At 35.2% G+C, this 72,089-nt stretch overlaps 1 pseudogene; it reads right to left on the bottom strand.

Annotated features, from left to right (window-relative positions):
- Positions 1–57,587: 57,587 nt before the first annotated feature.
- LOC149563978 (UDP-glucuronate:xylan alpha-glucuronosyltransferase 1 pseudogene) lies at positions 57,588–59,009 on the bottom strand (annotated as a pseudogene).
- Positions 59,010–72,089: the final 13,080 nt, after the last annotated feature.

Below are 72,089 nucleotides of genomic sequence, written 5' to 3'. Positions count from 1 at the left end.
GCAGTATGTAGTTCATACTAGGCCAGATATTTCCCTTTCAATTGGGATTGTAGCAAGATTTTCAGCAAAACCAAGAGAAAATCACATGATGGTTGTTGGCGCTCAAAATTGCAGCCCTGATTTTGAGCGTTGTTGAGAAATTAAGCCCTATGAAAGCTTTTTGATAGATTATACCCGACTGTCAATGTGAGGCCTAAAAGGAATTCAATGTTTCTAACACCTTCCATTTAACTTTCCTAAGCATTCCATGATGATAAATCATCATTTTGAGATGTTTGGCGAAGTCCCGTTTTGAGCATTTCCCAAATCTGCATTTTACCCCAAGTGTCAAACAGCGATAGGAGGCCTTGTTTGTAAATGAATATCTCATACCCAAAAAAAATTTAGGACTCACTACTTTGAGAGTATCTAATTTCCATACCTAATAACCTATTTTTCAGATTTTGAGTTGTTTTGAGTTCGTTTGAATAGGTTTTGAATCCCTTAAAGTTGGTCAGTAACTGTTTTCATGCATTTGCACTTTGCACCTAATTTTGGGAAGCCCTGTTTGACGTGTTATAACTTTTGACCAATTGATCAAAAGGCTAAATTTCCTTTTGTGTTGTATTCTAGAGGTCATAAAATATTTATTTTTCAAGTTTTAGCTTATGACAAATCTATTTGATCAGTTTTTAAATGCGATTCCAAACAAAAATTTGTATCTTTTTACTGGTGTCAGCATTTGCAGAGCTATCAGGACCCCTGTTCAGGACATTATATCTCCTAATCCATGATAGGTCAAGTCAAATGGATTATACCCCTATGTTGTATACTAAAAATACTATAAGTGTGCCAGTTTTCAAGCGTTAACGAATTCATTTGCAAACATTTTCAGGTCATTTCCATTCGCAAAAAATGTTTTGTCAGTGCTTTTAATCTGCAAAATCCAAGTAGCCTACTTTAAATTCTTTCCATTTGCATCTATTTTATTCCTCATGAGCCCACATCACATATCCATAATGTCCTCATGACAAAGAACCAACACCTCAGTTTTTGTCTCCCCAAGTGTCAGTTAACCCAATTTTCCAAGCCAAATCTGAACCCAGTTTATGTATTTCTGACATGTTTTCTTGCAACTAAATCTGAGAAGGAAAATTTGACAGTCAATATCTTTTGATTGGGAATTATTCATGAGATGAGATTCGACAAGGTAAAAATTTGCAGAGCAAAGAATTAATGTTCCAAGTTTCAGGACCTGATCAGAGGTTTGAGTCAGTTTTCAAAGGCAGTCAATGGACCTTCTGACATGAAAATTAACAGTTTGCAAATCAGTGGTAAAGCGAGTTTTAACGATCAATTTGTGGTCAAAATTGTTTCCAATCAATCTGAGAAGGTCAATGGATCAATTTGAGGATTCAGTTGTTCGAAAATAAAATTTCTTTTAGCTAGGCCCACTCTGGGGCCCGACTGATTCCATCAGAGTAATGCTAATTTGTGTGGGAGGAAGTTTATGGAAGTATGGAAGTGGGATTGAAATAGAGTTCAAATCTTGGATTTTGGGAGGTAAGGGTGAATAGCATGAATTGTCTTTTCAGGGATATTCACAGTTATTGTAACTTTTATATGTGGAGAAATGATGGGGAGGTGACGACTTGCAAATCCAGTTATGTTTGAAAGCTTTATAGTTGAACAAAATCTAGCATATCTGTCTAAAGCCAAAAAGATTTGGTGGGGCACAATCCTCATTGTTCAATTGAAAAGATGATTTCTTCAATAGCACCAATTTTGAAGAGGGATATTTCAAGGTCATTGAGTCAGTGGCTTTCCCACACTACCTGAGATTTAATAACTTAGATTGTAATGACTGCTAATGCAACTCGCAAAGGGAGAGACCCGAGGCATAAAAGAACCTGCAGTCAAACAAAAGGAAATCCACGCCAAATACTATGAAGAGCATCCACCAAAGAAAAACACCCCATTCAAACCAGCAAATCAAACCATGCATGTAAAAAAGAATTGCATCAGCATGATGAAATGGAGTTCACACAGGCAAGAGGGAAAGAGTAAGCCCTTTCCATTATACAAGAAGTTGAGGACATTGTGTTTGAAAGGAATAAAGACCCATGCTATAGTGGCCTTCACATGCAAGAGGCAACTCATGTAAAATAGAGCACCCTCGCATTGCTTGAAAAGAAGAAGCCACAGTTTTAAATAAGGGAAATGCCCAATGAGAAAATCTGCAGGTGTCTACACCAGAGGGAGATCAGGTATACAAAATTATGAAGCAGGATTAATCATTGCAACAGGTCGCCCATGCATTTGCAATGACCGCAGCAAGGAGCTCCCAGCAATAGGTAGCTTAGGTTTTTAAAAGAACTCAATCATGCAAGAGCCGCAAACAATCATAAGGAGATGCCTGGCAAGGGATATGAAGAGAAAACACAGGCTATAAAAAATGTACAAGAATAAAGCAGAGAGAGAGGCATCAAAGCTGCAGCCTTCCAAGAAGTCATCTATAGCCAGTAAAATGCCCACGTTTGAAGATAGGAACCCATGTGTTTAGAAGCAAGGGTTGATTAGAGGTGCCCCCGAAACGAATCTGCCATGTTTCTTATCCCACATTCTTTATTTGAAGATAGTCTTGTTTTTTAAATACATCAACACACTACTTACACCTGTCTAAAAGGTGTGGGCCTTCTAAGACAAAAAGTAAGCTCGTGTGGTGGGCTCATGGTCAGCCAAAGGGAAAAAGTTAAGGGTGATGTCAGCCAGTTAAAAGCAATATTTTAATCAAAGTTTCCCCCGTGCTGATATGGCCCAAAAAATTAGAATACTTTGAGATGTCGACACATGGCAGAGATGGATGGCGAGTGCAAAACCATAATATTAAGTTAAAAGGTTTATAAGTAATGTGGGAATGCACATTTCCACCATATGGAAGCACAGGCCTGAGTCAGTGATGTGGCACCAAAATGAGCAGATCAAGATCGAGGCACAGGATTTTGCCACATGGCAAGATCCGACAGTCTGTGCATCCCCACTAGACAAAAGTGCAAGGTCATTAAATAATGTGGGGAAGTGGATTTTTGACACATGGTGAGGGTCCTGGTGGCACTGACATGGCATCTAATGCAGAGGTGGGCCAATCAAACAGTGTCACGTGGCACGATCAAACTAAGGGTTGACCACAGGTTAGAGAGAAGGAGAGAATTGGAAGAGTTAAAAAATAATTTTTAATTATTAGAGTTTTCACATCAAGTTTTAAAAGGGGTCATTTTATATAGTTTTGACTTTATGACATTTTAAATTTTTCAAGAAATTTAAAATCCAAATGTGCAGACCTAATATTTCTACCAGAGGAGATTGTTTTCAAATGGACTTTTAGTGGGTTTCTCGAAGCCAAAATAGGCCATGTTATATATCGCCAGAATCGAGAAAAGACGAGCTATCCATTTTTGGGGTTAGTTTTTGCATAGGTAGCAATGTGTTCGAGCTATACTATCTTTTCTCCTAGGTTCCCAGATTGTAACCAATTTCAGGTATCAGAGTTCAAAATTGTTTTCTAGCATGGAAATGACCTGGATATGCACAAAAGATAGTAAAATGCAGCTGGGGTTGAATGGAACTAATTTCAAATCAGTTAAAGTTTGATTCCTTCAGCATTACATGAAGATATCATATATTTTGGTGATTCAAAGAATTTCATCATTAAACAGAGATATTTTCCAATTAGTTACATTGTAATGATGAAACAAAAAATTAGATCAGACGGGTAAAAGGATGAAAGAGGTTTTTAGTTTCACAAGATGGGATTCCAAATGGACACTTGTCGTCTTCAGTTTCAATCCAAGAATTCATCTCCTTGCTATATTATTCTTTCTTTCTTCCATTTGAAGGGTTCCAATTTTTGGTTCCAGGTTTTGGTTCTAGTTTTTTTTACTGAGAAACTAGTTGGTTCTAGTCTTTTGGAGAAAAATTTGCACATTACTGTGATACCAAGGTCTTGGATCCAGTTCTGGTTGCATTCCCATGATTGTGACACCATTTTCCTTCAGCAAATTTCTCTCATGTGAACAGCAAGTGTAAAGATAATACAGATAGTTTTGAGATGCTAGGTTGTTTCATGTTTTGATTTCATGCACCTGAATGTATATTTTCAAAGAAAATGAATACATATGAGCAATAGTTTCACTAGCTTCATTCTGTTTCTTGTCTCCTGTATCAGCAATCTATAAGTCTTATGTGGTTTTGGAACAAATATCTAACACCCATTTGCATCCCTTTTAGGTTGTATGTTTGATGTATTTTACTGTTGGACCAAAGGGCCAAGTAAATGCTTGATATGTTTAACAAGGTTACTAGTTACTTGAGAAGGATATTTTGTGAGAATGAGATCTTAATGAACACAAATGTCTGACTCACAAGGTGATTAGATAGATCTGATGTTTGGGCATACAGAATATGTCCTGATGTCACAGATGTATGTTTTCAATTCATGGAATTACCCAATGGATTAGGCATTGATCATGTGTAGGATCAATTTGTTCTCATTGCAGCATGTTTGAGGATTTGTTGAACATCACATCAATAATCAATGCTTTTCCCTTTCATGTTGAAGAGCTATAATAGAATGCCCTCACTCAGCTTATGAGTTTCCTAGATCTTCATTTAGCTACTGTAGATTGATGTTATTTCATGAGTTATCAGGAGAAATAAGGGTTTTGTCTACTTCATAATAGATTCAGTGTATGCTTTGATAATTGGTACCATATACAGAATCTATAGGTCCACCCACCTAAGTTTTACAAAGCCTGAAGAAGAAGAAGGGTCATGCCTTATAGTTGGTCTGTTGTCAGAAATGGCATGTTGAAAATGGGAGTTAGCTACCCCTAGATGTGTCTTGTTCTCATCAGGGTAATTGGAAACGGGTAACGTTTTCAAACACCAACAAAATGGTGACTCTACTGGGGAGATAAGATGGAAATCCATTTCGTTGAAAGGACAAGAGTCTCTGATGTTCATTGAAAATTTCAGTCCTATTTTTAGTTGGGTTTTGCCCGTCTGAGTCACCAACAAAATGGTGACTCTACTGGGGAGATAAGATGGCAATCCATTTTGTTGAAAGAACAAGAGTCTCTAGTGTTCATTGAAAATTTTAGTCCTATTTTCAGTTGGGTTTTGCCCATTCAAGTCACCAAAAAAATGGTGACTCTGTTGGGGAGATAAGATGGTAATTCATTTTGTTAAAAAGAACAAGAGTCTCTGATGTGAAATAGATTGGATATAGCATATCAATAGCAAGATGTGTTCCTTGTTTTCTTGCTGAAGTTTCATTTCCCCCAGTTAAGCTTTATTCATTATCAGTAGTATGTTTTAAAACTAGATGAAAATTGTGTGCTATGACTGTTATAGGTCTATCTTTAATCAGTTCAGTTTGCAAATACTGTTGAGAAATTCCAGAGTCAAGAATTGATTTATAAAGTGCAAATTCTTTTCAAGATGTCAATGATCCTCTAGTTTCCTACATTCAAGGTCTAGTTCAGATTTGTCAAGTGACAAATTATGTTTTATTTTCTCACATGAATGAGTGGTGACTCTCAAATCTCTGTACTAATTTGTTCCTAGTTGATTTCATTGCAAAATCTTGAAGGACTTTCAGTTGTATGGGCAGATCTGAAATTGTTGATAGTTTCTTGGAAAGGAATTCTAAATTCTTGACAAGTTTTAAAGTGCTTTTTGAAATCTTTTGTTATAAAGAAATTGAAATGTAAAAAGTAGATCATAGTAGTGATCTCTTTATCCTCTTGAAAGGAGGTGGTGACTCTATAAAGTTTGATCAGTGGTGTAAAGGATTTTCAGTCTTGCACCTGTGCCAAATCAGCAAATCGAAGTTCGGCATCAACACTTGAGGTATTTTTATTTTCATATTTCTTTTCATGGAAATCAAGTGTTTATAGAAGTTTCCTCTATTCATTGATTTTCAGCACTAGAAAGAAGAGGTAGAAATTTTGTTTCATAATGGAGTCAGATCTAGTGTTAGATCTCAGATTTGAGATTAGTTTGCCAAATCCTGAGAGTTTGAAAATTGTGAATAATAACATTGCTATGTTGAATAGACTGGTCTACAAAAGTATTGTCAATCTTATAAGAATTCAAGTAGGAACTACTCAAGGTTTGAGTGCCAAACAATGTTATTTAAGGCTTAAATCAGTAATTAGTAAGATGCCTTTTCATTGTAGACCTGAGAAATCTTCCCTACCAAATGTTTACCTTGATGTTCTAGTACCCGATTCAGTCAATTGGCCAACACCTATAAGGTTACAAATAATTTTGCAAATCAAAAAATTCATTGAGGAGATGGAAAGTGGTGATTATAGATTTCATGACATGTCTTCTAATGATAATGAGTGTGTTGAAAGCCAAGGTAGCAATGAATATAACGAATCCATAGAGCAAGATAATCTATCTTCCGAATGTGAAGAGGTGGATTCAAATGTTAATGAATCAGGTAATAGCAATCAGCATGAAAAATATGGATATAAAAAAGATGATAAATTTTGTTATAGTACATATGAAGTTGAAGAAAGTTGTAACAATAGTAGATCTAGTGATTGCCATGATAAGAAAGAATATTGTAATAATTCTAATTTTCCAGATTGTTACACTAATGATCTTCCTGTTGTAAGTTCTTCATGTTATCAAGATGAAAATCATAGCATGGAGAAGATTTGTGAGTAAGTCTTCCTGAGCTCTGATGAAATCTCTATTTTGTTGGCTCGTGATTTTGAAAATCATGTAAGTAATTCTAAGGATGTTCATATTTTCCCTCATAGTTTTTCTTCATTTGGTCAAGTCAATTCCCCAATCTTTGATGTGGAAAAGGATACACAATTTGAAAGATCATTATCAGATTTTGGAGGTGCATATAGTAATACCTCAAATGTATGTGCACATGATGACTTGATAGATGTAGGGGATGTGTTTGAGGGGATTTTTTCTTCTATCACAAGGTTTTCTCATGCTGGTGATTGCAGTGAAATATGTTTCAATACTTTTGATGAAGAGGGAAACATTGAATATGATGTTGTTGATTCTGAGTTTTCCTTTTACACTGACAAGTCTTATATTGATCAGCCTGATGGTAATTTTGCAAAGTTAAAGGTTCATTCTAATGCTATGTTAAATGAAGATAAATATTGTGATCAACATATTTTGGATCAACATTTTCAAAGCAGTTTTTTAGAATTGGTGACTAACTAGTTATTTCAATATGAAGAGTTTTCAGTGAGTTTGTAAATTTTATTTGATGAGTAATATCACTACAAAGAGGTAGAGATCAGATTTTATGTACCCTTCACAGCCGGAGACACAAGGTGAGTTGCATTTTCTTGACATATGCAACTTGGTGAATAAAGTGGAGTGTGAATGTTTCATGTTTCCACCTGATAGCATGCACCTGTCATATGTTTATGATGATTCTCAATTTAATTTTCATAATCAAGAGCATCCTGATATTCTCTTTCATAGTGAGCAAGAGGTTAAAGTTATGCCAAGTTTTTACATGCATTATGAAAGTGAAGATGTTGATTTCATTTGGCCAAGTGATTCAGTTCATGATGCTAATCTAATTGGTGAAATGGGTAGAAGTAATTCCATTTTACCTCAAAAAGATGTAGATGAAAATAAGGTATATGAAAGAGGTAAAAAGTTCTAAAACTTTTTGGTGGCCTAGGGCCATCACTTGTACATAGTTAGAGTAGTTTCCCTGTTTTCAATAGAGATGTTCGAGAGGAAGTTTTTCTGTTCAGGTGTGCAGTCTACTTCTCCTAGAGATCTAAAATCTTGCCATGCCCACAAGGGACATGCATCCCCAAACAGAGCCACTGTTGGCCCTCAAAATTGCAGCCCTGATTTTGAGAGTTGTTGAGAAATTAAGCCCTATGAAAGCCTTTTGATGAGATTGTACCCGGCTGTCAATGTGAGGCCTAAAAGGTGTTCAATGTTTCTAACACCTTCCATTTAGCCTGCCTAAGCATTCCATGATGATAAATCATCATTTTGAGATGTTTGGCAAAGTCCCGTTTTGACCATTTCCCAAATCTGCATTTTACCCTAAGTGTCAGATAGTGATAGGAGGCCTTGTTTGTAAATGAATATCTCATACCCAAAAATGTTTTAGGACTCACTACTTTGCGAGTATCTAATTTCCATACCTAAGAACCTATGTTTCAGATTTCAAGTTGTTTTGAGTTTGTTTGATTAGGTTTTGAATCCCTTAAAGTTGGTCAGTTACTATTTTCATGCATTTGCACTTTGCACCTAATTCTGGGAAGCCCTATTTGACGTGTTATAACTTTTGACCAATTGATCAAAAGGCTAAATTTGCTTTTGTGTTGTATTTTAGAGGTCAGAAACTTGTTATGTTTCAATTCTTAGCTTATGATGAATCCATTTGATCAATTTTCAAATGCGATTCCAAATGCAAATTTGTATCTTTTTACTGGTGTCAGAATTTGCAGAGTTGTCAGGACCCCTGTTCGAGACATTATATCTCCTAATCTATGATAGGTCAAGTAAAATGGATTTTACCCTTGTGTTTTATATTGAAAGTACTATAAGTGTGCCGGTTTTCAAGCTTTAACGAATTCATTTGCACACTTTTTTGGGTCATTTCCATTCGCAAAAAATGTTTTCTGTCAGTGCTTTTAATCTACAAAATCCAAGTAGCCTACTTTGAATGCTTGCCATTTGTGTCCAGTTATTCATCATGAGCCCACATCGCATATCCATAATGTCCTCATGACAAAGAACCAACACCTCAGTTTTTGTCTCCCCAAGTGTCAGTTAACCCAATTTTCCAAGCCAAATATGAACCCAGTTTATGGATTTCTGATGTGTTTTCTTGCAGGTAAATCTGAGAAGGAAACTTTGACAGTCAATATCTTTTGATTGGGAATTTTTCATGAGACAAGATTTGATAGGGTAAGAATGTGCAAAGCAAAGAATCAGTGTGCCAAGTTTCAAGACCTAATCAGAGGTTTGAGTCAGTTTTCAAAGGTAGTCAACGAACCTTTTGACATGAAAATTAACAGTTTGCAAATCAGTGGTAAAGTGAGTTTTAACGATCAATTTGTGGTCAAAATTGTTTCCAATTAGTCTGAGAAGGTCAACGGATCAATTTGAGGATTCAGTTGTTCAGAAATGAATTTTTTTTTAGCTTGGCCCACTCTAGGGCCTGACTAATTCCATCAGAGTAATGCTAATTTGTGTGGGAGGAAGTTTATGGAAGTATGGAAGTGGGATTGAAATAGAGTTCCAATCTTGGATTTTGGGAGGTAAGGGTGAATAGCATGAATTGTCTTTTCAGGGATATTCACAGTTATTGTAACTTTTATATGTGGAGAAATGATGGGGAGGTGACGACTTGCAAATCCAGTTATGTTTGAAAGCTTTACAGTTGAACAAAATCTAGCATATCTGTCTGAAGCCAAAAAGCTTTGGTGGGGCACAGTCCTCATTGTTCAATTGAAATGACAATTTCTTCAATAGAAACAATTTTGAAGAGGGATATTTCAAGGTCATTGAGTCAGTGGCTTTCCCACACTACCTGAGATTTAATAACTTAGATTGTAATGACTGCTAATGCAGCTCGCAAAGGGAGAGACCCAAGGCATAAAAGAACCCACAGTCAAACAAAAGGAAATCCACACCAAAGACTATGAAGAGCATCCACCAAATACAAACACCCCATTCAAACCAGCAAATCAAACCATGCATGTAAAAAAGAATTTCATCAACATGATGAAATGGAGTCCATGCAGGCAAGAGGGAAAGAGGAAGCCCTTTCCATTATACAAGAAGCTGAGGACATTGTGTTTGAAAGGAATAAAGACCCACGCTATAGTATCCTTCACATGCAAGAGACAACTCATGTAAAATAGAGCACCCTTGCATTGCTTGAAAAGAAGAAGCCACAGTTTTAAATAAGGGAAATGCCCAATGAGCAGATCCATAGGTGTCTACACCAGAGGGAGATCAGGTATACAAAATTATGAAGTAGGATTAATCATTGCAGCAGGCCGCCCATGCATTTGCAATGACCACAGCAAGGAGCTCCCAGCAATAGGAAGCTTAGGTTTTTAAAAGAACTCAATCATCCAAGAGCTGCAAACAATCATAAGGAGATGCCTGGCAGGGGATATGAAGAGAAAAAGCAGGCTATAAAAAATGTACAAGAATAAAGCAGAGAGAGAGGAATCAAAGCCGCAGCCTTCCAAGAAGTCATCTATAGCCAGTAAAATGCCCACATTTGAAGATAGAACCCCACATGTTTAGAAGCAAGGACTGATCAGAGGTGCCCCCCAAATAAATCTTCCATGTCTCTTATCCCACATTATTTATGTGGAGATAGTCTTGTTTTTTAAAATACATCAACACACTACTTACAACTGTCTAAAAGGCATGGGCCTTTTGAGACGCAAAGTAAGCTTGTGTGATGGGCCCATGATTGGCTAGAGGGATAGAGTTAAGGGTGACATCAACCAGTTAAAAGTAATATTTTAATCGAAGTTGCCCCCGTGTTGACATGGCACCAAAAATCAAAATGCTCCTAGATGTGGACACATGGCAGAGATGGACGGCAAGCACAAAACCACAATATTAAGTTGACAGGTTGATAAGTAATGCGAGAATGTGCATTTCTACCATGTGGCAGCACAGGCCTGAGTTAGTGATGTGGCACTAAAATGAGCAGATCAAGACAGAGGCACAGGATTTTGCCACATGGCGAGATCTGATGGTCTGCGCATCCCCATTAGACAGAAGTGCAAGGTCCTTAAATAATGTAGGGAAGAAAATTTTTGACACATGGCGAGGGTCCTGGTGGCGCTGACATGGCATCTAATGCAGAGGTGGGCCAATCAAACAGTGTCACGTGGCACGGTCAAACTGAGGGTTAACCATGGGTTGCAGAGAAGGAGAGAATTGGAAGAGTTAAAAAATAATTTTTAATTATTAGAGTTTGCATATCAAGTTTTAAAAGGGGTCATTTTATATAGTTTTGACTTTATGACATTTTAAATTTTTCAAGAAATTTAAAATCCAAATGTGCAAACCTGATATTTCTACCAAAGGAGATTGTTTTCAAACGGACTTTCAGTGGGTTTCTAGAAGCCGAAATAGATGATTTTATATATCGCTGAAATTGGGAAAAGATGAGCTATCCATTTTTTGAGTTATTTTTTGCATAGGTAGCAATGTGTTCGAGCTATACTATCTTTTCTCCCAGGTTCCCAGATTGTAACCAATTTTAGGTATCAGAGTTCAAAATTGTTTTCTAGCATGGAAATGACCTAGATATGCATAAAAGATAGTAAAATGTAGTTGGGGTCGAATGGAACTAATTTCAAATCAGTTAAAGTTTGATTCCTTCAGCATTTCATGAAGATATCAGATATTTTGGTGATTCAAAGAATTTCATCATTAAACAGAGATATTTTCCAATTAGTTACATTGTATGATGAAATAGAAAATCAGATCAGATGGGTAAAAGGATGAAAGAGGTTTTCAGTTGTGCAAGATGGGATTCCAAATGGACTCTTGTCATCTTCAGTTTCAATCTGGGAATTCATCTCCTTGCTATATTATTCTTTCTTTTTACCATTTGAAGGGTTCCAATTTTTTGTTCTAGTTTTTGTTACTGAGAAACCAGTTGGTTCCAGTCTTTTGGAGAAAAATCTACACATTACTATGATACCAAGGTCTTGGATCTAGTTCTAGTTGCATTCCCATGACTATGACACTATTTTCCTTTAGCAAATTTCTCTCATGTGAACAGCAAGTTTAAAGATAATACAGATAGTTCTGAGATGTTAGGTTGTTTCATGTTTTTATTTCATGCACCTGAATGTATATTTTCAAAGAAAATGAATACATATGAGCAATAGTTTCACTAGCTTCATTCTATTTCCTGTCTCCTGTATCAACAATCTGTAAGTCTTATGTGGTTTTGGAACAAATATCTGAGACCCATTTGCATCCCTTTCAGGTTGTATGTTTGATGTATTTTTCTGTTGGACTAAAGGGCCAAGTAAATGCTTGATATGTTTAACAAGGTTATTGGTTACTTGAGAAGGATATTTTGTGAGAATGAGATCTGAATTAACACTGAGGTCACAACCACAAGGTGATTAGATAGATCTGATGTCTAGGTATACAGAATATGTCCTAATTTCATAGATGTATGTTTTCAATTCATGGAATTACCCAATGGATTAGGCACTAATCATGTGTAGGATCAATTTGTTCTCATTGTAGCATGTTTGAGGATTTTTTGAACATCAACATCAATAATCAATGTTTTTCCCTTTCATGTTGAAGAGCTATAGTAGAATGCCCTCACTCAGCTTATGAGGTTCCTAGATCTGCATTTAGCCACTGTAGATTGATTTTATTTCATGAGTTATCAAGAGAAATAAGGGTTTTATCTGCTCCATAATAGATTCAGTGTATGCTTTGATAACTGGTACCATATAAAGAATCTATAGGTCCCCCTGCCTAGGTTTCTCAAAGCCTGAAGAAGAAGAAGGGTCATGCCTTATAGTTGGCCTATTGTTAGAAATGGCAGGTTGAAAATGGGAGTTAGCTGCCCCTAGATGTGTCTTTCTTTAGTAAGGTATTGGCATAGCCTAGTTCCTTGTGTAGTGTTTCCATGTGGGGAGTAAGGTAGCCTAAATGCTTGTCAGTTTGGCTCTAATATTAGCCTCATCTAGTTAAGATAGCTAACTAACTTTGTGTCTATATTAATGTCCTAAAATTCTTCTCACTCTAAGATAGATTGGATGGTAGTCTTGCACTTGATGTAGATATTTGAGTTTCTAGATTCAGAATGTGAATTCGGGTCTCTTAGGTGAAGAGTGTAGGATTGCATAGTTTTATGTATAGTGAAATATATTCTCAAGTACCTTATTCACATCCTCAACCTTTATTGCTAATACAACTTGTTGTAGTGCTATTTCACTAGAAATTTTCTCATTTACCTTGCCTTGATATTTCTTTTCAGACCATTCTAAGAGTTTTGCATTGGTATCCAGGTCTTCATTGCTAACCTTTTCCACTATATCTATCAATTATTATATGATTTTCTTGGTCTCATCATGAGTTGGTAGGCTAAATGCATCTAAAAATATGTCCTTAATTTCTTTAAGTGCTTGCTTCTGCCTATGTTCTCTCTTAAGCATTTCTTGATGCTTTTTCCTTTCTAAGGCTTGTTGTAGAATGACTATTTGTTCCAATGCCATGGTGTCATTGTCATATTTTGGAATAAAAATTTCTTCATCATCAAGGCTTATGTCTCCATAATGTATTACCTTATCTACCTTTGATGAGTTGGGGCTTGGCACTAAGATCTGCAATGGAATGGCTTCTGTGCTCAGCTTCTAAAGGGTTTGAGTAGAAGGAGTGTCATATGTTGATAAGGCTACCAAAGCTTCAATGGCCACTTGTTCCTTTAACTTAGATTTTGTCTCTGTAGGCTTGCCCTAATCTATCGCTATGACATGGCTAGCACCTTTCTCTTGTGTTGTAGGTATAGATGAGTCTATCTAACCTATTTGTCCTATAGTTGTACCTATTTCTTCTAATTTCCTCTTGTAAGAATTTACCTTAGGAAAAAATCACCAAAGATCAAGGAACTCAAGCACAAGCATAGAATAGACCAAAAGAGTATGGTCAATACGAGAATGAATATCTTTGTCATGTTACGTAATGTACACTAGGAGTGCCTGTATATAAAGGCCTCTAGGATGCTTCTAGAATGCTTCTAGAATGAGCTAGGAGATAAGTATTAAACTAAGCACACATCCATAAGAAGTGGATTATCCTCCATTTTAGATGAGAGGATAAGTATGACAAGGTGTATCTCATGTAGAGATGTAGACACCATGTGCTTAAATAAGGTGCTAACTCTAGTTTTGTAGAAACCATGTGCATAAAAGAGTTGGTAACTCTTGTATTGTCAATAAGAAACTCATGTGAGTATGCATAATCCTAGGTGTCAAACTAATAAATAATAAAATAATGCATTTATCCTAACTAAACTTATGAAAAATTTAAATAGTAGATACTTATTTACACCAACAACCCCCCTTAAGTGAAACTTAGAGGAATGCACTCAAGCTCACAAAAGATAGGATGAAAATGCATGATGGTCCTGGCTACTAAGCCATGTTAGGTACCCATGTAAAAATGCAATGAAATGCAATGAAATCTCTCTATAAAATTTGGAAAGAGGTAAAACCTCATGGGAAAATCCCTCCCCCAAAAGGAGAGATATGTACAAAAAAGAAAGATGCATGAATGGACGGAGTAATCAAGACCACCCCATTATGACATACATCATGCATATACAATAGGGATTCCCTCAATGAAATCCTCCCCTTACTGAAGGATCTCATGATAGTGAGTGCTTGAAGACAAAAGAGAATCCAATGCCTACAAAAAACATTTCTCCCTTTAAGAAGAAGATACACCAAGTATAAGTGCAAATATGATTCCCACTATGGATAGGAAGATGGAAGAGGGATCCATATGTAGTATCTTGTGGATGTTTCCTTTGAAGTTTTCTCATATGGTGACAAGTCCTTGATGAATGTAGATGCCATGAACCAATCTAATGAATGCTCACAGGAAGGTGGCAACCAAGGAAGCATGTTCATATATGAAACTGAATCAAGCTTCAAGGATGATAAAGCATCCTTATAGGAACATGGAGGAAGAGAAGCAACATTGCCTCCCCTCAATGATGAATGCACACCCATGAGAGAAGCTCCTTGATGACTAAAGAAGTTACACCATGAAAACTGAATGATGTTCCTCCTTGTAGGAAGAAATTGTGCCATAGGTGTTGTAGAGAATGCTCCCCAGCTGATAGGAAGAATTTTCAGAAAATATGATGTTTGAGGAAACTAGAAGAAAATCTCCAAAGACTGATATGACTCCTCATAAGTGAAATATTCCATCTCCATCTACTATAAATAAACCACAACCATGTCAAAAAAATTAAGTGGTTGAGGGTCACCGTGTGCCCTCGCAACAAGTGAAGAAGTCTCCTCAACAAAGAGAAGATTGATGTCATCGATGATGTCTTCCACATATTCAATGCGAGTCTCCATGAATAGCTCTACAATGGTTCGAGGAAATTGTGCCATGAAGCTAAAGTAGGAAGACATGATGTTTCCTACTATACTAAATCAAAAGCATCTATGGTTGGAACTAGATTAGTAGTAGCAATAGAAGCATCAGGAGGTGTGATCTCATTTGGAGGTGTAGGTACCATAACTGGAGTGACTAGTGGTAGAATATCCTCTAAAAATGGAGGAACGCTAGGATCTCAATATGCTTCCCAAAGAGCCATCTAAAAATCATGAGGAAAACTTGCTATACTAAGAGGAGTAAAAGATTCCTTACTCATACTATTATATAGAAAGTGAAGAAGATGAGAAAAATGTTTCCAATTAGGATTAGGTGGAAATATTTTTGAGTAGAGATAAGGAAATACTTCCTAATGTTCTCTTAGATGAGCAAGCATCAAAGCACTCCATTTTTTATAGTTCCTTGTTGTCAACTTTGGTCTTAAACCAAACTGACATGTGTGACAAGACTCCATATATGCACCTCCTAAAATGCAAGAGAGAATCAAGGAAACCCCCCCTAATCTATGATTTGACACTTTATAGCCACTTTCCAATTTAGGCCCTACTGCTAAAATTAATATTTCTATCTACAAAAGCCTATAAACTAATTGTGGATCTACAAAGTAGATGAAAAATTATGCACTTTCAAAAAAAATAGAACCTGATTATGTGTCCAAATGATCCCGTACTAAGCATTTAAAGTGGAAAATTTTGAGATTTATGATTTGTAGAAAAATTCAAGAACATAGATCTCAAACAACCAATACCAATGTGTAGATCATAAAATTCTACCCCGAAACAAAAAAAATTCTCAAAAAAAGGAGTCCATATGAGGGAGATATCGATGTTTGAAAATCACTGCTATAATTATTTTTCTTGAATAACCACCATTGCACCTCCAAAAAGACTCTAAATTTTATCTTATATATCTAATTTTGATGAAACAAAAGTCAATCTAAAGGTTTTTTTGACCTTTTGAATGTGATGCAATACCTGATTTGCACCACTAAGCACCAATCTTCACCTACAAAAAATCTCTCCTACTGGCTTGATGTCCAAAAAAATTTAGAAAATAATGTAGATTTGAAAAAAATTGCAGAGATGTAGATGAAAAAAGGTAGATCTAAAAATTAATTGTACATATCTAAAATGATCATACCAATTTCACAAATCGAGCCTTCAGGTTCTGGTTTGTAAAAAAGAAAATTTCCTCAAATTTGACTATAGCCTAGGGTAGGCAAATTTATAGTCAAATTTCACCAAATTGATGTTCTATATGTAATGGAAAGGTCTACTTTGGCTCTAGACACTCTCAATGACTATGATAGTTTTGATCTAAGTTGAGGTCCTCTGAGAAGTGAAGCAAGAAAATGGTCGCCAATGGCTATGTGAAGAGAAATTCCCTTAGCTTTGATACCATGTAATAATTTGGTATAGCTCTGATACCATGTGCATAAGAGTTGCTAACTCATGTGTTCCAATAAGACAACTCATATGAGTACACATAATCCTAGGTTTCAAACTAATAAATAATAAAATAATGCATTTATCCTAAGTAAACTAGTGTCAAACTAATAAATAATAAAATAATGCATTTATCCTAAGTAAACTTAAGTAAAGTATAAATAGTAAATAATAATCTACACCAACACTTCTCAACAATAACAATTTTAACACTTGTATCAATCTTAGTAGATGTGATATCTAGCATTTGAACCAAAGATTGTACATTGGTAACTAAAGGGATGATGGAAGGTGGTTCTTATGGATTCACCTTTTCCCTTGTGATATCAGTTACTACTTTCTGCATTTCCTTTACACTAAACAAAATTGGATCTCCACATATTTGAGCTTGAATTGTAGACTTTTCTAGAATCTTCTTCAAATCTTCTTTAGTCAATGGATTGATGTTCTATGTTTTCACATCATAAATATCCTTTATAGTTATGGTTTCAATAATTTTAGTTGTGTCACAAGGAGGACTGACACTTGATACTTATGTGTTTTGCACACTATGTTCATCTTGTTGCTAAAGCTCAATTATTATCATGTCATCATCTTGATTTTCTATCTCTTCCTCAACTATATTGTCTTTATCATCTTCCTTGTCATCATCTTTTTCATCATCATCTTTATCATCATCTTTACCCTTAAAAGGGTCATCTTCTCCTTGTTTGATAGTAGTCAACCCATAAATGAGTTTCCATATTTGTGTTGACTTTTTCACAACATCCTCAATTTTATTTTAAAGAATATTGAAGGCTATGTATTTTGGTGTGAACCTAACTCCATATTTCTTATTAGTATTAGAAATCTTCCCTTTGGTTAGTTCTAGCATTACTTGGGCTAAAGTGGTTTCCCTTATTTCCTTTCCAAATTTACACAATAATACTATTTTTGCTCAACTAAGTCATATAGACTCTTGGGTACTGAGTTGGCAAATGAATGGTGTTGTTTTAAATTTTAACAACATTGCATATAGGGCTTCTTCCACTTTTTCTCCTCTTTTCCCAAATTATCTAAATTTACATGTCTAAAACTAGAGAAATCTACATGATTCTTGAAATTTTCACACAAATTCTCAAGATCAGAGAGAAGATTGCGACTTACTACTTTGAATTGGCTTATATCATCTGATTTAGTCCTTTCTTCATTAGAATCTAGTTGTGCCACATACTTTCTTTTCTTTCTTTTCTATTTTTGTCCTCCTTGCTCTGTCTATTTTGATTTTTCTTTATCCTTTTAAGTGGTTGCACATGTAGTGGCTATGGTGGTTGGTGCAATCGGCTTGGCCTGGCTAGGTTTGAAAATCTTCTCTGCCTTAGCCATTAGCTATGCCTTAGCCTTCCTTTTCTTTGACTCAATAGGTGTTGGTGCTTCCTTAGCTTCTTTTTCTTTAGCACCTTCAGTTTCTTCCTCTTCCTTATCTTCTCCCATGCCTTGAGTTAAAGCTAGGGCTCTTGTGTTTTAGGTTCATCTTCCTCCTCAACACCCTCTTTGGATTTGGCTTTGAGTTTCTTTACTAGCCTATCCTTTTTCTTGATTGTAGATGCAGTCTTCAAATCCATATAAATCTATTTCATCTCCTCATAATTCTCAAAAACTTTAGCAATTTTGTCTACTTCCTCTGCAAGTAGAGTTGTGATGGCTCCTGATGCTTCATCCACATTTATCTTATATCCTAAGGGACTCAACCATCTTACCTTGTTGTGGAAACTTGCACATTTTTATAATCAACATCAACAAGAAAACATATATGATCATAATGTTTCTCAACTAAGGAAATAGGTATCCTCATCCTTTCTTTCATTAATTTCTTAAAATCTTACAAATAAATTGTCATGATGGTTTCAAAGTTGTCTCCCATCTATTCAATAAATTCACCAATTTGCACTACAACTGATCTATTGGTTTTCCATCCAATTTTACCAAATGAGGGGAAATTGGTTCTATACATAAAAGAATATGCAAATTAGTATAGAACCAAACTTGCATTGTGCACTCTTGGTTTTCCCTATAGCTCCAAGGTTTTCCATAAGTTGTTAGAGTTGAAGTTTTTCTAGATCATATGTATGATCTTTCTTGTTGGAAATATGACCAATCAGTCAAACAAGGTGAGACATGTGGTTTTCATTTATGGAAAGATATGTTTTGCAATTTAGTTATGATTATTTGTGAAGGAGAATTGTCTAAGTATTGGACAATGTTATAGCAGCATGAAAAGATTTATTGATAGTAGAATATTCCCTTGGAATATTTTCTTGCACAATTAACCCTAGATGTGTGATATTATCCTGATGATGCATACTAGTTCACATGTCCATATGAGCAACCTAGTTCAAATTATGGAGGAAATATTGATGTAGTTATTTCATAGTTTAGAACAGAGCATGTCAATAAACTATGTTGAATGACTTGAATAATTATTTTTATTATCAAATCTTGATGAGCTGACTCTAAGGATGATATATGAGCTGACTAAGGAAGAATTTATTAATATGTTTGATATAAGTAAAGAACTTCAATTGCAAAGTTAGAGGGAAATGCAATAAGATACTATGTGATGCTATGAAATGTGATGTTATGATATGTGATGTGAAGTAATGTTATTTGATGTGATATATGATGCAAATTGATATTGCATAGTTACCCCTTGTATGAAGAATTGACAATTAGAGGAATTGAAAAGTACAGAAAGTGATCCAGTTTTGTATGTATATCTATTCTCTTGAAGAACTCAATTGTATAGTTTCATGTTAGGGTAGTGGACTCTTCTTGAACACATTTGTATATGATCCACCAACTCCTAATAGAGTTGAAGTGACTCCTAATAGATTTGAGGCTTCTAACAAGGCCTAGTCTCCTAACAGGGACTTGAGACACTATACATTCTTCATAGACTCCAAATAGGATCAATGTCTTTAACCAAATTCTTTATATAGTGAATCATCTGTGGGTTTCATCCCCACTTGAGTTTTCCCTTGGCCAAGGTTTCCCTATTTAACAAAATATGGTCTTATGAGTTATCTTTATGTATGGTTATTTATACTATTTAGCATTACTGGTTTTCTTTCTTATGCATGTGGAAAAGTAATTAAAAATATTCAGCTGTGGGCAAAAAGATTATCTATTTCTAACAATTGGTATCAAAGCCTAGTTATTCAGAAGAGGCTTAACAGCTTGAATAAGATCCCTATAGATATGGAATAGTTGAAGAAGAATCTTGAAGAATATTTTGAACAAATTGATCTCCTTACTTATGAAAGAGATGGCGTAAATGATAGATATGAAGATGCAAAAGCTCATATTGGTGAACTAAAGGAAAAGATAGATAATCTGAAGCAAAAAGGACCTAGTGAGAAAACTAGTGATGATGATATTGAAGATCTAAAGAAATAAAATGAGATCCTAAAATATGAGTTAAAAATAGTTGAACTCAAGCTAAGTCTTAAGAAAAATAGAGGAAAGAATGATTCTAAAATAAAAGCTAAAAATATAGATCTAATTTCCCAATTAAGCAAAGTAACATCTAGATTAGAATCTATAAAGTTGGAGTATGTAGAAGTAGAGAAATACAACACTATTGTGAAAGATGAATTGGTACAAACCAAATAGAAACTTCAGAAATTATATACTAGCAGTGAAAATATTGAAGAACGGATATCTGTACAAACACCTGGTTATGATAAGACTAGACTTGGATTCTTCCTTGGACAATCTACCAAGAATTCTATTGAGAGAAAAGAACCTGATGCTCTTGAAGTCAAAAAGGATCTAAAAATAAGCAAAATAGATGATACATCTAAAGCCAAAGAGAATGTTACTCACTCTAAGAAATCTAAAGAATCTGATCAAGATGAGAAAATAGAAGAAAAGAATCTCATGCCAGGCATAATGAACCTAAACATACTGGAGATGATTTCAAAGGTAAGTCTTTTAAACCTATTTCAAATTTTTCTTTCACAATTGTCATGGATAAGGATATTATGTAGTAGATTGTAAGAAACCTAAATTTGATAATGATAATGAAAATAGTAGAATGTTTAGGAACACTAACCATGCAAGCAACAGAAGAAGATCTCATTGCAATAAAAGTGAAGAAAGAAGACAAATTGTTTGTTACAGATGAAACGATCTTGCACACATTGCAAGGAATTGCAAAGCACCTAGTGACAGTAGAATAAAAAAAGAAGGAATGTACCTATTGTATATGAGCAATGTTAGTATGCTAATAGAAACCAAATTTAAATAAAGCTTCTACAAACTAAACAAAATTCATAAAATTCAAGATAGACTAAGATGAGCTCTCAATTGAGAATATGAGCCATTAATGGACTCTCTCAATAAGAAGCTCTCTTGTTGAGTAGCTTTATCTAAATGGATAGGATGTATGCTCAATATGCTTCCAAAGGCTTCAATGGATGATTGTGAATTTTTAGTGTGGATAGATGGCTTTAGTATGGATTTGGCTCTCAAAATAGCATTATAACTTTACTTCATGGATTGTGTTATTTTGCAAAGGGGAAGGATCCAATTTATAGGCAAGAGGCTTGAGGGTTTGAGGGCTAAGATGCAAGGATGGGAAAAAGCTTATGGAGGGCTCAGATTGCATGAGAGGAGAGCACATGGATTGTGCTTCCTTATAGCCAATCAAGGAGTGACACATGTCACATGGTGAGAGGATGGAGGAAAGGGGAAGGATGAGTCAACAAAGGAGGCTCAAGGGATAAAATCTTCATAAAGACCCTCATAATGACTTGTAAGAGCAATAAAAGGACTTGTAAGAGTCATTTATGACCTAGTGGACTTCATAAAGTTTTATGGTTGAGATATTTTGAGGGTGATGAGAGAAATTTTGACTTGGACTTGATTAGGAAGGTTTTAAGCTTGTTTAGGCTTGTGCAAATGATTAGAGGATGGATTAGGATGGTTTAGGATTAGCTTAGGGATAGGCAAGTGGATGGCATTTAATGAGGGTGGGTGAAGGAGGAGATATTTGTTAACTTTGGCTTGGGTTAGTAAGTTTTAACCCATGTTTAGGGAATGTGACAAGGTTAGGAGGGGATTAGGATTAGGTTTAAAGACATCTTCTAGAAGAGTCTAGATTTTGGATGAGGATAAAGACTTTCTAGAATAGTCTAGAATTTCCTAGGATGAGGATAAATTAGATTTTTAGGAAATAAATAAAGTTTTATTTATTTCAAGGGTTTGGGTTGAGGAGATATTTATTAAAACTTTTTTAATAAACATGAGGATTAATATTTAATTTTAATTAAATATTTTGAGTTGGGGTTAGGCATAGGAAATGATGAAATTAGCCTTTAATCGAAATTAAAGAAGGATTAGAAGATTTTGGAAGAGGTTATTGGTCATAAGGAAATTGGCCAAGTTTTGGGCAAAAAATAAATTTTTTATTTATTTTAGGATTTTTGGTCAATTTATTAATTAAATAATTAATAAATAAGGAAATAATGTTTAAATAAAATTTAAACATTTTTGGGAGGGATTCCTTAATTAAATATTTTTAATTAAGATAAAGGGATTTAATGGCATAAAAATTAATTAATTAATTAATTAATAAATGATGATGTCATCAGGACTTTTTCAGAAAAATAAAAATACTTTATTTTCTAAAGGTTTTTAGGTGTCTACACCTATATGTCAGTTATGTAATAACTATAGACACACAAAAAAGTTTTGCATAATGGATAGAAGAAACCTAAATAGGAATTAGAATTATAGAGTGAATAATAAAAGAAATGATGATAGTCTGAAAGAAGAAATGAAGAAGTAGATAGTAGAATTCAAGGAAACATTTGTAAAGGTAAAAGAACATGGAAGATCTCATACAATTATAGAAGAACTACACCCTAATGTACCTAATAAGATAGTAAAGTCACTTATTGTCTGTGACTCATCCTACCTAAATTAAGCATTCTCAGTAAAACAGCATGCCAGTTAATAATAACTGATGTTAGAGAGAATATCACAAGTTGTGTAGTTAATAGTATATACTAGACATTGAGAGGAGTCTACAATAAAGTGTGAATTTTTTAATATGAATAGTACAAAGTTATGTAATAAGAATAACCTTTTTGTTATATAGAGACAATATATTAAACTGGTGGCAAATATGCATTTAATGCAAAGTACAGATTGTAAAAGATTTAAGGGACACAAATTGATTTACGAACATTGTATGCTTGTGTGAAATCTTAAGTGCAAGATTTAAGAGAGATTTGAAGTGTTGAATAAATTTAGAGATAAACAACATCGTTGAAAACCCTAAAATGAAAAATTATTCAAATTTGTTGAGCATATTTATAGAAATAACAAGACAAGAAGTATTTAATATCAGTAATAGACCTAGATATAACTTCAACAAACACCCATTTGTTTCTCTACTTGATGACCTCATTGGACCATTTTCACAAGTATTGGAAAATGTTCTTCATGTCAAGTACATAAGAGGTTATATTCAATATAAAATAGAAAGCATAGGAGATACTAAGATTCATAAGGAATTGGAGAAAATGTGCAACAATTATTTGTCATTGAAACTAGAATATGCATACCTAGAACAACTTAACCTAGTTAAGAACATGTTCTACATGGACTTCAATAACCATGAATGGACAAGAATCATTCTAAGTAGAGTTTATCATGACCTTCTATGGTTGGGAGATTCGATTATATACATCGATAATGACCTAATTCACAAGGTCACAAGTTTGAGCAATGAAGGATGCAATCCCATCAACATAAAGAATGTGTGTAGATTAGTTGAAACAAATCTCAACACAAGTTTTGATGGTGGAAACATGAAGATCAACACCATTCAAGATGATGGAGTGAGACTTATCAATAAAATTTTGGGATATAAGTTCAACCATGTATCTAGGATAGATTATGTCCCTATTGGATTTCTTCACGCAGCTTATGTGATGGAAGTAAAGATTGAAAAGGTTAATCTATGTGATATTATATGAACTTAGTTGTTGGATAACATATCAAAAATCAAGAAATCTAGGAGTGTGGTCTTTAGGTTTGAATCCCTACTAACTCATATATTCTTCTATGTAGCAAAGAAGTTTCTTGGTATTTCAAATTGGGATGGAAGTGAGTGCACAATGCAAACTATCACTCGTGCATACAGAGCTAAACCAAAAACAATGAGAGATAATGATATTGATAGAATGATGAAATCATTCCAAGCTAAAATGAAGCAAAGGTATAGGACACCTCCTACACTGGTAGAAAAATATATGGATGAACTATGTTTTATGGTAGAAATAGATTTCACATGCATGGAGGTAGTAGTTTCTTGAGTAAAGTTCATTCAACCTATGGGTTATGAAATGAGTGATGAACTAATTGAATGATATGCACAGATAATTCTATAGTCTAAAGTTGATTTTGAATGCCCTAGATGGGGGACAGATATTGAGAAGATGAGAGAAGTTAAAACAAATCAAATAGTCAAGGACTCCAAGAACAAGGTTGAAAAAGTAATTGATTATTTCTTAAAGGAATTAGGGATATCAAGAAATGAATTTGAAGAGGTGAAAGGGATAGCCTTGGAAATGAAGGTTAGTAGTCAATCCAAACTATTGACCTCGACACCTATTGCAATGGTTGGACCCACTAAAGAGGTCATAGTTGTATAGACAAGTATGCAAGCACCTACAATGCCATATATGGTAGTTGTGCAGTAGCAACCTCTAAGGAATCCAAATAAAATAGAGGAAGCATTAGCACCAAGGAAGTCCACAAGGCATGAGAAAATCAAACCTTTGTCTAAGAAGAGAGTTAAGAAAACTACAAGTGGACCAAGTAAGAGGAGAATAACCTTGCCAATTAGTTCCTCTAAATCTAAAGAAGAGACTAGAGACATGCCAATAGAACTAGCAAATTAGGAAGTGAAGACTTCAACAAGAAGAAAAGCATGGAAACCAAAGGTAGATAATCTTAACATGAAAATTATAAATGAAAATAATTTTGTGCAATTGAATAAGTATTATGACTTGTATAATAATATGGATAGAAGATAGCTAGAGAATGTTGTAGTTAGAAATATGATCCTAAAAGATAAAAGGTTTGATAATATAAGAGGTCAAATACCTAAAGATTTGTACAATAGACTAAGAAATAGAAAAAGTAGAGTAATTGAGGAAGATAAGAAAATAAGGATAAATATGGTGAAAAAGTTATGTATAGTAAATAACGAGGAAGAGATAATGAAATTTTTGAAAGGAATAGCACCATTTTTTAGGAATAAGAAGAGATCCATTCTTCTTATGGAAGGAAATTACAAAGAAGTGAATATAGAAACTCGAGATACTATAGTTACATACATTTCTACTATGCCTAAGGAGACTAAGAAAAGTGCGCAAACAAAGGACAAGCCCTACTATGGTAACTGTCAATCCATCTCATAGTTTTGAGCAACCAACTAAAACTTCAATTCCAAGTGATTCACCACACATTACATTGGTAGCGAACATATGCAAGTACATTACACCAATGTAATAGTAGAAAAATTTGAGGATCCATTTAAATATTTTTGCTCCAGCATTGTTGGCAATATTGTTGATTACAATAGCTCATCTAATGAGGAGAAAGAATAGGAGCAAAAGGAAGAAGATGCACCTTTTGAAAATAAATTTGAATCTAGCACTAAAGAAGCTACTACAAGTGTTCCTATAGCTACAAAAGTAGTAAAACCATCTACACCACCTACACAAGAAGCAGTGATCACTATAGCAGCAGTACATTTAGATGAAGAAGATGAGGCCCAAAACCTTATGTCTTCTTTAAGTAAAGTCCTTGAAAAAAGAGATCAGTAAAATATATTGAGAAGACTTTAACTTTAGTTTTGGATAGATTGGAGAAGATAGTAAGTTCTATTGATACACCTTCAAACATTTAGTAGAGAGCAACAATTTTGGGAAAAACCTTTGATAATGAGTTTACAACAATTACCAATGTGGCTACAACTCAAGCACAGACTAAGCATGATGGTGAAATTCTTAACAATATATGTACAAATATAAGAAATGATATAGAAACATTAAATGTATGCATTAATGCATTAAGGTAGAGTATGGAGGAAGGGAAGTAGATAAATGCTAAGTGCAACATGGCATACCTTCACCTTTATAGTTTTGATGAGAAGATCAAAGAAAAGGTAACTAAACTTCAAATGCTTATTGATAACTTTCTAAAATAGAATTAGGAGTTAGAAACCTTTGAGCATAAAATGCAAGCAATTCATGATAGCATCCGGGATATACAAGTAGAAAAGGAGAAATCTCTAAAAAGATTTACTCTTTTGAGGAACCATTTATCCCCATAGATTACACTATTACAAAATTAGTTAGGAATGCTTGGTAGCCAAGACCTCATATGAAAATTTTGTGGCTACAAATTTCAATGCATCAAAGTTAGTCACATATTCTCTATGTGCACTAATCGATGTGTCTAATGCACTCAAAGATAGTTGGAAGAAACACCTTGCACAGTTGAAGAGTGACTTCAGTGATTGTTTCTCCAAGTTTTGATCTAGCTTTCAAATTTTGATAGGATTTTCTTTTTGCTGCCACCTTTGTCATTGATGTCAAAGGGTGAGAAATAAAGAAATATTTAATTGTAATTGTAATTTATATAGTTGTATTTTGAAGTATAGTAATAAGATATACTTTAAGCAAACCTTGTAATCAAAGCTATAAAGGATGTAACCTTTTTCAAAACATGAATACAATATTTTTTACTATGTTATGGTTATTTATCTTAATTGGTATAACAACATGTTTCAGACTTAGCCAATTTTTCAAAAATGTTTCCATCAATGTCAAAGGGGGGATTATTAGCAATATGACCAATTAGTAAAACAAAGTGAGATATGTGGTTGTCATTTATTGCAACATTTGTTTTTTAGTTTAGTTATGATTATTTGTGAAGGAAAATTGTCTAAATATTGGGCAATGTTACAATAGCATGACAAGATTTGTTGATAGTAGAATATTCCCTTGGAACATTCTCTTGCACAATTAACCCTAGATGCACAACATCATCCTAATGATGCATACCAGTGTGCATGTCTATAGGAGCAACCTAGTTCAAGTTATAGAGGAAATACTGATGTAGTTATTTCATAGTAAAAAATAGAGCATGTCAGTAAACTATGTTGAATGACTCAAAGAATTGTTTTAATTATCAAATCTTGATAAGTGGACTCTAAGGATGATATGTGAGTTGACTAAGGAAGAATTTATTAATATTTTTGATATAAGTAAAGAACTTCAATTACGAAGTTAAAGGGAAATGTGATAAGATACTATGTGATGCTATGAAATGTGATTTTATGATATGTGATGCAAAGTAATGTTATGTGATGTGAGATATGATGCAAATTGATATATGCATAGTTACCCCTTGTATGAAGAACTGACAATCAAAGGAATTGCAAAGTACAACAAATGATCTAGTTTTGTATGTATATCTATTCTCTTGAAGAACTCAATTATAAAATTTCATGTTAGGGTAGTGAGCTCTTCTTTCACACATTTGTATATGATACACCAACTCCTAATAGGGTTGAAGCAACTCCTAATAGCATTGGGGCTTCTAACAAGGCCTAGTCTCCTAATAGGGACTTGAGACACTATACATTTTTCATAGAATCCTAATAGGGTCAATATCCTTAACCTGATTCTTTATATTGTGTATCACCTTGTGGGTTTCATCCCCACCGATGTTTTCCCTTGGCTAGGGTTTCCCTAGTTAACAAAATATGGTGTTATGAGTTCTATTTATGTGTGGTTGTTTCTATTGTTTAGCATTATTAGTTCTCTTTCTTATGCATGTGGGCAAAAAGGTTGAAAATACTGATTCACACCCCCCCCCCCCCCAATATTTTCTATTTCTAACATTTCTTTACAATTTTGTAACCAACATCCATGGCTATGTAGAGTACACTATTCAATCTACTAGATTGATAAAATTTATGTGAGATTACCCTTATAGAAAAGTTTGGAAATGGATTAGTGATGGTATCTATAGTCATACCTCTTTTATTCCAGACTACTCCAGTGTTCTTCTTAATTACCTCCTTTGAATCACTTCTAAGTGTCTTTGGCTGATCTAGGGTTGGATAACCAATTACCCTATGAATTATTCTCTTGGTGATCTTGATTGGTCCTCCTTCTAGCCACAAGGAACTCTCATGAATTCTACTTAGAACAATGCATATCCACTCAGTTTTGAAAACATTAAGAAAATCTAGCGCTCACGTTAAACCCTTTCTCTTGATAATTTTGTATTCATCTTTTAAAACACCATTTTCAAATAATCTATTGTATGCACCTCTTATCTCCATGTTAACTATGCTTCCTATCTTGTAGTTATAACATTTCCTCACATCCTACACCATTATCACATTTGGTGGGATCATAGATTATGCACTTAATGGGTCTTGTTTGTAAGCAATGTCAGGAATATCCTTAAATATAGGTTGTTTCATTTCATTACTAACTAGATAAACATTCAAAACTTCCTTCCCTTCAACATTTCTTGAACTTGATGCCATTTTGACAAGCTATGGTTTAGGAAAATTTAAACTATGTAGCTTGGCACTTGATAAATACCTTTGAAAATATGTCAAATTAGCAATGAATTGCTACTTCAATCTTTTATATTCACTTCTAACAAATTTCTAGGTCACTTCTAGCTCTTTTCACTATGTCTTAATTTCAAAATGGTGAAAAATGAGCTCAAATCAATCATATACCCTTTGAAAATATTGCATTTAATGCTAAGTGCTTACACAGCTATAAGCTCAGCAAAAAACTAATTTTAGGTTCATTTAGCATCCATTGATATTTCCACCACTTGGTAGCTACTACATGTTTGGCATCCACTAAATTATTATGACATCTTGGCATCAACTAACATTCCACTTGGCACATACAGGAAACTTTTCATACTCGGCAACAACATAAAAAACTCGAAGATTTATCTTGAATTTCTAACATCTTTTTGCATCTTTTATTCATGCTAATGTAATCTTTTTAGTACTATTTACTTTTTGAATTGATGCATGATATAACCTTTAAATATCAATCCCAGATACCTTTTGTTTGCTTAGTTTGATGAGGTATGATCACTTGACCTATTAGGTGAAGTGATGCCTTCTCCATTTGATGTGTTGCAAACATCTTTCTTTTTTCCATGTCTTATTCATCTCATCTCTAATGTATTCAGCATTTGCCTTGCCTTTGCTTTTGTCTAATTCATAGCTTGGTGCCTTTGACTTTGTTGAACAATGCCTACTGATATGACCAATTTTCAAGTGGTTTGACTTAATTGTCTTTGATATTTACCTCTAAAGTGTGTCCTAATACAATTATCTAGAACATGTCCATATTCTTAAAAATAATGATAGTTATATCTTGCATTATAATCCCAATTATAAGAGTTTCCATTGTTTCTTACCTTGGTTGGCTTGTTTGATGACCACATAGACTTGAATCTGCATTCAAAAGCTCTATGTCCATACTTTTGACAATTATAACAATATCCTTCACATGTTTCTATATGCATGGTCTTGGTTTTGCATTCATGTGTCTGATGACCTTGCTTGTTGCACTTATGACAATGAGTCATGTTCTTAGGCTTGACATTATAATTTGTAATCTTGCTCCTGCATACATTAGAAATATGTCCTTTCTTACCACAATTATGACAAGTAGGTTTGGAGTTCTTACCTTTAATGTTCCTTTCTTCTAAAATTTTGGATGATTCTCCTTCTTCAGTGCTTGTGTACCCCAATCCTAATGTGTCATTGTTGGATCTAGGGTATCTCAATAATTGTTCAAAATATTTGATGGCTTCATTTGGCTTCTTGAAACTTTCAACAAATTCTCTCTTTCTCTTTCTAGGTCATTATGCAATTTTTCATTCTACAACTTCAATGTAGTTATCTTGATGTCTTTGACATTTAACTCATGGTGAGCATTCATCATTTGGCTTAGAGTATCCAATTGCATGTTGAATATTTTGATTGGCTCTATTGACTTCTCTTCCAGTCTATTTGCCAAAATTCTTTTGTCTTCTTCAATCATGGCCTTGTCTTCCATAGCTTTCTTCTTTTGTTTAGTTACCTCACATAGTATCATGGCTTGATATTCTTTCTCTAGCTTGAGATTTTTGATTTTCTCATCTTGTACTCTATTCTAAAATTGATGCATCAAATTCATTGGAGTCACCATTAGCAAATAGCTTAGTAATGTTGATTTCTTTGTATTGTGTGTCATTCTCTATGATAGAAATTTCTTTTCTTCTCTTCAAGGACTTCTTTAATTCTTCTCTGGCTTTGTCTAGTTGATGTAGAATGATTTGTATCTCAATTCCTTGATTCTCAATAATCTTTCCCAATTTGCAGACTTCTATTTCAAGATCTTTTCCTCAAAGCTACAAATATTTTCCTTCTAAGAACTCAGCTCTAATACCAATTTTTGGAATTACAATAGAAAAGGTGAACTTCTAGGGGGGGTGAATCAATAGTTCAAACTTTGACTTTTAAAACTTTCACCATTTGTTCATCAGATGCATTAACAAGTAAGCTAAAATAATATATAAAGCATATGAATCATCAAACATATAACCATGTAATCATTCACACACATAACACCAGATATGATTACCCAAAAACCTCCAAGTGAGAAGATAAAACTAGGATGGGGATGACACCCACAAATCTTCACTACTACAGAAATAAAGTGTATCCAATGAAGGTTACAATGTTTTGACCATGAAACATGATCTACCCTATGAAAGGTCTCCCCTGTTAAAGGCTTACAAAGTCTATTAGGTCTCACCTTGTTAGAGGATTTTAGCACCTTGTTAGAAGTCTGCCTTGTTAGAGGACTTTGACTTATAATTAAGTAAGCACCCTATTAAAGTATTTCATACAACCTATTAGGACTACTCTATAAAGATATTTAACTAAAATCACCTATTAAAATGTCCCAACATAGATCTTGTAGTTGGCACTTGCTTACTTGATAACAGATCACCTCTAAACAATATCTTTCTTGATCCTTCTCAACCAAATGTGTTAATGTTGTATCCCTTTATTTTCTCCTCTTTTCTTCTCTAACTGAATCTGCAATTCACTCTTTAATCTAAGTCACTTTGAATACTCTGCAAACTATCTTGTTTTCTTCTTCAACTCACTCTCCTCTTCACATCTAAGTTGTCTAATTTAGTGCTTCATCCTCCTTAAGAAGATTTAGGTGACTTAGGGTTGGTATGAATCTACAGCTGAGATTCATCCATTTTTCCACTTAATCCTTCATATTTTCTAATTGGTCACATGTATTTGCATAGGGAATCTAAATAAAGATCCGTCCTTATCTCCAAATATAAGATCTAATCTTTAAGTCAGCTCAAAAATGGTTTACATAGATGTTTGTGCCATTACAAACAAAAATTTCAAAACTTTGTTACTTGCCATATGAAGTATTTGATGCTCTTCATGCACTATTTTGTATACTATGACTCAACATCTATATTGCTTGGCATCCACAATTTACTCAGTTTCTAAATCATTTAGCATGGTCTGTCTACTTGGCACTTGAGTGACTTGGCACTCATTACAACTTGGTATAGTCAAATATTTACATGTTGTGTTGGGCATGTATTACTAGTTTGGCATGAATTAAATAAATGGCTTAAGTGTGTTGACACTCATTTGTCAAAAATAATTTGAGATCAACATATATGTGTGTGTGTGTATATATGTATATGTATATGTATGTATATATGTATATGTATGTATATATATGTATATGTATGTATATATATATATGTATATGTATGTATATATATATTTACATGTATATATATTTATATATGTATATATGTATGTATATACATAATATACATATATATAAGTATATATATATATATGTAGATATATATACAAACATATATACATATTTACGTACATATATATATGTATACACACATATACATATATAAATATATATACATATATACATATATAAAAATATGTATATATTTAGATGTATAGATATTAAAAAAAATTATATGTATATGTGAATATATATACATACTTATATGTGTATATATATTTATACATGTGTATAAATATATATGTATATATACATATATATAAATATGTATAGATATTTATATATATGTATATATATTTATATGTATGTGTGTGTATATGTATGTATATGTATATAGATGTGTTTATTTATATATGTATATATGCATACATATATATGTATATACATACATACATATACATACACACATATATAAATATATTTATACACATGTATAAATATGTATATACACACATATATACATATATATAAATATGTATATATATGTATATATGTGTGTATATATCTACATATATATGTATATATGTAATATACATATGTATATGCACATAAATATATATGTACATATACACATACATATATACTTATATAAATATATATAAATCACATATATACATATACATATATACACACATATACATACACATATATACACACATATACATATATATACACACATACATATACATATATACACACATATACAGATATTTACATATCTATATATTTGTGTATATATGTATGTATATATACATATGTGTATATATAGACATATGTGTACATGTAAATATGTATATATATGCATATTCATATATATATATGTACATATACATACATACATACATATATATATATATATATATATATATATATATATATATATATATATATATATATATATACTAGTACAAAAACAACAATATATTATTAAATAAACTACTTAAAATTGTAGATACGTGACTAATTTTGATTACATGACCAATGGTAGTTTATTACTAGACATTTATCTCCCAGCCAAATTTATGACTAACATATTTTAATCATTGATTAGGTCATTGATTTAGTCATTTATAGTTGTTACTTGGTAGTTTATATGGTAGTTTATTTGATAATTTTGATACTATATATGGTAGTATAGATGGTAGTATATTTTGTAGTATTTTTGGTATTTTATTTGGTAGTATATTTGGTAATATATTTGGTAGTTTATTTAATCAATAATTTAGTCATATTAGGGCATCAGTCAAATTGAACCACCATCCTCCTACTTATAAAGTAGGTGCTCTTCCATTGAGCTAGTACCCTTTAAAGAATAATGCAAAAAATTGACAAAGATGTCTTCCTAACATTAGATCTACCATAATCATGGTCACTATAACATAATATACTCTTTTCAAAGAACACAAATTTTAGTTATTATGAAAAACAATAATCTAAATCTTTATCAATAGCAGTTCAAAAAATTTAAATTCTTTTGTTCAAGCATTTTAAAATTATATTTCATGTCAATTGCATTTCTCTAAATTATTGTAGTGATAGACTCTTATAAAATATAATTTGGAGCACTTTGGCCACACACAAGTATTGTGTCTTGAGCTAACTTCTCAAAAAAAGATACAAATGATTATGCAATTTATGTCAAGAAAATAGACTTTTTCATTATATAAAAATATCAAACCACATTAAAAAATTACATCTATTAAAAATTGCAAAACACAATCAATTGAAATACTCACTTTTTAACATATGGAGGTGCCAAAGGATCAAATATTCTTCTTCCTTATGCTCAGGTGGGTGCTAAAAGTATTCATTACACCTGATGTCGACATTTATTGAACCTTAGTCTACAAAAAACATATAAATGGGAATTGATAAAAATAAGGAACATGAAAAGAAAGTTTTTATCAATGATTTATAATTAAGTTATTCCTAGAAATAGAGAAAGTGTTGCCAATTCATAAATATAACAATAAACATATGTCCCCTTTTCAAAGCTAGATTCAAATGATAATAGAGCCTAAATACAAAGTTAAACACAAAATTAAATTAAATATAATCATAATCATAATAATAATCATGTTAATAAAATAAATAATAATACACTATGAAATATTATTATTCAAATTATTATATTAAAGAAAGAAAATATTGTACAATAATATTGAAAAATATAATATATTATTAAAATATGATTAAGAAGTAACATATAACATAATATTATGAATTTTTATTTTGAGATGATGAATAGAATTAAAATTAAAAATTAAAAAATGATTATAATCTTATCCCAAGTCAATATTTTAATATTACAAATATAATAATAAATAAATTGATGTAAAAAATATAACATATCATTATAAATAAAATAATAACAAACATCAAATATGATAAAGCTACATGTACTTAGTCCCGACACTTCAAAGGGATATATATAGAAGATTCTACCAAGATCAGAAGGATATACAAAAAATGGTTGCCTGTAGCTCTTGTCTCTGCTTTAGGTATGGGCTAGGCAAAGAAAGTGTCTAATAGGTGTCTTCAACAACTGATAATGGCAGGAACCTTAGCTATGGGATAGGCAAAGAAAGTGTCTACAAGTGTCTTCAACAAATGATAATGGTAGGAGAAAGTATCAAATGGTGTCTACAAGTGTCTTCAACAGTTCTTGAAATTATGCAAGAGAGAGATGAGGGGGAGAAGAACTCTTATTTATTTATTTCTAATAACTGTTGACAGTGGAGGTTTAAAAAAAATGTGGCCAAACTAAAAATTCATGTTGGTTGCTATGTGTCTCTAGATTGGAGATAACTTATTATTTGAATAAACCAGATGGCCCTTTCATATTTGAATCAAATATAATGGCCTACGTAAGGCTCTAACAAAAAAATTGTGATATTCTTCGATAAACATTTGTAGGGTAGATGGAAAGCTTGAAATATCAGGCTATATATTTTGGTAGTGTAACGTGACAATAATTCTAAAGAATTAAATTTATTTCAAATATAAATACACATAAATGTTAAATGTATTTCAAATATAGATACACATAAATGAAAAATAACAATGATTGAGAAAAAGTTAAATGTTGAAGTAAAGATACATGTATCAACAATTATGTATCATTAGTTTGTATAAAGTTTACATTCTCTAGTCCTCAAATGCAAAAGTAAGTCTAATAATAGAAGTAGACATACAAAAAGATCTATTGTCACTAATTTAAGCACTAAGAGTGATAAAGCCAAGGGGATGTAACATCAATACATTTGTGTATTGTAAGGGTTGGGAAGAATGATACTAATAGAAGAGGGATTGGATTTTATCATCATGCAATACATTTTTTTCAACTTGAAAGGATTACAAATCATAGGCTTCTTTCACCCCATTTTATTTGTAATCCTCTACACTCTGATAGAAGTAGCAATTCAAGGTCTTGGAGGGATTACAAATCATGGGCTTCTTCACTCCTTTTAGATATGAATGTGTTACAATTTTATTATATCTACAAGAAGAGAAATAAAACCAACCTAAAATCATGTACTACATATATTTCATACACAATACTTGCAATTGCACTCTGAAGAATGTATAAATCTTCACAAATTGTGCATCATTGAAGTCCCCAAAATTGAGTGTTCCAACTTGAATAGAGACCGCCAATTGGGCATGCAAGAAGAGTAAATAAAGAAGAATCTTATTTCTACGATAAAGTTACTCACAATACAATCAACATATAAATAAAGAGAATATAGTATAGAAATAGGATACATACCTTACTTTAAGTATTATAAAGCCAAGTTTATGTAAATGAGAATAGGAAAATGATTTAGCAAAGTATCAAGTTGTAAGCATAAGAGACAAGTGAATGGCTACAAACTAGGAGGAATCTTGACACACATATTCAATATAGTCATCATAATTGTTAGCAAATTAAAGCATTTAATTTTCTTACTTAAAGCAATATGCAATAATAAAATAGTTAAGGGTCAAAATTGCATTTAGATATATATGTTGGATGAGAAACAAACTAGGGGAGATTCAAAGATATAACCAAGAGGAATCCATCATAAAAATGCATGAAGGGTGGCCAAAGTTGTCCTTATAAATTCAAGTTATTGTGATGTTGATAACATATAGAGACATAGTTCATGTATATGCTAGAATTTATTGCAATTTTCAAAGAGTTGACTTAGATTACATTGGAAAAAAATCAATATACCCATTTAAATTTAATAAACAAAATTAGCCATCAATTTTTAACTTTTCTAAATACAACCATTTGAAACTAAAAAGACACTTTCTATGCAATGGTTAAACTAACATATTGCTCTACATGTTCAATGACTACTTAAGTTCCTTAATATTCTACTATGTTATCTCACCACAAGAGAAGTTGAAAAATTGTTCACTAAGAAAATAAGAGTAAAAAATATATTATTATTAGTAACATCTTTACTAGATTAGTACAAAGATATATGAAATCTAAAATGCCTAATAAATTGCCTTATCTTTAGAATAGCCATATAATTTTCACAGATTTTTTCATTACGCTTTGAAGTGGAAATAATGTTGGCTATAATATTAGCCATCTACTTCACCATTCATGCTTCAACACTATTGCATCTTTACTATTAGCTTTAAAATTGAGAGACAGTTACACATCAACATAGCCTTTAAAAATTCTCAAAATAAGTTACATCCCATAAAATTAGGACATAAGAAGCATTCCAATGAACTAGAAATTTCTACAGACCCTATCTTGGATATGGAGTTGGTGCAACTAAAATATGAAACACTTGTAAGTGAAAGAAAATTGGATTGTGTTGGAAATTCTCTTATGAAGAAGAATGATAATCAGACAATTAAATCCAGTCATGAAATGAGGAAAGGCTCTGATTCTTTGCAATTAAATGCTAATAGAAATATGATAAAAAAACAACTCATTTTCTAAAAGAAAAGAGAATAATAATCCAATAACTTCAATGGTTGGGGTAGAAAAAAATATGGACTCAATTCTTTTACACTTAGACAGGGTGAAATATGTCAGAAAGTGTGAAGGAATGGTGTTAATTTTTTGAATATTCAAATATGAAAAGAATACTTATGGGGGAGGGCGAGGGGGGGGGGGGGGGGGGGGGGGGGGGGGGGGGGGGGGGTTGAATCAAAAGTATCACACTTTAACCAATAAAACTTTTAACTGAAAGTAAATTGCATGCATGTAAATACATCAAGTAAACATGAAACTAAGGCATGCATCAACAACTCATAATACTGGATTTTGGTAACCCAAAAACCCTCTAGGAATAAGAAGGTAAAACTGGGGTGGGATGATACCCACAAAATTACTGCAGCAATATTGTTCAACCACTTCTGATGATTTGCCCTGTTAAAGGCTTTACACTATATTAATAGTGACCTAGTTAGAGGCTTTTCAAACACTTTACATGAAGTGTCACCCTGTTAAAGGATTTAATCACCTAATTAAAGGATCTACGAAGTAGCTGTTAAGCTAACCTACCACCATAGGATTTTTATTCTAATACAATTGCTAGAAAGTATTAGGTATAATGAACCTGATAGATTACAATCCTTGATTGTTGAATGCAGGCACCTGTTCTGCTTTCTCTTATCTTGATCCTTTTGTGATCTAATAACCCTCACTTCTAAAAATAGATTTCCTTGTGCACCCTTGTATGTCCACTCACTCTTTTTTTTACAATGAAATTTCATCTTCCTTATAAAGACATTTGAGAATTTAGGGTTAGGTATGGATCTACGATCCATATTCAATCTTCATTTTCCACTTATTATTTGCACTTCTTCTATTGGTTGCATGCCTTCATCATTTTTCTTATTGGCTGCATGTAGATTGCATAGGAAAAATAAAAGATTCGATCTTATCATTAAATCTTTCGAGATTTACCTTATGTCGGCTGCAAAAACTATTTGCATCATAGTTTGTGCAATTACAAACTCTTATGCTGATATTCTGAGTTACTCAGCTCCTAAAGTATTGCTGATACTCGGCACATGATGTTTCTTGGATAGCTTGGCACCTAAACAAAACTGTATCACTCGGCATCTTATGTTACTCAGCACTTGTTAACACTCGACATCTTATGTTACTCGGCACTTGTTAACACTCGGCATCTTATGTTACTCGACACTTGTTAACACTTGACATATTATGTTACTTGGCACTTGTTAACACTTGGCATCTTATGTTACTCAGCACTTGTTAACACTCGGTATCTGATCTTCACCTGGCATCTGAAATCTTTCCTAACTCGGCATTTGTTGTTGCTCGGCATGCATGGTGTACTCAGCTCCAATATAGAAAGTAGGTAAGTGTATTGGCACTCAAGTGTCAAAAACCATTATGATGTTAACAATCTCCCCCTTTGACATGAGTGACAAAAACACTTAACTAACCTTATGAGTACATTTACTAATCTAATTGGTATATACAAAGTTTAAAGAAAACTTGATCAAAATTTGTAACTAACAATCTTACAATATATACCTCAAAAATTTTGTAACTCCCCCTGAGTTGATTATGCCTTATCTGTATATCAAGTTCCTCCTTTGTATCTTTTCTCCCCCATTAATTCATCTCCTAATATCTGTATCTCCCCCTATTATGTCTCTTTTCTCCCCCTTTTTTGACACTTATGTCAAAGAATGTTTAAGGGTTAAGACCATATTTAGCCAAAAATGTGTTGTTTACTTCCATACTCATCCTAAGAGCTGCATCCCAATTATTCAAAGCAATTTCTAGTGACTTGTGTTGGATGGCAGTCTCAGCAGCAAGATGAATAAGTCCTTCTGAAGTAGAAAGATTTGGGCCTTTCTTGAGAACAGTTTCAGCATATACTTGCTCTTTATGGAGTAATTCTAAATGTGGGGTAATGGAGGACTGGAGCTGTATTAGTTTGGCCTTGATATTAGCCTCATCTGTTGTTAATATGGCTATTTCTTTATGAGTGTGAAGCGATTGAGCAAAATGCTTCTCACTTTGAGCTGGATCATTTGGTAGTTGCATGCTTGAAATGTTTAAATTTCTTTCCAGGCTCAGTATCTTTTGGCTTGTCTCTTGTGTGAAGTACAAAAAATAACATAGCTTTCTGTACAATGAGAATATATTCTCAAGTACCTTTTTCACTTTGTCAATGAGCTTTGCTAATTCAACCTGTGAAAGTGCAATTTGACTTGATATTTGTTCATTTACTTTTCCTTGGAATTTTCTCTCTGACCATTCCATAAGTTTTGCATTTGTTTCTAGGTCTTCATTTGTCACTTGGTCAATAATATTTGATAATTGCTCAGTGATATGCTTTGACTCATCTGGTGATTGCAAACTGAAGGCATCCATAAAGATGTCCTTAATTTCATATAGTGTTTTCTTTTGTTTATACTCCTTTTGAAGTATCTCCTATCTTTTCCTCCTATTCATTGCTTTCTGCACCTCATTGATTTGATCAATGGTTATTGTTTTTGAGTCATAGCCTGGTATGACTATCTCCTCATCTAATTTAGGGTCTCCATAGTGAAGTACCCTTGCAACTCTGGTAGTACTAGATGTCAGTACAGATATTTGCAATGGCTGGTGTGAAGGAGTTCCCGAGGTAGGCAAATCTATTAATGTTTGTATTGCCTCCTATTCTTTAGGGGTTTTCACTATTTCCTCCTCCTTCTGTCTACCATGACCAATTATTGTAATCTTGGGAAGTGCACCTTGTGTTTGTGCTATAGGATTAGATGTAATAGTTTGTCATGTTTGTTCTGTTCCTTTTTCTATAGCTGCACTTGGCTTCTGTGTTGCAGCATCAACTATGCTTGTTGGCATTTGAAATTGACTACTAGTAGTTGTAGAGATGATAGAAGGTGGTTCTTGTGGATTCACCTTATCTTTGACTATACTTTCTACTAGTTTCTGCAATTCATCCATACTGACCAATACTAGATCTGCACATAATATTGCCTTTCGGGTAGATTGGTCAAGAATTCTTTTAAGATCTTCTGCAATTAATGGATTGATATTCTGACCAGAATTATTAGGAACATCAGTAATACTTACAGTATCTGTAGGTGAGATGGATGCTTGAGGAGGGCTAGGAGGTGGCAATTGTGTGTCTTACACACTCTGATCTGGTTGCTGCTCTTGCTCAGCTATTCCCATTATATCCTATTTTTGTATCTCTTCCTCCTCTCCATCTTTCTTTTCTTTTTCCTTCTTCTCTTCTTCTCTTTTCTTTTGTTCTTCTTCTTTCGTTTCTTCTTCTCTTTTCTTTTCTTCATCTTCTTTCCTTTTTCTCCTCTCCTCTATTGATATAGCAGCTTCTTCCTTGTATTCTTCTTCAAGAAAATCTTCAATCTTTTTGTACAAGTTTTTCCATGATTTTATTGTTCTTTGAACAATTTCTTCCATCCTATTTTGGAGTATGAAGAATGCCCTATATTTAGGTGTAAACGTATTATTGTGCCTTTTGACTACATTCTTTACTTGTTCCTTAGTCAAATCTGGCAATACACTTGCTAGGGTTGATTCCCTCATCTCCTTCTCCATTTTCAAATAGAAATGCCATCTGTCTTCTACAATTTTTGATAGTTCTTTTGGTAATTGTCCATCTAATTCAAGTGGAGTGTACTTGAACTGTGACATCATTCCATAAACTATTTATTCTATCTTATTCTGTTCTTCTTTAGTAAATTTATTGAAATCAACTTTTATTTAAATTACTTAAGTCACCATTTCCTATCTTTTTACATAAGGTATCAACTGAAGAGTGGCTTACCTTTTCAGATTAGTCTTCTTCATTAGTGTCAGGTTGAGCCACATATCTTCTTCTTTTCCTCGGCTCTTCCTATGTTTCCTTGATTTGTTTCTTCTTTGTAACTTCCTCTTTGGCCTTTTGATTGGAGGCCCTTGTTGTTGCTCGTGTTGTTGTCTTTTGAGGTGATGGTGTGGCAACTTTCTTTGATTTGGGCTTAGCTTCAATTGGTGCTTCCTTGGCTTCCTCTTCCTCTGCACCTTCCTCCTTGTCTTCTCCAAGACCTTGAGTTAATTCCATTAGCCCTTGTTCTTTCTCATCTTCGTCATCACTATCATCTTCTTCTTCTTCTACTTCAGCCTCAATTTCTTTACCAAATTTCTTCTTAATCTTCTTTAATAGTTTGTCTTTCTTCTTCAATGTGGAAGCAGTTTTTAGTTCCATTTTTATCTTTGATCTTACCACATCATAAGTGCCAAAATCTGGAGCACTTTTATCTGTTTCTTCTACCAATAATATAGTTATTGCTGCAGATGCCTCATCAATATTAATTTCATATCCAAATGGCCTTAGCCATCTTACCCTTGGTATTACTGCTTGAATATAGGTAAAATCAATGTCAACTAAGAAACATATATCATTAGCATGTTTTTCCACTAATGAAACTAGTATCCTTGATCTTTGCTTCATGGATTTCTTGAAATCCTCAAAATAGCTTCTCATCAAGGTATCAAAATTTTCTCCCATTTGCTCTATATATTCATTAATTTGGGCAATGATGGTTATGTCATTCCTCCATGCCACTTTTCCAAAAGAAGGAAACTCATTCTGAACATAAAAGAATATGCAAACTAGGATTGTTCCAAATTTGCATTGAGTGCCCTTTTTTCTTCTTATGGTAGCTAGGTTTTCATTGATCTACTGTAGTTGCAATTCTACAAGATCATTGGTAGAATTTATGGGTGATGACTCTAACAGCAAACTCAACTAGAGGATCCTGTATGGTGTGAATTGTCATTCCTATTTTGTTCCACTGGGCACCAGTGTTCTTTTCAATAACCTCCTTTGATTCACTTCTCAAAGTTTTGAACCAATCTAGGGTTAGGTACCCTGTTACTCTATGTATGATTTCTTTTGTTATTTTGATGGGAGTATCTTCTAACCACAAATTTCCACCATGAATTCTACTCAGCACAAGTCTAACCCATTCTATTTTGAATATGGCAGGAAGGATCAAAACTCAGGTTAAACCCTTTCTTTCAACGATTTTGAATTCGTCTTTTAAGACTCCATCTACACATAATTTATCATAAGCTTGTCGTATTTCCATGTCTCCTAGGGCACCTATCTTACAGTTGTAACACTTTCTCATGTCTTGGACCATTACAACTTTTGGGGGAATTTGGGAGAGAGCACTGGCTGGGTTGTTTTTGTAGGCAACTTCGGGAATGGGTCAAAAATCAGGTTGCTTGATCTCATTTGAAACTAACTGAACTTCAAACATTTCTTTATCCCCAGTTTTCTTTGAACTTGATGCCATTTATGCAAACTAGGGGTTTTACAATAAAAAGATACGAAACTGCGTAGCTCGGCACAAATAAAAATACCTTGAGATCAATAAAAAATGTGTTCAATGAGGTTGAAATCTGCTTGAAACGTTGGATTCTTGCTATGAAGTTGCTCAACTCTCTTTCTTCTTCTTTTCTCTTTGATCGCGATGAGTAAAACTGATTGAAATCACGATAATATACCCTATTTCCATCGCATTAAATGCTCAACTGCCAACTCAGCTTCTGAAGAAATTTTAACCTAACTCGGCTTGCACTATATTTCCACTTTTACTTGGCTTCCATTGGATTTAACCAACTCGGCATCAATTATCAGCTCGGTCACTATTAGGAGCTCGGCATGTGTTGGAATTTAACTCGGCATCCAAAGATATTCTGGCAACAACATTTAGATTTTTTCTTGACATCTTATTTCATGCAGATTTATACTTAGCATGGCTTCTTTGTCTTGAGACTGATGTGAGATATAGCTTTGTATATCAATCCAGTATACTTCTTATGCTCAGTTTGATGAGGTTTGATCAGTTGACCCATTGGGTGAAGTGATCCCTCCACTTGATGTGTTGCACTCATCTTTCTTTTTCTAAGTCTTATTCATTTGCCTTCTTATCTTTTCGACATCAATTTTTCCTTTTCCCTTGTTTTCTTTAGTCTTGGTTGCCTTTGATCTTGAAGGATAGTTTCTATTGATATGACCAATTTTTAAACAACTAAAACATGTAGTTTGATTCAACCATCTTTTTTTGTTTCCTCTAAAATGTGTTCTTATGCAGTTCTATGGTATATGTCCATATTCTTGACAATAATAACAACTATACCTCGTATTGTAATCCCAATGATAATGAATTTCATTCCCTTCTATTTTTGCTGGTTTATTTGATGTCCACATAGGTTGTGATCTGCACTCAAATTCCCTATGTCCATACTTTTTGCAATTATAAAAATGTCCATCAAATCTCTGAATCCTTATGACATTGGATCTGCAATTTTGTGTCATATGTCTTTGCATATTGCACTTGCGATAGAAACTCTTATTTTTGGGTGTGTTTGATTGATTGAATCTTCTACTCCTACACACATTTGTTGTATGCCCCTTCTTATTATAGTGATGACAAGTGGGTTTTGAATTCTTACCTTTGTCACTTCTTTGTTCAGCACTCTTTGATGATTCCCCAACTTCAGTGCTATTGTATCCTAGTCCTAATGTATCATGGGCAAATTTTGGGGATTTTAGCAACTGTTCAAAATACTTGATAGCTTCACTTGACTTGTTGAGATTCTTTGCTACCTCTTTTTCTCTATTTAATTCATTCTGCATTTGTTCATTCTGCATCTTTAAAGTAGAGATCTCAATATCTTTCACATTGAGTTCATGATGAAGTTTCATCATTTGGGCAAGTGTATCCATCTGCATGTTTGAGATCCTTGTCAATTCAGTACATTTTTCTTCAAGTCTGTTTGCAAGGTTTCTTTTTTCATTTTCCATCATAACTTTATCTTCAACTACTCTTTTCTTGTGTTTAGTGATTTCACATATCATTATGGCCTATGACTCATGTTCCATCTTGAGAGATCTTATCTCATCTACTTGAACTTTATTTTTCTCCATCAGTTCTGCTATTGTTGCATCAAACTCTTTAGTATCTCCATTGGAAAATATGTTGGTGGTATCAATCTCCTTGTAGTGTATATCATTTTCAGCTATGGCTAGATCCTTCCTTTTTTTTAATGAGTTTCTCAACTTGTTTCTAAATTCCTCCAAGCTAAGAAGAGCAAGTTGCACATCTATCACCTGATTTTCAATCATCTTTCCAAGTTTGAAAGCTTCCATCTTTAGATCTTTTCCTCCGAGCTGTTAGGCTTTTCCTTGTGAGAATATGGATGCTCTAATACCAATTTTTGAAATATTCAAATATGGAAAGAATACTTATGAGGGGGGGGGGGGGGGGGGTGAATCAGAAGTATCACACTTTAACCAATAAAAATTTTAACTGAAAGTAAATTGCATGCATGTAAATACATCAAGTAAACATGAAACTAAGACATGCATCAACAACTCATAACACTGAAATTTGGTAACCTAGAAACCCTCCATGAATAAGAAGGTAAAACTAGGGTGGGGATGATACCCACAAAAATTACTACAGCAATATTGTTCAACCACTTCTGATGATTTTCCCTGTTAAAGGCTTTACACTGTATTAATAGTGACCTGGTTAGAGGCTTTTCAAACACTTTACATGAAGTGTCACCCTGTTAAAGGATTTAATCACCTAATTAAAGGATCTATGAAGTAGCTATTAAGCTAACCTATCACCATAGGATTTTCATTCTAATACAATTGCTAGAAAGTATTAGATATAATGAACGTGATAGATTACAATCCTTGATTGCTGAATGCAGGCACCTATTCCGCTTTCTCTGATCTTGATCCTTTTGTGATCTGATAACCCTCGCTTCTGAAAATAGATTTCCTTGTGCACCCTTGTATGTCCACTCACTCTTTTTTTTTTTACAATGAAATTTTGTCTTCCTTATAAAGACATTTGAGAATTTAGGGTTAGGTGTGGATCTACAATCCATATTCAATCTTCATTTTCTGCTTATTATTTGAACTTCTTCTATTGGTTGCATGCCTTCATCATTTTTCTTATTGGCTGCATGTATATTGCATAGGAAAAATAAAAGATTCAATCTTATCATTAAATCCTTTGAGATTTACCTTATGTTGGCTACAAAAACTGTTTGCATCATAGTTTGTGCAATTACAAACTCTAATGCTGATATTCTGAGTTACTTGGCTCCTGAAGTATTGCTGATACTTGGCACATGTTGTTTCCTGGATAGCTCGGCACCTAAATAAAATTGTATCACTTGACATCTTATGTTACTCGGCACTTGTTAACACTCGGCATCTTATGTTACTTGGCACTTGTTAACACTCGGCATCTTATGTTACTTGGCACTTGTTAACACTCGGTATCTTATGTTACTCGGCACTTGTTAACACTCGGCATCTTATGTTACTCGACACTTGTTAACACTCAGCATCTTATGTTACTCAGCACTTATTAACACAGTATCTGATCTTCACTCGGCATCTAAATTCTTTCCTAACTCAGCATTTGTTGTTGCTCGGCATGCATGGTGTACTCGGCTCCAATATAGAAAGTAGGTAAGTGTATTGGCACTCAAGTGTCAAAAACCATTATGAGGTTAATAGTTAATTGCATAATTATTATGTGAATGTTTTCGAAGTGGGACACTTACATAGTCAAGGAGAAGATATATACTATTATTGTTTCACTCTTCATACTACATTGATGGTGAAGATCAATTATAACATGTTATTCCTTATGTCATTGCAATGCCTTCTTATCTAGTTGTTATTGTGTGATGTGTTGCTTTGCAAATTGTCTATGATATACTTTCATTAGTCAATGAATTTCCCTCAAGTGATGCAAAAATATTTCCATAATATATTATTCCTATGCTTTCAACATTACCAGATAATCTTGAGGAGAATATTTATATTTTTTATGCTAATAACATATACAAGATTAATGCAACCAACTCACACTTTCTTATACACTCACAAGTTTTGAATGAAACAAACATTTTATATAGATCAAATGTTTCACATAAGGCATTCAAAGGTCATTTGGCTTCAGCTCAAACTTTAGGTTGACAAGTTGTAGGTCATCAAAAGAATAGTAAATGCAATGTCAAACTTACAAAGTTACTATAGAAAATAGCTCATGTTATACAAGAATTGGTAATGGGACCAAAGAAAAGTCCAATCATTAGGAGGGCACCGCTAGAGCACATAAAGGAATTGTGTGATTTCTTTGGAAATAAGAAAAGTAATGATTTTTTGTTGCCTTTTCTCCCAACTTTTCTAAAGTATGACCATGATGAATAGTTAAGAGATATATTCTTTGAATAGATTATCTATGTATGTTTTTTTTTTGGTCAAATTAGTGTGGAGTAGTATCTTTTTCCTTACATTGAACATGCTTTAAATGAATTTGTGGAAGAAGTTAGTGTGAATGTCTTGAAATGTTTGGAAGCATTGTCAAAAATTAAATTTCTAGGAAAATGATTAGTAATTGAATCTATTACACATTCTACTCCATTATTGTGTCATCCTAGCTAATGGATTAGAAGGGCAGCTATTAATTTCATTGTTCTAGGTAGTGAGAGTTTACAGCTAGTTAACTCTTATATTTACCTTTCACCAATTCTTCTTCCTTTTCTTCATAGAGAACCAATATCATTGACTTCAGAGATTGAGTTATTATCACATCCAAAATCTCCAATATCAAGATAGATTTTTCCTGAAGTCCTAGAGAAAGCCAATAATTCATTGTGCTTAGAGGTTTTAGAGAAAGACAACCATTAGAGAATAGTTGAGCAACTTTCAACTTCTCAGAAGCTTGTTAAACCTAGTTTAAACTCAAATAATGCATCTTTTTCTAATTAAAAAATACCTAAAATAATTCATCTGTAGCATTTGATCTAGCTATGGCCAAAATTTGGTTAATTAATAAGTCATATCTACATCCAAACATAGAATCCCTTGGTTAGAATATAAGTTTATCTGAGATGGAAGATTGTGCAAGGATGAAAGCAATGGAAAGCTACATACTAAATCTCTCCAGTACACTGTAGTCTCAAGAAAATACTTCAGAGTTGGCAAATGATGAGAAGCTTCAAGCTTCTACTCTAGGAATTCCTTTTAATTATATGATAGGTAATGGTTCCAACTATGTTCCATCTTATGAAGGTATCCCAATTTATTTGTACCCTATTATTGAAAAGAAAAATGAGAGTGAAAAAAATCTAATGTCTTTGATAGGATCATCCTTTAATGAAGAGATAAGCAATATGTTGTAGGTCTGCAAGGTGCAATTCCTATTATGATGACAAATTTTAATGGAGCACAAGTTTTTCGTTCTTTTGTTTCCTTGCAATAGACTTTGGGTGTTGGTCACTCATCCATGCCCCCAGTACAGATAATACAAAGATTTGTTAGTATGGGAAGTTCTTTTCCTCCCAAATTGGTTAGTGGTTCTATTTTGATTAGCATATTTGCTTCTACTAGATAAGTGAACAAAGTCATGAGAGATTTTATTGGAAGAGAAAATGGTGACATAATTTATGTGATGAATAAGTTTGAAGACATATCTATTTCTGATAATTCTAAGAGCTCTTTATTATCAGCAAGAGTAACTATAGGTTTGCCATCACTAGATAGAATGCATGACCTTACGCTAAAGATATTACCCAGACTAGCACATTCATTATAAAGAAGATATAACCTTACTTCTTGGGCTTCATTATCATTCCTAAGGGTTGTGTTGAATTCATCTTGTGAGTTAGTAAATATCCTTTTTGACATGGGGATCCAAATCTGAGTAAGTAGGAGGTAAATGTAATATTCCATTCAATTTCAATTCTCTAACATGTTTGTATGGATTTGACACTCTGAATGTTGTCAAGATACCCTAGTTTTTAACTTGGTGATCTATCTTATTTGATGGTTAAATTTAAGATTTGAAAACTTAGTTTACACAAATCAATTCTAAGTTACAATGGATATGTTTAGATTTTTAAACATTTTTTTCAAAAGTGTTGTATTTTATCTTCTTTGTATATCTACTGTAGTTATGGTACATATTATTATTGGAAAATTAATTCGGTAGTGTAATTGGACCAATCAGGAGGATCTTCTAGGAATTGAAAAAAAACATTTATGCATTAAATTATAACATCATTTTTAAAGTAATAGGTACTAGGTAAGATTGAGAATGTGCTAGAATTAGAACATCAGATGCCTCCAGGGATCTGAGTTAACAATACTAGAAGTAATGTTACAATAATTTGTTTTACATTTTATTTCTATGTTTTCTACATCACATCAACATGAAAATGGAGATCTTGTGGAATAGAATCTTTCTAATAAATTTTCTATCTATATATTACTTCAATCCTAAAAACTTATGCCACTTTCCTTATTTCTTTATAGTGATTTTATTACCAACCAAGTTTGTAATCTTTGTCTCATCAGTGATCAAAGAGGAATTTCTTAAATTTTAGGTGTGTTAGATTGTGTTTTTATTAGTTACGTAGAATATGAATATCATACCAAGTTATCAAGTGATGTAGGGGGAGTGGTTGAGGAGATCAAATGTAATTGCGACAAGATGGAGAATCCATAAGTCCAAATTATATAAGATAGAGTCAAGGAGAGACATAGAGAATTTCATAATTGAAAATTTCAAATCTACTTTACTTTATATATTTTGAATCTCCTTCTATGTCTCTTGAATAGAAATCTACAATCTTTTTTATCTTTTGAATAAAATCTAAAGTATATAGATGTTCCTTAATAAAAATTCTAAAATTAACCTCACATAGCATGATAGTTTGTTAGCATCTACCTAAGACCAATAACAGATTTTTGGATAGGGAAAATGCAATTTTGCAATCTACAAATTTATGAACTTTAAAAAACCATGGTAAATATAAAATGATAGGTTTAATATTGGCTTACAACCCAATTTTAATCATTGTGAAATATGAAGGGGTCATTTGAGCATAGGCTTCTATATAGAAAGAAGTTTAAAACAATTGAAATCCTAAAAATTGTAGATTAGAGTTGTACTAGTTGAGTTCTTTTTCTTGGGAATCTATACATAAAAAGTGTCTAGACCATAGTATTATAGGATTAGTGTAATAATTTCACAATAGAAAATTAATGGATGTAACCCAAGGGAACTCCCATACTTTTTGATCTAATTATACATTTTGTTTCCCTCTTATGCACAAAAAGATAGATAAATTGTTTAGTCTTCTCACTTTGTTGGCCACTGGTGAAAAGTGAAGTGCACAGGAAGAGAGCCAAATCAAAGGCTTTTTTTATAATAGATGCTCTCTTTGGGATGTAAACTCATAGCTATGTGTAATATCTATATGACAACCATTCATTGTTGTTATTTAATATTGCATTAAGATTCTACATGACACACTACTTCTTGGACTGCATGGGATGTATACTTGGTCCATATGCCTCTATTTCATTATATATATTTTATAGAAGTCTTTAGTAAATTAGTAGTCCCCTATTTTTTATTAGGGGCTTAGAATCATAGAACTAGGCACACAATTATGGTTTCTTAATACCCAAATTCTATATGGTCTGATAGTGATCAAACCAAAAAGTATTAAAATGTATGTTTGTGTCATGTTTTAGTGGATTTGGATGCCAAAAGAAATTTCAGAATCTAGCACCCACATCTTGTTTTTCAATATCCATATTTCATAGCCTTAGAATCATAGAGCTAACATATGAACTACATTTCCCAATTAATGATGTTGAGAGCCCAAATGTCACAAACCTTCAAAATAAAGAGCTTGCCTCCCTTTCTTGAGTATTCAAATTCCATTATACCAATGCAATCTAATAGCCAATTATTACTATTTATATAATAGATCCTTGGTCTCCTTAGATGTAACCAACTCAGCACAACCACTATCCAACCTAGTTTTTAGTTGTAAGAGCCACATGCTATAGATCTTGATAATAGACAACCCAAAAGGAGCATATCCATATTTCCTAGAGAAGTTTCTACTACAACTACAGGTCACTTGTGTATGTCCAGGTTTTAGATTGGTATTATTTTGAGACTCTCTTTTGTATTATATTCAAATGATCAAATATGGAGTTCCATACCATTGGGATCTAATCTATCTCCAAGCTCAAATAGTATTTGGTTGTTTCATCAAAGAACATTTTTTTGTTTTTAATTACAAAATAATCTATTATCACCTTACAAGTCTTCCAACAAAGAATTATTTTCAAGACTAAAATATCTAGGTACATAAGTACACAATTATCTTTTTAATTAACATGGGACTTCAAAAAAATCATGTTTCCAAAGTATAATACATTTCACCTAAAACATGATTGAGGCAATAATAAAATAAATATATCTTCTAAACCAAAATCACAGGACTAATCTTTCTATGTGAAAATAGAGGTATCCATCTCCCCTTAACATATTATAAAAAGGCACTAAAATTATGCCAAAAAAATGATCATATACAAAGGATAGATGTAACCACTCTTGAACTCATCTCACTATTGCTACCAATCTAAACTGAGAAAATTGGAGCTAATCATTGTCATTGAGATTCAATGCTTAACAATGCATGCCAACTTAATCTTTTTTGTTTCCCTTACCAATTTCCACAATTTATCCTTGTCTGAAGCATAGAAATGAATAGCATCCCATTGATTGTTCCAGTGGGAACATGGAGTAGGAACATCACATACATTACAGTAGCATAGTTCACAATACTTGTGATGTGACATAGTTTTGAAATAATTTTATACAAAGATTCCTTGCATGAGGATAATTTCTACATGCAACCTATCCACTCTCTGCCATAATAAGAAAATCCTTTGGTGATCCATTCAACTATATATTCAATCTATAATCCCTCTTTTCTAGGTTAGATTCCAAAATAATGCAGTCATCGTCAATTTTCTTGATGTCCTATTTCATCTTTTTTATGAATCTCAGAAACCCCTATGATAGAAACCCTCTTCTCACCAGGAGGATGGTTATTATGAAAGGTTTTCTTGGTCTTGTGATTAGGATTGAATTCTTCATCTAACAAGGAGCTAATTTCAATAACTTACTAAGGGCTCATTCTCTTTATTCCACTAAATATCCAATTCCAATTAGAAACAAAACACCCTTAAAACTTATGAGTCCACAACTACTCCAATAAAAAAACCCTTCAACTATAGAAAATAAAATAAGTTTTGAGTACACCCTGTGACTTGCATTATGAAGCTAACATTCATATTCAAATATAATTCTAGTCATCCTGGCCATTTTTTTAGCCTTTGCAATTCATCTTTAAGAAATGTATATTTGAAAAAGTAATAGACCAAGTGAAAGGCTCTCAAGACTATCAAAGAACATTTGTATCCTAAAAGTTTTTTTTAAATAAATATAGTTTAAAAGCATTTAAAATGTATTTCTTTACTTAAAAAATAGATATTGAATTAGGATTGGAGGATGGTGTGCAATTCTTGGTCTAATACTACAGCCTGTGTGCCCTAGCTTGACTTGTGATGGGTCTCTGCTCCCTGCGATGTGATTGTTAGCTAATTTTGGGGGCTGCTACTTTCTTTTGCTTGGGTGGGTGCTGCTGATTTGGGTGGCTTGTTCCTCCTCTGGCCATGGGTGGTCATTTGCAACCCAATCTTTTTCATTACCATGTCCTTGGTGTGGGTCTATGGTGGTGTTTGGGTGTGGGGCTTTTGCCCCCTCTTTCCTACTTTTTTCTACTAAGTCTGAGTTTGGGGTGAATGGGGGATCATGGCATCGCTTCCTCCCTACCTTTTGGTGGATATTTGGAGATGGGTGAGCCAAATTTAGTGTTTCATGCTAGTAGTAAGGATCTAAATGGTAAACCTCAATCAGGGAAAGGAGAATCCTCTCCAAATGGGAAGCTTCAATTACAGAAAACTAATGGATGTTTGCAGAAAGATGAGGTCCAGCCAATTTTGGTTATTCCACCTAAACAAGTTTCAAAGGATGTTGAGTATTGGAGTAATCATGCTCTTATTTGCAAATTTCTGGGCCTTCACCTTTCATTTCCTGTATTGGATTATTGGGCTCACTGAGTGTGGAACCCATAAGGAGATATGGAGATTCTACTAGCAACTAATAATTATTTTATGGTTATCTTTTCAAGCATGTTGGATAGGAATAAGGCTTTTGAAGGTGGCCCTTATTTCTTTAATCAGGTGGGGTTCTTCATCAAGCCTTAGCACATGGACTTTAACTCTGTTGAGGAAATCCCCTCTTGAGTTTTGGTGTTGGTTCACTTGCCAAGACTTCATTTAGAATTTTGGAGGGAGGATATTCTTCACTCAATCTCACTGCTTCTTGGAAAACCTATGGGATCGACTACATAGACTCAAGATCATAAGGTAATCTCTTTTTCTTGTATTTTTGTAAAAGTTGATTTAAATAATACATTACCATATTCTATGGATATTTGTATGGGCTTAGTTTCCTGAATCCAGTAGCTGGATTACAAGACCCTAGAATTTATATGTAGAATCTACCATGAATATGGGAATTTACATTGCAAATGTTCCAAGAATAAGACCCCCACCTTGGATGCCCCTGGACCCCCTAGGGAGGACAAGAGGAAGGCTACTTTATCTAATGGACTTGTTGATATTGAGGGATTTACTCAAGTTAAGTATCGTAACAAAGGCAAAGGTAAGAAGAGAACCTAGATGGACAAGTAGACTGATGACACCTTTAATAGGTTTGATGCTCTTGGAGACATGGTCCAAGAGGAAGGTATCCTAATTGAGCTCTCTTTTGGGGCCAAAGGTCAACAGGAGATTCAAGTTGGGGATATGTAAAGGGAGGATTAGATTATGTTTATAGGGGACCAACAAGTAGACAGCTAGATATTGATTTGCCTCCTCTTGTTTAGGATAATGGAGATCTTTGTGGTCATAGTGTTCAAAGGGCCCAGTCTTGGTGGCTATTGGCCTATACACCCAAGAGGACCTCTGATTCTACAAAGAGTAATAAGGCTCCTCTTGTCTTAGGCATATAGCAAAAATCCTTCAAAAAGGGTCCTTTAGATAAACTATCAAAGAGTGGTAGGAAGACTAATCAAGAGAAGGTGAAGATAATGGGTGAAAATTTGGTTGAGTCTAGGTCTATGAAATCCATTGATTCTCATTTCTCTCACCCCCATAAATGATTGTGCTATCATGGAATGTGAGGGGGTTGAATAGCATCCCCAAAAAAAAGGTTGTTCATAGATTAATTAAGTCTCAATCTCTTGATATGGTCTTTATTCAGGAAACTAAGCTTTCATTGGATAGATTGGCTAATTATGTTGTGTGTATCTAGCCCCAAGGCTCTTGGCAAGGGGTGGGTGCCATGAATAGCATAGGGGGGGTGGATTGCTCTGGGACCCAAGGAAAGTCTCCCCCTTATGGTGGATCTCCAATTAGTCCTCCATTTTTTTGGTTGCCACTAGTTTTGAGATTGGAGAAAGGTGCCTTTTATCTAATATTTATGCTCCTACTAATTTTTTAGGTAAATCCCAATTATGAGCTCATATTAGATTCATCCAATCCCTAGACCCTTTTCTTCCATGGATTATGGTTGGAGATTTTAATGTAGTTACTAGTCTAGAGGAAAAATGAGGTGGGCTAGCTAGGTTGGACCCATCTTCAAATCTACTCAAAGATATGATTGGCTCATTGATTCTCATTGATGTGAAGCCAACCAATGGTGTCTTTACATGGAATAATTGGAGATGCAATGGTGAGGCTATCTCAGAAAAGCTTGACAGATTTTTGGTTTCCTCCTATTGGATGGATAACAGGTGGATCACCAATTCTAAAATTCTTGACTGGAGGGGCTCAGATCACTAGCCTGTTAAGCTTTCCATCACTTTCTATAGAGTCACCAAGAATCCCTCTTTCAAATTTCAATTGATGTGGCTTAGAAAATTTTCTTTACCTAATCTTATGGTGGATTGGTGGTATGAGGGGACTCCTACCCATGGTACAGCCATGTATACTTTCAGTAAGAGGCTTCAACATGTGATGTACAGATTTAAGAGATGGAATAAATAGTGTTTCGAGAATCTACATGTTTAGAAGACTATTGCTCAAACCAAGCTGGATAATATTACCCACCAAATTCATGACCATGGGTTGAACTTTGAGCTAAGTAAAGTTGAGTCCTCAACACTTAAGGATCTAGAAGAATGGGAGCTTCAGGAGGAGATTTTTTGGAAGTATAAATCTCATGTCGATTGGCTTCATGAGGGGGATAGGAACATTGCTTTCTTTCACAACTTTCTTAAGGCATGAAGGCATGGTAACTCTCTCTCCTCTCTTGTCTTAACTAATGTTACTTAGATCTTTTCTTGTGAAGATATCTCTAGGGAAGTAGTCAATTACTTCTCTAATCTCTTTACTCAAGAGGATCTATCTATTGGGGCAGAGGAGTAGGACATCTTGGATTGTATCCCTCACCTTGTCTCTTCAGAAATGAATGGAACCCTCCTAAGCCCTACCTTGCTTCCTAAATTGGAGAAAGTTGTGTTTAATATGAAGAAAGGTAAGGGCCCTAGCCCAAATGGCTTTTTGATTGAGTTTTTCCAAGAATTCTAGGAGATAATAAAGTATAATCTCCTAGATGTGGTCTAGGAATCACATAGGAATAAATAGATGCTAAAGTCTTTGAATTCTACCTTCTTGGCTCTCATACCTAAGAAGGAAGGGGCTAATTAGTTGGACCAATTTAGGCCTATATTGTTATGTATTATTGTCTACAAGATAATCACCAAATTGATAGGTGAGAGACTTAAGTCACTCCTTGGTTCATTGATCTCTACTAAACAAGGTGGCTTTATTGATGGAAGACAAATTTTGGATGGGATTGTGATAGCAATGGAGGTAGTCCACTCTATGGCTACTTCTAAGGAGAAAGCTATTTTAATTAAATTGTACATGGCTAGACCTTATTATTGGGTGATTTGGGAGTTCTTATAGAAAATTCTTTTGACTTTTGGGTTTGCTGAGGAGTGGGTGGAGTGGGTTCTTAGCTGTATGACCAAGTCCTCCTTCTAAGTTCTTGTTAATGGAGAACTTTCAAAGTTGTTTGGTGCCTCTTGGGGACTTCGACAAGGGGACCCTCTATCTCCCTACTTGTTCATTATCATGGTAGAGGGTCTTGGAAGATTTATAAAAACTCAAGTGTGGCAGGGTCTTATCCAAGGTTAGAGCTAGAAATATGACTATCCTTATTCTCATCTTTAGCTTGTCGATGATACTAGATTTATGGGCATGGCTAGAATTATTGAGGCAGTAAATATTAGGAAAGCTTTAGATACCTATTTGAAAGCTTTAAGTTAGAGAATTAATGGTGTTAAGTTTTCTATTTATAATTTTAATACTCCTTAGCTTATTCAGAATAGGATTGCTAGAATTCTTAGATTTCAAATTGGTTCCCTTCCTTTGATGTACCTTGGGGTCCCTTTGTCCTTGGGTGCTTATTGGAGGGACTACTGGTAGGGGATTTTAGATAAATTTAGGAGTAAGGTTAGTCACTAGACTTACAAATGATATCTTTTGCTAGGAGAGTGGTTCTACTAAAGACTATGGTGTAGTCTCTCCCCATTTATAGGTGTTGTGTTTAGGTTCCCCCCTCTAATTTTGTGAGGGACTTTTATGCTTTACCTTAGTAATTCCTTTGGTCTAGTAGCCTTCTATCCTCAAAGTGGAGCCTGGTCAAGTGGGAGTCTGTGTGTAGGCCAAAATATGCCAGGGGCCTTGGGCTTAGATCAATGGCTCTTGTTGTCATGGCCTTGGCTACCAAGTTGTACTAGTGATGGTGTAACAATCAAGATCAAGTTTGGGACAAGATTCTTACCCATAAGTACTTTCCTAGTGTGAATTTCTTTGAGGTGTCATGACTTCCTTTGGTGGGTAAAGGCTCCAATATTTTGGATACACTTAAGAAGGGAGCCCAACTTGTTAAGGAGGGTCTCTTCTAGATTTGTAATAGAGGCTCGGATGCTTTATTTTGGTAGGACTCTTGGGATGGCCACCCTCCCATTCTCTCTAGCTTTCCCCAGCTTCTACCCCTTTCCCATACTTTTACTAATGTTGCATGGCTTAAGGTGGAGCATTTTAAGACTATCAAATGTCTGGGTCAGGTTAAGGTGACTTGCTAGAAGGATCCTCAATAGTGGCTAGTTGGTGGCTCTAATGAGGATCATGCCCTTCTTTCTAAAGTTTTGGAGAATATTTTTTTTAGCTCCCTTAATGGGATTGACAGCTTGGCTTGGAGTCCTAGTCCAAAAGGTAAATTTATTGTGGCTCAAGGCTATGCTATTCTTGAAAGGAACTTACACGGTCTGGCTAAAGGGCACTAGTGGAAGAAGGCTTGGAGTAACTTCTCTTGGCCCATATGTAACTTTTTCTTATGGTTGTTGGCTCAGAAGAAATGCCTCACTTAGGAGAATCTTCACAAATGACATTTTCAGGGACCTTAATTTTTTCTTTCTTTGTATGCACAATGAGGAGTGTTTTTCCCACTTATTTTTTCTTTTTCCTTTTTCAAGAGAGATATGGCATAGATGGTGGGAGGATTGGTTTCATAGTTGTATTCATGCTACTTCTCTTATTGATTTTTGGGAGAGCTTGGGTAGGCCTCCAGTGAAGACTTCTTTCTTACAGGTTGCCTGGATGGTTGTGTCAATCTTCATTGTTTGGAACCTTTGGCTAGAAAGGAACTACAAAAAATTTTGTGATGCCAAATTATGAAAATTTCAACTATGGAAGATAATTCTTAATAGAATCCAAGAGACTATTTATGCAAAGTGTGATATGTCTAATACTATGAATACTAGGAATCAAGTTATTGTGAGGAATCTAAACTTTGGAGATAATAGTCGAAGATGCACTCATGGAAAAGGCATAGCCATGTTAAGCAGTGGGTTTGTCAGGATGGGAGGTGGGCTCCTCCCCTAACTGGGATCTTGAAGATCAATACAGATGGTTCTTCTTAGGGGAACCCTAGTCATGCTAGTATTGGGGCTATTGGTAGAGGTAGTAATGGTGTAGTGGTTTCTCTCTTCTCTATTGACAAGGGTCAACATTCTAATAATCTAATGGAGGCCCTCACTATCAAGGTTTCCATTGAGTTTGGTTGCTCTTTAGGGTAGCAGAAGATCATCTGTGAGTCTAACTCTCAAATTTTTGTGGATATGCTAAATAATTAAAGGTTGGAGGATGCTAGTTGGCAACTTTCATCTTTGGCTAGACAAATTCTTAGTCTTTGTAGTTCCTTGGACTTTGTGTCCTTTCATCATATCCCTCATGAATGGAACAAAGTAGTTGATTTTTTGGCAAAGTAGGCTTCAAAGTATGTGGGTAGATGGGATATTAATGATGGGGATGAGTTACCTCCTCAGTATTGTGGGATCATTGAATAGTTGTTACTGGAGGACAGGAGTATGTAGTGTTGATTTGGGCCTTTAGCCTCTACTTTGTAACTTGGATTTGATTGAATAAATTTTTACCCCTCCTTTTTCAAAAAAATTATTTCTTTACTTATTATGACTCTCATTCTCATTGAATTTCTTATTTGAAAGACAAATTATTTCAATATTTAGAACTATCAATTGGTAATTAGTATTTATCTTTCCCATCTGACATTGATCAATATGAAGTATCATACTATCAAATAATGTATTTTTACAAATCTATATATTTCTTTAATTTATTTTTTGTATCTACCCACAGACATACCCAAAGCCCAAAAAAGAATTTCATGTATCAACATATTATGCCTATTATCAACTCTTAAGCTAATAGTTTTGGATTCATTGATTTTATTGATGTAATGATGAGTTTCTCTATGATATTGTGAATTGTGTTTTAACCACTTTTAAACTTTCTTTTTAATAAAGCTTGCACAAGGGAAGTTTCTTTGAGTTATTACATATATATTTTTAAAGTGAAATATTTATTTATGTTATTCAGAGTGTTTCAAACTATATATATTTATATATTTACAATGCATCTGTTGTTGATGGAACTTCAATAGTATTTTTTGTGTAATTTTTTTCCCCATGATGACATAAGATGCTCTCCCAAAATAAAATAAAAAACTATCTTTTCATATTTACAAGCATGGATCAAAAATATTATATTTCTAGTGCTCATCAGGTAGCTTTGTTGCTTCACCTTTTCTTCTATAAGCCTTTTTCTCTAATCAAAGAAAAGACAAATGTTGTTGGCTCTCCTAGACATGGAATAATGTATCTACCAATGACCATGGGAAACATCACTAGAAATTTCTTGCAGGGTTGGATTATTCCAATTACAATGAAAATCTTAAAAGAAGAGTCATAGTTTTACCCCTATGTAGTGGAGTAAAAGACTATCTAGCATAACCTAACCTCTAGAGAGAGAGGTTTTTAGCTCCTCATCTACATTGCTTAACTAGAAATGCTTTAAAAAAATTATACCTTTTGGCATATGATGTCACCACATGAATATTTCATTTAAATAGCCTTGGTCACCCCCATAATATCATTCTATATCATTGATGTGATCCACAAGAAAATGAAAGATGCAATTGGATGGTTCAATAACCATTACACTAGAGTTGAAGAGCATTGCATTATTTCCAATTGTTGTAATTTCTGGCATACCAAAAAGAAAGTCTAGGTTTCTAAGGATAATCAAGTCTGCATCTATAAAAGTAATATTTTTTTATACTATAAGTTGTCAAAGTTAGACCTTACTATAGTTTCAATCATTGTATGCTTCACACTCCTCTTTTCTATTTCTAATTATTTCAATTTGCCTCGATTTCCAACCTGCAATTTCAAGTCCCCATCTATGCTTAGCTCTAATTTTTGAATTAATAAGATTACTAAATCTCATTTGGAACCTATTAGATGAATGCTCTAAGAAAAATAATTACTCCAGAGACAAAAAAATTAGTTGAGTGCAATATTGTGGTATATGCTTTGCACTTAGGGTCACTCGAATATGGCCCAATTTTGGCTTTGAGAGGTACTGCAAGCTGACAGGATCCAACTGGGAGTTTCAACTTGCTTCTCAGTATTGTTGCATTGGGCTTTTAAATCCATGTATTATTTTCATGGCTAATGAGATCTTTACAAGTGAAAATATTGGGAGCAAGCCAGTATTTGGATATGAGAAGAACATACACCCCATGCCCTTTTGCAGTCACAACCAGATATTTAGCTACAAGTTGTAGATGTAAATGAGCTATATTTTTGGAAAAAAAATTTCTTTCATTTTCTAGAAGGCAATTTAGTAGTAGATACATCTAACTTATTATTCTTATGGTCTTTGTGCAAATGTAGTTAGGGGCACTTGTGTACCTCATACATCTCATCCTTGTCAATCAATTCTAGATATAAAGTTTTCCATTTCACATATATTATTGCAACAAACATTTTCTACTTAAACATGGTTACACTTTGTGAACCACTTGAAAGTCACTTTTGTAGCAACATGATTTTATCATCAATTTATAAATATATTATCATACTCTAGCATAGTGCATTACCTTGAAGGAATTATCAACTCTAAACTATCATCAAGTTCTATCCAGTTTCACATAGTAGGATGTTGATCTAAAAGATGTGACATTATACATGGGTTGATGAGGAGTGGGCATAGGAGGGATTGGCTAGAAATTTATAGCACATAAAATGTCCATTCTGGGCTCCAAAATATATGCAATAGACTATGAAGAAAAATGGATCAACTAAAGATGATGAAAATTTTGTTTAATTTTGTAGAAAGTTTATCCAAACATACAAAAAAAACTACAAGAGAAATAGAGAAATAATTTATACTCTTGGAAAATATTAGCCATTACTAGACTCCAAAATGAGTTCAGATATGGGACATGTTACCCTGGTGCACTTCATATAATCCTTAATACAAAACAAGGTGTCTACTTCCTAGTATTAATTATGTTCCATACTAATAGAGTGAAAATAAAATCTTTAAATATTATAAACATCTAGAACAAGAATTAGTATGCAAAGAACATTAACAAATAAAGTAAACATTCACAAACCAAAAACTAAATTCACATATATGCTTAGACAAAGAAAGAAAACAAGAAGTGCAAACATCACAAGAAAAAGCACTCCATGCTTTCTTGATTCTGTAGATGTGTCCTTTTGCTGTGGATGTATGCTCAAGATGCTCAAAAGATGCTTCAATGGAGATGGGTAATGGAAAATTGGTAGCTTTGTGAGCTCTCAATTTGGCATTATAAGGGTATGGTTGATGGCTTTGGTTCTCAAAATAGCATGGTAACTCTAGCTCAAAGATTGTTGATGAAATGGCTTGGGATGGGATTCAATTTATAGGCTAAGGGGTAGAGGGATGGAGGGCTTAGATGCAAGGATGGATGAAGGCTTAAGGAGGGCTAAGATGGACTCAAAGGGGAGCACATGGATTGTGCTTGTTTAGCACCAATGGGAAGGTGACACTTGTCACAAGGAGGATGAGTGTGAGAGGGTAGGGTAAAGGGTTGGTTAAAGGCATGATGAGTGGGGTTGAGTATGTAAGAGGGATGTAAGAGGAATGAGTGTGGAAGAGGGAAGAGTGTGGAAGATGGGTGTAAGAGTCATGAGTGGGCTTGTAAGAGTCTTTTATGTTTTGTAAGAGCACTCATGACTTAGTGGTTGGGCTTTTTGAGGGGGGACTTTGGTTTGGATTAGGAAAGTCTTAAACTTGTTTAAGGAATGTGACAACATTAGGGGGTGGATTAGGCTTGGGTTTAGGATTAGATTAGGGATGTTAGAGATGTGCAAGTGGATGGCATTAATGAGGGTGGGTGAGTTAGTGGCTAAGTTTGGTTAGTATGGGTGTATGGGGTGGATTAGGCTAAATGGAGGATTAGAGATAGGTTAGGGGTTTTTGAATTTGAGGATTTCATTTATCAAATAGATTTATTTAATAAATGGGGATTTTTGGAATTAGATAGGAGAAAAGGATTTAATTGATAAATAATAGATTATTTGATTTATCAATTAGGACTATAGATGATTAATTAAATTAATCAACTAGGGATGGCAAAGGATTAATTAAATAAGAATTTAATTAATGATGCCTTTAGAGATGGCTAAATTAGATTACCAAAGTAGTGTAATCAAATTTAGGTGTCTACATTTTGCCCCTCTTTGACATAGTGTTGAGACAACACTATTTCAAAGAAGTTCGCATGAAGACGACACAAGGAAGATGTTTTAGCAACAAGGTTGCCCCAGTCTCGAATAAGAAGAGGAGAGGCTAGACTTAGATGATGCCCCCTCAAGAAGGCGGCGGGGGGAGAAATGAGGCTCGATGACTTTTTGAAAAGTACAAGAAATTGAGATGAGCTGAGACGCAGGTTGGTGAAGAGAAGGGGCTGATTTAGCTCAAACTCTCACTACGGGAGAATGATAAAGGGAAATCAGAGGCACAATAGTAAAGCAAGCTTAAGACTTTCTAGGATTGGTGGGGGGGGAGATGGAGGAGTGGAGCGCTATAAAAGGAATCCATGGTAGGGAGATGGATGATAGAATGATAAAGCTAATGCAACAAGATTTCAAAGAGTCAGACTGGCGAAAGATGGGTTTCGGAGATCCCTAAGACTAGGATTGTGGATCTCGAAAGATGAGGCTTGGTGGATTGATTTGATTGGTGGATCCCTAAGACTAGGATTGTGGATCCCTAAAGCTAAGTGTGAGGAGTGATTCAAAGAGATACTGATGCATAAGCTGGGGTAGGAGCGACAGATGTAGGATATGGATGGGGGATAATGAAGATGAAGGGAATCCATTAAAGCTTTTTGAGCGGGGGGATACTTCAAAGAGAAGTACCACCATGTAGTTGAGCACTAGATTTGCTATAGGACTGTTGGTTAATTGCCAAGGTTACCAAGAACATCAAGGCCTTTTTACCAACCATCCAGAGGACTGACGAACTGACTCAAAACAAACACACAAGGATTGCCCCAGTATCACACATGAATCCTAGAGGAAGCAACGTGGAAACGACACTAGGTAACCCACAAGAAAAAAAAGAAAACAAGCAAAAGACCTGATCAAGACTTTATGCTCTAATTGCCCCATTTGTAGCATACCATGATATGGAAGATCGTGGCAACCTTGAGGAGGGAACAAGGAGATTGCTTGGAAAAGATATTTCAAGACCCAAAAGGGAAGATCCCAAATCAAAAGAAAGTGAAAATCCAAAAGAGAACTGTTTGCCAATGAGATGGGTAGGACGAGGTACTAACGGACCAATATCAGACATGAGGAAAGCTATATCCAGCAAGAATCTATCAAAGAGCACCTAAGCTGATGGATCTGGATGAGTGATGTGTCTGGCAAGCTGAACTAAGAAGGATAACACTTTGGTGACAGGAGATCTAGCTAAAGGATGCATTGGAATATCTAACCAAGGTGTGCGATGTGTGCAAGATGTTGACCAAGGATGAACTAACATGAAAGCTGGATAGATACAATGATACTAAGCTAAAGAGGATGTACAAGCTGACAGACCAAGATATGTTACAAATGTACAAGTTTGTTCATGTTTTGGTTTTTTTGTGAGATGGAAATGTTTGTGAAGGATGGGATGTCTATAATAGTTGATAGGTGGATAGGTAGATGGTTTGTGAAAATCTTAAGGAAAATGGGATTCTACGTGTGCATGTGATAGGATACAGGCTAGGATACAAGATTATTTACAAGCTGGAATATGGTACAAGCTTTGGACAAGATTCGGATACATACAAGGTATGGTACAAGATTTACAAGGTATAATACAAGCTTTGGTACAAGATTTACAAGCTGTATAGGAGGTATTGACAAGCTCCATCAGATTTTGGATATTTGATTGGAACACCAAGGGAACAAGCAGGTGTTTTATGGGATGGTGGGTGGATGGATGAGGGATAGGATAGTGATAGATAATGGATTAGTCTTTAAGCACACAAGGCGCCTGAATTACCAGGTTTTCACCAAGGTACCTATCCAAGGCACTTGAATTGCCAAGTTTTCACCATTAGATGCTTATTTCTCTTTACTATTTTTTTTGTATTTTTTTCAAAAGCTGGGCATACCAAGGATCTTCAAGCATAGAACTTCTTGAGATGAATGATTTTAGTGGGATCATTCAAAAGTTCTCCTTCTGGTGTAGATAATTGATAGGCTCCGGAGCCAAAGGAGGCAGTAACCACATAGGGACCAAGCCATGTAGGTTCAAACTTGCCTTTCTTTTCTCGATCTGCTTGGACTTTCATATTTTCTTTGAGGACCATGTCACCTGGCTGAAAGTGTCATGGGAGCACCTTCTTGGTTAAATTCCTTTTGAGATGAGTTTGGTAGACTGTGAGATGGTCATAACCTTGTTGTCTCTTCTCGTCTAAGAGATCTAGCTGGGTGAGTCGAGCTACTCTGTATTCTTCATCTGAGATTTGCCCTCACAAAGATATGCGTAGTGAGGGAAGTTCAACTTCTATAGGTAATACCACTTCGGCACCATAGACTAGGGAGTATGGAGTTGTGCCTGTGGATGTACGGAAGGAAGTTCGATAGGCCCATAGAGCCGGATTTATTTGAAGGTGCCAATCATGGCCGAAATCATTGACAACTTTCTTTAGGATTTTTAGGAGGGTTTTATTAGTTGCCTCTACCTGGCCGTTACCTTGTGGGAAATATGGGCTAGAAAAGTGGTGATGGATGCGGAGGGAAGTGCATAATTCTTCCATGTTGAGATTTTCAAAGTTACCTCCGTGGTCAGTGAAGATGGTGGATGGGATGCCGAAGCGGCAAACAATGTGGTACAAGATGAACTTGGAGACTTGAACTCCTGTAGCTGAGACTAGGGGGACTGCTTCCACCCACTTAGTGAAATAGTCTGTAGCTGTTATTATCCATTTATGTCCATCAGATGAGAGAGGGGTAATAGTTCCAACTAGATCAAGGCCCCAACAAGCGAAAGGCCAAGGTGGTGCAATAGGCTGTAGATCTTGTGCTGGAGCGTGCACAAGATTTGCATGCTACTGACATGGGAGGCACTTTCTAACAAAGTCACAAGAGTCTTCTTCAATGGTAGGCCAATAGTAGCCTGCTCTAAGGATTTGTCGTGCTAGGACAATACCACTCGTGTGGGCACCGCAAAGTCTAGAATGTACTTCTTTTAATGCCATCGCGGCCTCATTTTCATCTAAACATCAAGAGAGAGTATCGTGATAACCCCGACGATATAGGGTATTGGCTATGATAACATAGCGGGATGATTTTCGGATGAGGTTCTGGCGTTGGGTACGTGTGAGGTGAGGGGATATGATACCATCATTAAGGTAAGCGTGAATTTCATGGTACCAAGGGGATTGGGGACCAACCAAGATACAAACATGGTTTGAATCCTCATTCGCATAGGCAGGTGTGAGGAGCTTCTCAACTAAAAACTCATACTGCATAGCTTCTTGGGGAATTTCCAAGAGCGAGCCGATAGTGGCCATCGCATCTGCTGCCTTGTTCTGCATTCAAGGCACTTGTGTAAACTGAAGCTTTGTAAAATGCTGGGTCAACTGATCAACTAGCTCTTTGTAGGGTAATAGCTTTTCATCTTTGGTTTGATATTCATTTAAGCCTTGTTTGATGATGAGCTAGGAATCGCCAAAGATTTCTAACTCAGTGATATTCCATTCTGCAGCTATCTTTAATCCTACTACAAGAGCTTCATATTCTGCTATATTGTTGGTGCTACGGAATTGTAGCTTGAAGGCTTTTGGAATGTAATCTGCTTGAGGTGTAACTAATAATATTCCTACCCCTGATCCATTAGAGGTGTATGAGTCATCAAAATAAAGCTTCCATGGGGGTTGTTCTTCAATTAGGTAGATATGCTCGTCTGGGAATTCTGTGAGCAAAGGATATGCATCTACTAGAGGTGCATCAGCTAGGTGATCTGTTATAGCTTGCCCTTTGATTGCCTTTCCATCCACGTACTGGATGTCAAAATCACTTAGTAGCATAACCCATTTGGCCAAACGGCCTGTAAGTGTTGTTCTGGAGAGCATATACTTGAGAGGGTCAATCTTGGAGACTAGTTGGATGGTATGACTTAGCATGTAGTGGCGAAGCTTTTGAGTTGAGAAAACAACTGCCAAACAAGCTTTTTCCATAGGAGTGTAATTGAGTTCATAACCAACTAGGGTTCTACTGATATAGTAGATGGCTCTCTCTCTGCTATAATCATCATGTTGTGCTAGAAGTGCCCCTAGAGTAGTAGGTGTTGCTGATATATACAAGATCAAGGGATGACCAGGAACTGGTGGAACCAAGATAGGGGGATTGGTGAGATACTGCTTGAGCTGATCGAAGCTGCGCTGACATAAAAGATCCCACTTGAAGTTCTCATTCTTCTTTAGCAAGTGTGAAAATGGTGTACACTTATCTACAAGTTGGGAGATGAAGCGCTGGATAGATTAAAGTTTTCCCTGAAGAGAGCGAAGCTGTCGTAGTGTCTGGGGAGGAGGCATGTCTAAGATAGCCTTGACCTTTTTGGGGTCGATCTCTATACCTCGTTTAGAAACTATGAAGCCTAGAAGCTTGCTAGATGTGACCCCAAAGACACACTTCTTGGGATTTAGCATGAGATGATATTGGGCCAACCTATCAAAGACTTTTTCTAGGTCAGCAAGATGATCCATAAAGGTATGAGACTTGACTAGGATATCGTCCACATAATCCTCCAAAATGCTATGGATAAGATCATGGAAAATGGTTGTCATAGCTCTTTGATAGGTAGCCCCAGGATTCTTTAGGCCAAAAGGCATCATGGTGTAGCAAAAGGTTCCCCAAGGGGTAGTAAATGTTGTCTTATGTTGGTCCTCTTCTGCAATCTTGATCTAATTATACCCAAAAAATCCATCCATAAGGGATAGAATTTCATGTCCAGCTGTAAGATCTACAATCATATCTATGTTGGGCAAGGGAAAATCATCCTTTGGACAAGCTTTGTTAAGATCTCTAAAATCAGTACAGATTTTGATGTCACCAGAAGGCTTAGTGACAGGGACCATGTTGGAGATCCATTCTGAGTAGTTGATAGGTCGGATAACCTTAGCAACTAACATTCTTTCTAGTTCAGCTTTGACTAGTAAGGCCACCTTGGGGTGCATTTTTCTAAGCTTTTGTCTTACGGGCTTGATCTTTGGATCGACTGCAAGATGATGAACTACAAGCTTTGGATCAAGTCCTGGCATGTCCTGATATGACCATGCAAATTGGCCAATGTTCTCTCGTAAAACCTTAAAGAGGAGGTCAGCTTGGTCTTGTGATAGGGATGCAGCAGTGTGAATAATTCTAGGGATCTCTGAAGAACCAATGTTGACTTCTCTAGTATCCTCTATTAGAATAGAAGACACCTCTAGTCAATTATCTTGAGGAGGCAATACTAAATCCTCATGTTCTTCTTGTGGCTCTGGATTTTCTTACTGAGGGGTTCTCTTCGCTGCCTTAGCTAGTCCCAGATTTACCTTAGTTCTAGTTTTAGGGGTATCGAAACTAGGTTGGGGATTTTCTCCAAAATACCCCTTGGGATCTAGCTTGTAGATGTCGGCAAAATCAGGCTTTGTCTTCTTATGAGGAGTTTCGGCTCCCATGAATCTTAGAAATGCTTCCTCTTATGCGAACTCATCAATATGTATGACACTTGGTTGGTCCCAATCTATGAGTTGTGGATGAGCAAGTGGTAGGTCAATGAGATGGATGGATAGTTCTCAGATAATAGAGTCTCCTAGGAAGATTTGGTCTGGGATATCGTCGTAGGCTCTCTTTTCAACTTCCTCAGGAATGTCTTCAATTTTGACAAGGTCGCGGTGGATGTTCGAAAAAGCGTGACCGTTCTCATTGGTGCCCCCAGTTGTGGGTATGCCAAAGCCAAGTCCTGACTTCGTTTCCCAATTATGTGCTTCAATGGGGCATTGCATGCCCCTTTCTTCTGGTCCTAGTCCACCTCCTTGATAGTTCCATTTTTCAGTGATGAGCTTATGTTGTTGGGGATACTTTTGGCTGAAGTGATCAAGGCGTACTTGATTTTTTGGAGGTGCATCCTTATGTAACCAATTGTTGATATCTGGAGTGAGCTCTTCATGAAGAGGGGTTTTTGAGGACACAAAGGTGGTTGGGCCAAACTATTTGTATCGAGGAGGTGGAATCTCCCTAGCTTTGTGATATGTCAGTCGTCCATGGGTATGTGGATCAAGTGGGATTGCTCCGACAGCAAATGCATCTGACAGACTATATTCTCCACAACCTTTGTTGTTGATCTTTACGGTAGATAGGGTGGAGGCGAGGATGGTTTCTACGTCATTACAAGTGTGGGATGAGCTGGCGATGGCTGTGCCGATGTCTATTCCAGGGTAATGGTTTGTATATGAAGCTTCAACCGCATTGCAGTAAGCAAAGGGTTCTGGATCGGCATGGATGGTTACCTTAGTGCCCTGATGCGGAAATTTGATGCACTGATGGTAGGTGGATGGAACGGCCTTCATAGCATGAATCCATGGGCGGCCGAGGAGGATGTTAAATGGTAGGTTTAGATCAAAAACATGGCAAACTGTTTCTTGAATGATTGGCCCAACCTTGATTGGTAGCAAAATAGTCCCTTCTGTGGTCCTTTCCAAGTTGTCATAAGCTTTGATGGTGATAACCTCACTGATCATATCTGCCTTAGTATACCCAACTTTTTTTATGAATTTTAGGGTGCAAATGTTCAAGGCTGATCCCTTATCTATCATTACTCTTTTCACGGCAAAATTGGATACCATGATGGCTATGCAAAGCGGAAGGGTGTGATCTGGCTCAACCGCGGGTATGTCGGTGGGTTTGAAAGATAGGGCACATGAGGATGAAAGGTGTCCAACAAGATTATGAAAATCAGTAGCATTGATATCAGAAGGGACACAGGATTCTATGAGAGCACTGTCAAGGATGTCTTTGTACACAGGACTAGTGTGGAGAAGGTCTAAAATGGATATTTGGGCTGGCATGTTCCCAAGTTGTTCCAAGATATTGTACCGGCTTTTTGATGGAGCTAATGGTGTTGATGAAACTGGTGGGCCTGTGATGTTAAATTGCACTCTTCGAGTGGTGACCGCACACTCATTGTCTGGTCCTCAGATATTGTTAACATTGATAGAAGGCTCTTTCTCAGATATACAACCTATAAAGCTACCATAGTCTATATAGGATCAAGTGTGGTCATTGTTCTTCCCATGCTGTTGGTTTGGCTGGCGGTTGTTGGTGTTGTTTTGGATAGGTGTTTTTCTAGGATTTTGGTTGTTGTGTGGAGGAAAAGCATTTTGATAAATCTGTAAGCCTGCATTGGGAGAGGTTTGGGCACCAACAGTGATTTCCTTCCGATTAATGAGGTCCTGCATATAGTCTTTTAGTTTCATGCATCTGAGGGTGGTGTGACCATTTACCCTATGGAACTTGCAATGCTCATTGTCCTTGTACCATGCAGCTTTGGATTGGCTCAGATCAATTTGCTGGGTAGGAGGAAATTTGATGAGGTTTTCCTTAGCCAATTTCTCAAAAATAACATCCAATGGCTCACCAAGGGGTGTATAGTTTCTAGGTGCAGGTTGGAATTTGGGCTTTTGCCCTGCAGCTACATTGATGGCATTAGCTTGATTGTTAGACCCTTGAAAGTTGGGTCTTGTATTGTAGTTTTGATAGCTTTGGTTATTTTGTTATTGGTAATTGATAGCTTGTTGGTTGTTTGTTTGATATGGTGGGTTAGACTGGTTTTGAGAAGGACCAATGATATTCACATGTCTGGTGTCAGTAACCCCATCTTTTGCAACATGCTTGTTTTTGTTCCAATACCTAGACTTGTCATTGGAATGTGATTGATTTTGGTTGGCCTCTTTGTAAATATTTACCACTCCATCTTTGATGAGTCCTTGCTCAAGAATCATTCCTTTCTCTTTGATATCTTTATAGGTCTGCAAACAGTTCATGGTCATGTGGTGAGCCAAGCTGGGATGTGCATTATCAATAAACATTTTCACCACATGGCGTTCTGGCAAGGTGCAGGATATGCGGGTGGTAAGGGTTTGCCATCTTTGTAGGTATTCAGCAAGGCTTTCTCCACCTTTTTGCTTGGTGTGGACAAGATCAACTATTGATAGCTCTATTTCAACAAGATGGGCATATTGGGCTACAAATGCCTCAGATAATTCAGCAAAGTTTTTAATTGTGCCATAGGGGATTCTATAAAACCATTCAAGAGTTGTTCCAGCCAAGCTTTTGGGAAAAAGGCACAAGAGGAAGACATCATTGTATGCCACGTCCTGGCAATGCATGTAAAATTCTTTGATATGTGTGACTGGGTCTCCTTTTCCTCTGAATTTGTCAAATTTAGGTACCTCAAAGTGTTTGGGAAATGGTGTCATGGTAATGGCTCTGTCAAATGGGTAAGGACACACATTCTCAAACTTGAATGTCTTTGGATCATTCCCTTCTTGGATGGCTTTCAGAGCTGTCTTCATTTGCTCCCACTCTGAATTGATAGGTGATGGTTGGGGTGCCCCCAATGTAGGAGTGCCTTGAGGTAGGTATCTACTGGATGGGGCCACTGAATATGGATGGCTGTGAGGGATTTGCTGATAGGGATTGTACATTGTTTGGGCAGCTGCATGGTGGATGATGGGTTGTTGAGGGAGAGGTCACGCATATTGCTACATGTGCTGCAAGGCTTGCTGTTGATATAGGATTTGAGGTTGGGATTGAGGAACATAAGCTGGTTGTGGGATAAATGGATTGCTTTGTGGAGGTAAGGTATAATATGGTTGTGAGGCTTGGGGAAAGGATCGGAGGGCTTGTGGGATTTGACCAATATATGTGGGTTGTGCCCCTATTTGGGATGGTATCTGCAAATAATTGGTGGTTGGCTGGGGTGGTGGATTACCTCCTAGAAGTGGCATTGAAAAGTAGTTGGTAATTGGAGGTAATGGATTAGTTGGTGGTGGAGGTGGTGGGAATTGAAAGCTTGGGAATGGAATTGATGGGGTTTGATACCTTTGTGGCTGGATTTGGAAGCTTGGTAGAGTGGTGGTGGGAGCTGGGGTCACTTGGGAGCTTGGTAGAAGATTGGCAGTAGCTTGTGGGTTTTGATAGCTTTGTGGAGTGAAAGTAGTAGCTTGTGGATTTGTGGCTGGTGGTATTGAACTCCCAACACTTAATGGAAATGATGGGATTGTACTTTGGGCTGTGGTAAACAAGCTGGGGGTGATGAAAGGTTGATTACTTGGCCCCATGGGTGGCATCCCTATTGTATATTGCTGAGGTTGGCCAAAGATGCTAGCACTAATTTGGGAGATGGGTGGATTTGGAAGGCTAGGTGTGGGAGCAGCAGCAATAGTGAAGGGGGTGAACGGTGAGGTGTTTTGAGTAAAGGGGGTTTGGAGCGGAGAGGTATGAACCAAGGATGGAGTGGTGGTGGCTGGGTTGGCTTGTGGCATGGAGATTTCAACTTGGGTGGATGATGGTATGTTTGGGTCTATTGGGTCATATGGATTGGCTGGAGGCTCTTCTTTTGGAATATATTGAGGATAATTTGGATCATAAGATCCTGTGGGTGGTGGTAGCTGCCCAAACAATGGGTGAGATGGATCTGATAATGGAGGGGGTCTTCCAAAGTCAAAGGTTCCTACATTGTCCCTTCGAAAATTAGCCATGATTGTCTCTTTGTTTTTGTCTATAATGGCGTTTACCAATACTGCATTTCCTAGTTGGTTCATGAAAGCTTCAATGTTAGTAGGTGATGGCATAGCTTGCTCTAGGCTGAAGGATGGCTGAGTGCTCAAGGGGGGTGAGGTTGTTCAATCCAAATGATAGGGCTCCATTGTTTCTTTCTTCTTGGCTAAGCGAGTGACGGGTGGCATGAAAAATGCTCCTAGGGATGAGATGCAATAATGTTGATGGATGCAAAAGGGGGAAGGCTTTTCTATGCAAATGATTTCCTAGGTTGAGGCAAAGCTATATGAAAAAACCTAAGGAGGATTGGGTTGGGGATTCTAACTTCAAAGATATGTTGTCAAAGCACAAAAGGTCTACTTTCCTATGTGCAAGCTTGGTGGTGATTGTGTCAACTTAAGGATAGACTAATGATCCTTTAGGAAGAACACGAGATTGACCACTTGTGGATCCCAACCTTTAGCTCAAGGTGATGAGGGATAACAAGTGACAAAGCTAGATTACCCTAGACAAAGCTCTATCAAAGGGATAACCTTGGTGAGATTGGTGGATTTGGAAGATTTTAGGAATGGCAAACTTTTAGCAAGGTGACAACAATTTTGAAAGCTTAGATGTGCAGATTTTCGATTACTGGCTAGATGGTATGATTCTAAATGATATGGATGAGCTAATAATGCTTAAGGGGATAACCTAAGATGGCTGGCTTTTCTACAAAGATGACTCTAAAGTGAAGCTTATCTAAGAAGATGTGGAGAAACAAGGGTGTCTAATCATAGAAATCATGCCTAGTTGGTAAGGCATAAGCAGGATTAACTCCTGGATGTTGGCTAAATTTCATGGTACGCTCTAAGCAAGCCTCTTGAAGTGCTTCGTCGGTAGCTTTGTCCTCTACTTTGTGGAGTTTGGCAATTCGTGGGCTTGGTGTTATTTCTTTTCTCTTGGCTAAAAGTTCTTGGTATGCTAGAGATGGCTTGAGTTTGACCTTGTGAAACTTCTGTTTGGGTTTGGGTTGTTCCAACATAAATTCCTGAATTTGCTTGGCTTTGGGAAAAATCTCAGTTGTTTTGCTTCAACTTGTTCAACTTCCAAAATAGGTAGTGACTACGCTAAGTGTGCCCTAAGCTAGGATTGACCGAGTTTGGCAAACATTTATTCAACAAGTAAAATAAAAACAAGCAATAGATAGGAACACCCAGATAGAAGTTTGTCGTTCTCAGAATGTGATACTTGGGCCAAGGAGTGTGTATGTTCTACAAATGTTTCAATCAGTCACTCCAAACACATTAACATCCTAGATGGTTTTCTGCAAGGCTGAAAATTGGTTTAGCTAGGGAGTCCTCGATATACGCAAGGAGACCAAAAGGATGTCACATAGCCGAGAGGAGCGGTAACCCACTTCTCCTCTTTCACTTCTCAAGGGTATAAAGTTCCTTGAGGCTTAGCTCGAATGACAAAATCTTGATCCCAAGAGAGGTGTCTTTCGATTCACCTCCTGATTCTTATACTCCGTCGGAACGTTGGAGTTGAGGTCGTCCAAGGGGTGATGAAATCCCCAAGCAGGCCTCCTAAAAAGAAACAAGGTTTTGGATCCTAATCTTATGCACCCAAGATGGCCTCGAAAGACGACAGGGGGAGAGAAGACTTGGATGACCTTGGGCTAAAAAACACGCTCATTTTTTTACCGACTCTTATGTGTGCTAATCTAGACTTTGCAAGCACTCATGTTTAAGAGACAATGTTCAATTCCAACTT

Source organism: Cupressus sempervirens, chromosome 4 (assembly GCF_028749045.1).
Source record: "Cupressus sempervirens isolate cs-2001-9-10 chromosome 4, ASM2874904v1, whole genome shotgun sequence".
In the NCBI taxonomy this organism is placed as follows: domain Eukaryota; kingdom Viridiplantae; phylum Streptophyta; class Pinopsida; order Cupressales; family Cupressaceae; genus Cupressus; species Cupressus sempervirens.
This window is presented reverse-complemented; position numbering and strand designations above follow the sequence as displayed.